The sequence below is a fragment of the Salarias fasciatus genome, unplaced genomic scaffold (genome assembly GCF_902148845.1).
Source record: "Salarias fasciatus unplaced genomic scaffold, fSalaFa1.1, whole genome shotgun sequence".
Taxonomy (NCBI): domain Eukaryota; kingdom Metazoa; phylum Chordata; class Actinopteri; order Blenniiformes; family Blenniidae; genus Salarias; species Salarias fasciatus.
The window spans coordinates 1-70138 of NW_021941252.1; the positions used below are offsets into that span (position 1 = coordinate 1).

A 70138-nucleotide genomic window follows, 5' to 3' on the forward strand; every position below is an offset into this window, starting at 1 on the left:
CCGCCATCCACCCATCATCCACCCATCATCCACCCGCCATCCACCCGCCATCCACCCATCATCCACCCGCCATCCACCCGCCATCCACCCATCATCCACCCGCCATCCACCCATCATCCACCCGCCATCCACCCATCATCCATCCATCATCCACCCATCATCCACCCATCATCCACCCGCCATCCACCCGCCATCCACCCATCATCCACCCGCCAGCCACCATCATCACCCGCCATCCACCCAGCATCCATCCATCATCCACCCATCATCCACCCATCATCCACCCATCATCCACCCGCCATCCACCCATCATCCACCCATCATCCACCCATCATCCACCCATCATCCACCCATCATCCACCCATCATCCACCCATCATCCACCCATCATCACCCATCATCACCCATCATCCACCCATCATCCACCATCATCCACCCATCATCCACCCATCATCACCCATCATCCACCCATCATCCACCCATCATCCACCCATCATCCACCCATCATCCACCCATCATCCACCCATCATCCACCCATCATCCACCCATCATCCACCCATCATCCACCCGCCATCCACCCATCATCCATCCATCATCCACCCGCCATCCACCCATCATCCATCCATCATCCACCCATCATCCACCCATCATCCACCCATCATCCACCCATCATCCATCCATCATCCACCCATCATCCACCCATCATCCATCCATCATCCACCCATCATCCACCCGCCATCCACCCGCCATCCACCCATCATCCACCCGCCATCCACCCGCCATCCACCCATCATCCACCCGCCATCCACCCATCATCCACCCGCCATCCACCCATCATCCATCCATCATCCACCCATCATCCACCCATCATCCACCCGCCATCCACCCGCCATCCACCCATCATCCACCCGCCATCCACCCATCATCCACCCGCCATCCACCCATCATCCATCCATCATCCACCCATCATCCACCCATCATCCACCCATCATCCACCCGCCATCCACCCATCATCCACCCATCATCCACCCATCATCCACCCATCATCCACCATCATCCACCCATCATCCACCCATCATCCACCCATCATCCACCCATCATCCACCCGCCATCCACCCATCATCCATCCATCATCCACCCATCATCCACCCATCATCCACCCATCATCCACCCATCATCCATCCATCATCCACCCATCATCCATCCATCATCCACCCGGCATCCACCCGTCATCCACCCATCATCCACCCATCATCCACCCATCATCCACCCATCATCCACCCGCCATCCACCCATCATCCATCCATCATCCACCCGCCATCCACCCATCATCCATCCATCATCCACCCATCATCCACCCATCATCCACCCATCATCCACCCATCATCCATCCATCATCCACCCATCATCCACCCATCATCCACCCGCCATCCACCCGCCATCCACCCATCATCCACCCATCATCCACCCATCATCCATCCATCATCCACCCATCATCCACCCATCATCCACCCGCCATCCACCCGCCATCCACCCATCATCCACCCATCATCCACCCATCATCCACCCGTCATCCACCCGTCATCCACCCATCATCCACCCATCATCCACCCATCATCCACCCGTCATCCACCCATCATCCACCCATCATCCATCCAGAGGAAGATGCTCTATATTCTGGATGATCACGTCTGCCTGAAAGGTTATTGGACAGCAGACACTACAGAAGTTCAGAATTGTGAGTGTGTGTGTGTGTGTGTGTGTGTGTGTGCATGTGTGTGTGTGTGTGTGTCTGCATGTGTGTGAGTGTGTGTGTGTGTGTGTGTGAGAGTGTGTGTGTGTGTGTGTGTGTGTGTGTGTGTCTGCATGTGTGTGAGTGTGTGTGTGTGTGTGTGTGTGTGTGAGAGTGTGTGTGTGTGTGTGTGTGTCTGCATGTGTGTGTGTCTGCATGTGTGTGTGTGTGTGTGTGGACTGTAAGAAGGATGCAGAATATCGGCCACTTGCTCTCTGGCGCCTCCCCCTGGTGCTATCTGCATTCCCTCTGCAGGGTTTTCCCTGGTTGCCCTGTGACCTCTGACCTTCGCTCTCTGACCTGAAGCGCCTGTTGACCAGCAGGCGTCTGACGGTCGCTGCTCCAGCTCTTCTTCCCGCTTCCTGAAGTAGCGTCTGTTAGCATCATGTCTTCATCTGTTTCTCCTCATGTGAAAATAAACATTTTTACTAAAATAAGATTTCAATGAATTCATGTTTCACCAGCAGATTCACACATCGGATGGACGGATGAAAAAAGTCCCGTCGAAACGGAAGAAAAGAGTAAAACCTTCATGTTTAGAAGTAATACGATGCAAGGATGATGGATGGATGGATGGATGAATGATGGATGGATGATTGATGGATGATGGATGGATGGATGATGGATGATGGATGGATGGATGATGATGGATGGATGATGGATGATGGATGGATGGATGGATGATGGATGGATGGATGGATGGATGGATGATGGATGGATGATTGATGGATGATGGATGGATGGATGATGGATGATGGATGATGGATGGATGGATGGATAGAGTGATGAATGGATGGATGGATGGATGGATGGATGGATGGATGGATGATGGATGATTGATGGATGATTGATGGATGGACGATGGATGATGGAAAGATGGATAATGGATGGATGATAAATGGATGGATGGATGGATGGATGATGGATGGATGATGGATGGATGAATGATGGATGGAAAGATGGATGATGGATGGATGATGGATGGATGGATGGATGGATGGATGGATGGATGATGGATGAATGATTGATGGATGGACGATGGATGATGGAAAGATGGATGATGGATGGATGATGGAAGGATGGATGGACGATGGATGGACGATGGATGGATGATGGATGGATGATGGATGGATGGATGGATGACGGATGGATGATTGATGGATGGATAATGGATGGACGATGGATGGATGGATGGATGATGGATGGACGATGGATGGAAGATGGATGGATGGATGGATGACGGATGGATGATTGATGGATGGATAATGGATGGACGATGGATGGATGATGGATGGACGATGGATGGATGATGGATGGATGGATGGATGACGGACGGATGATTGATGGATGGACGATGGATGATGGAAAGATGGATGATGGATGGATGATGGAAGGATGGATGATGGATGGACGATTGAACTGCATTTCCCAGCCTGCCCCGCTCCCAGCCAGGTTAAAGCGGTGCAGGAGGGGGATGAATGAATGCAGCAGCAGCAGAACTCCATTTCCCAGCATGCCCCGCTCCCAGGCAGGAAGCGCGTCCCCGCCGCTCACGCTGATCCAAGTTCGGAGCTGAGAGCCGCGGCCCGTCATGTAAGCGCGGCGGACGCTTCTTTGCAGTGCAGTTGCAGAAATCACCGTTTTCCCGACGCCTGCGGGGCCCGTGCACGCGCACCGGCGCTCTGTGCACGCACGCGCACGCCCCGTACGCAGGAAGGCTCCAGGTGCATGAAGACCGAGGCTGCTCTGTTGCACCTTTTGTTGCAGAAGCGAGCCGCGATGGAGGGAGGGAGCGACAAGGAAGGCAGAGTGTCGGGCGCCTCCCCTCCCCCCCCCCGCGGCCGGGGGGAGACGTCTCAGCCGAGAGGAGGTAAGAACGTGCACGACCCTCCTCGTGCAACCACGGCGTGCAGCGTGCACGGCCGCAGCCGCAGCTCGGCCGGTGCATGTTGAAGTTGGACGTTGCATTTCCTGTTTGCAGCTCTTCCCCGTGAGTTCCTGGAGACGATGCTGCGCGCGCGCCCGCTCGGTTCGACGCTGCCGGCGGCGCGCAGCAGGATGGCGCTTTAACGGTCACGAGATTCACTCCGACGCTGCAACTGTGGGAAGACGGAGTGTGCAGGAGGAGGTGGTGGTGGGGGTGGTGTTGCAGGAGGTGGTGCAGGAATTGGTGCATTAGCTGGTAGTGCAGCGGGTGGTGCAGTGGGTGGTGCATTAGGTGGTGCATTAGGTGGTGCAGCGGATGGTGCATTAGGTGGTGCAGCGGGTGGTGCATTAGGTGGTGCAGCGGATGGTGCATTAGGTGGTGCATTAGGTGGTGCAGCGGATGGTGCATTAGGTGGTGCAGTGGGTGGTGCATTAGGTGGTGCAGTGGGTGGTGCATTAGGTGGTGCAGCGGATGGTGCATTAGGTGGTGCAGCGGGTGGTGCATTAGGTGGTGCAGCGGATGGTGCATTAGGTGGTGCATTAGGTGGTGCAGCGGATGGTGCATTAGGTGGTGCAGCGGATGGTGCATTAGGTGGTGCATTAGGTGGTGCAGTGGGTGGTGCATTAGGTGGTGCAGCGGATGGTGCATTAGGTGGTGCAGTGGGTGGTGCATTAGGTGGTGCAGCGGATGGTGCATTAGGTGGTGCATTAGGTGGTGCATTAGGTGGTGCATTAGGTGGTGCAGCGGTCAGGAGCGAGCTGCTGCAGCGGAGCTCATATTAGCAGCTCAGCTTCAGTCAACATGTGTCAAACTGGCACCGACGTGCACTGACGTGCACGCTCCTGTCACACTGACTCCAAACTTTTCACAGCAGGGCTTCTCTAGCACGCACACACACACACACAGGTTTGTATTTCTATCTTTGTGAGGACACTCATTGACATAATGCATTTCCTAGACCCTGACCCAGACCCAGACCCAGACCCTGACCCTGACCCAGACCCTGACCCTGACCCAGACCCTGACCCAGACCACCACACAGCCGAACCCTAAAGAAATGTTTTGACCTTTGACTTTTTCAGTAACAACAACATGGTGAAGAAAACACTGTTTCCCTCATGAGGAAGAAGGTCCCACAAGGCACATCGAGCAGGTTTTCCTATCCTTGTGGGGACCAAATGTCCACACAAGGATAGGAAAATGTGCACACACACACACACACACACACACTGAAGGTTCTCTGGCTGCTTGTTTGCAGACGATCCTTCAGTTTTCATGAGGAGGCAGCGTCACGGCCGCTCAGTGAATCAGGAGGTCGAACCTCCAGAACCTCCAGAACCTCCAGAACCTCCAGAATGCACTCAGATGACCTTTGCTCCAGACTGCCTTCCACTGATCCACTGCGCCCCCCCACACTGGTTTTGAGCAGATGTAGAAAGTCGGATCTTTTATGGAGCTGTGGATCCTCTTTCCCCCAACGTACCGAGTCGGGGCCACACCGAAGGACCCGGGAAATCCGGGAGGGACCGGACCCCCCCCCCCAGCTCTGGACCCCCTATCCCCTCAGCTGAAGTCAAAAAGAGGACCGACCTCCAGACCAGAACTTCCGGAACCCCAGAGACACGCCTTCCTGTCCTGGTTCTGCTCTTTCTGGTCTCAGAAAAGTCCTGAACAAGGCTTCAGGCTAATCTGTGCATTGAGTGTGTGTGTGTGTGTGTGTGTGTGTGTGTGTGTGGGGGGGGGGGGGGGGGGTGCAACTGGGTGCAACCGAGGAGGAGGGGGGGGGTCCAGCCCCCTGAGCTGGACTGGAGTTATTCTGGTCCCGGGGTTGGAGCTGCTCCACCTCCTGCACCCAGTCTCTGGAATGTCATTGAGGACATTTTGGTATTATTGGGATTCCAGTGTGTGTGTGTGTGTGTGTGCGTGTGTGTGTGTGCGTGTGTGTGTGTGGCTCTGCGCCGCCTCGTCTCACTGTCGGTGTTGATCTGCTGGTGTCCATGGCGACAGGTGTGTCCTCGGCTGTCACAGCAGAGTCTTCCTGGTTGGCAGGAGAAGAGTGGCGGACGTGCACTGGCGTCCACGGGCGTCCACAGGCGTCCACAGGCGTCCACGGGCGTGCACGGGCGTGCATGGGCGTCCACGGGCGTCCATGGGCGTCCACGGGCGTGCACGGGCGTCCACGGGCGTGCACGGGCGTCCACGGGCGTCCACGGGCGTGCACGGGCGTCCACGGGCGTGCACGGGCGTCCACGGGCGTCCACGGGCGTCCACGGGCGTCCACGGGCGTCCACGGGCGTGCACGTCCTGCGGCCTTTGTCCGCTGGCTGCCGCTCTGTTCTCCACAGCCTGATCTGCTGACGGAGAACCAGACGCTCCTCGAGCTGCCTGCTCCACCCGCAGGACCTGATCCCGCAGGACCTGATCCCGCAGGACCTGATCCCACAGGACCTGATCCCACAGGACCTGATCCCACAGGACCTGATCCCGCAGGACCTGATCCCACAGGACCTGATCCCACAGGACCTGATCCCACAGGACCTGATCCCGCAGGACCTGATCCCACAGGACCTGATCCCACAGGACCTGATCCCACAGGACCTGATCCCGCAGGACCTGATCCCGCAGGACCTGATCCCACCCTACGACAGGACCCACGTCTCCGGACCTTGACCTGTGGTTGTCCAGACCCCGTCCCTCCATCGGGCCCGGGTGGAGGCTCTGCTGGGTCCCTGGTTCTTCAGGTCCCGTCGGTCACACAGCTTTGCAGGGTGAGACAGAGTCCTGTCCCTGGGGTCCAGGTCCCGTTCTGCCAGCGGTTCTCAGGCCAGCATGAGGGGGTCTACATCAACACCTGGAAGAACTGACAAAACCTGCAGAGCAGCAGAACCGATGGACCCGGTGGACCTGGACCTGGACCTGCAGCCTGAGTCCATGGTGGAGGACAGAATAGAGGTTCTAGCCTGAGACCTGCTGGACCGGCTTTAACGGGACTATGAGGGACTGGATTTCAGTGGAGACAGAGCCCTCTAGTGGTTGTAGAGCGCAACTGCCAGAAGACAAGATCAGTGATCTCTGACGTGGCGAAGAACCGGTTCCACCGACGGAACCGCAGATCCGCCACAGTGAGGACCATATGATGAGCTGGATCTGGTTCTGCCGGGACCAGTGGACCCGCCCAGGCTCTGTAGAATCCTTCAGAAGCCAAAACCTTCCAGAGAGAAGAGTTTCTGAACCGTCGGCCTCAGCAAGTCTGGAACTGGACGTCCGTGAGACTCAGAGTCCAGCTCCGTCCCGCTGAGACCTGGTCCAGACCTGGTCCAGACCTGGTCCAGACCCCACAGCCTCGTTTATGAGTCTGTCAGCAGCAGACGTGAAGTGGTTAGCAGTCTCACCTCACAGCAAGAAGGTCCTGGGTTCAAGTACCGGCAAGAGTGACCCCCCCAGAGTGACCCCCCCAGAGTGACCCCTCCAGAGTGACCCCTCCAGAGTGACCCCCCCAGAGTGACCCCCCCAGAGTGACCCCCCCAGAGTGACCCCTCCAGAGTGACCCCCCCAGAGTGACCCCTCCAGAGTGACCCCTCCAGAGTGACCCCCCCAGAGTGACCCCTCCAGAGTGACCCCCCCAGAGTGACCCCTCCAGAGTGACCCCTCCAGAGTGACCCCTCCAGAGTGACCCTGCCCCCCTCCAGCCCCCGCCACCCAGAAAATAACCGCGAACACAGAGATGAAGCTCCGCCCTGCTGAAGGTACCGCAGCGGTCCGTTTCACCGGTTGAGGAACCGGTTGAGGAACCGGTTGAGGAACCGGTTGAGGAACCGGTTACCTGCTGGTGAGAAGATCCAGATCCAGACCTGGAGAGGTTTGATCAGTTGGCTCACGTCCAGATTAGTCACCACGCCCAGGTTCCTGCAGGACGGACACTCCCTCCAGACCAGCACCAGGACCAGCACCAGGACCAGCACCAGGACCAGGACCAGCACCAGCACCAGGACCAGCAGGAGCCATGTGGTTCCTGGCAGAACGTGCAGAACAGGAAGTGGTGTGTCCGTTCAGAAAAGCTGTGAGCGATCCCCACATCGAGGAGACAGAAGACAGAGAACCGTCCCTGGGACCGGGGACAGCCTGGACTCTCTGGTCTGAGGGACAAACCGGAAGGTATCGGGATCGTACAGGATCGGGCCAGGGTGCGTGGATCCAAGGAGGGATCAGAACCTCCATCATTAGCCAGCCAGGACCAGGGGGGATCAGGAGGCTGGTGATCCATCTCCGGGAGCTTGGAGGTTCTTCTGGACCCACTGGACCGGTTTGAGGTCCTGCAGCAGAGACGGACCGCTCAGAACCCAAGACTCAGTCAGCTGATGGTTCATGGATCCAGACACCGAACGAAGAGTCGAAGGCTGAGTGAAAACCACACATGGAGGTCCAATCAGGACCGGTTCCCCCAGTGAGGCGGGTCCTGAAGGACTACCCTGCAGGTCTGCAGAGTCCAGCAGGAAAGAACCAGATCAGCCGTCTGAGACCAACCTGCACCTTCCTCTCCTCTAAGACCAGCGTCTGTTCTGGTTCTGGTGCTGGTCTTCAGGAACCGGACCCCCACCGGGCTGTTGGTCGGGTCTGGGTCTGGGTCAGGGTCAGGGTCAGGGTCTGGGTCAGGGTCTGATGTTCTAATGTTCTGTGTTCTGTGTTGCAGCGAAGAGGAAGCCGGTGCTGAAGCTGTCCAGAGAGGTGTTTGAGCAGCCGGGTCCGCCTCCAGTGTAAGAACCCGCCTCCGGTTCTACTGTGGATCTGGGTTCTGCTGAAAACGTCTTCAGAACCCACCCAGACTGTTCCTCAGAACCAACCCAGACTGTTCCTCAGAACCAACCCAGACTGTTCTTTAGACCCAACCAGACTGTTCCTCAGAACCAACCCAGACTGTTCTTCAGAACCAACCCAGACTGTTCTTCAGAACCAACCCAGACTGTTCTTTAGAACCAACCCAGACTGTTCTTTAGACCCAACCAGACTGTTCCTCAGAACCAACCCAGACTGTTCCTCAGAACCAACCCAGACTGTTCTTTAGACCCAACCAGACTGTTCCTCAGAACCAACCCAGACTGTTCTTTAGAACCAACCCAGACTGTTCTTTAGACCCACCCAGACTGTTCCTCAGAACCAACCCAGACTGTTCTTTAGACCCACCCAGACTGTTCTTCAGAACCAACCCAGACTGTTCTTCAGAACCAACCCAGACTGTTCCTCAGAACCAACCCAGACTGTTCTTTAGACCCAACCAGACTGTTCCTCAGAACCAACCCAGACTGTTCTTTAGAACCAACCCAGACTGTTCTTTAGACCCAACCAGACTGTTCCTCAGAACCAACCCAGACTGTTCTTCAGAACCAACCCAGACTGTTCTTTAGAACCAACCCAGACTGTTCCTCAGAACCAACCAGACTGTTCTTTAGAACCAACCCAGACTGTTCCTCAGAACCACCCAGACTGTTCTTTAGACCCAACCAGACTGTTCCTCAGAACCAACCAAGACTGTTCTTTAGAACCAACCCAGACTGTTCCTCAGACCCAACCAGACTGTTCTTTAGAACCAACCAGACTGTTCTTTAGACCCACCCAGACTGTTCTTCAGAACCAACCCAGACTGTTCTTTAGACCCAACCAGACTGTTCTTTAGAACCAACCCAGACTGTTCTTTAGACCCAACCAGACTGTTCTTTAGACCCAACCCAGACTGTTCTTCAGAACCAACCCAGACTGTTCTTTAGACCCAACCAGACTGTTCTTTAGAACCAACCCAGACTGTTCCTCAGAACCAACCCAGACTGTTCTTTAGACCCACCCAGACTGTTCTTTAGAACCAACCCAGACTGTTCTTTAGACCCAACCAGACTGTTCTTTAGAACCAACCCAGACTGTTCCTCAGAACCAACCCAGACTGTTCTTTAGACCCAACCCAGACTGTTCTTTAGACCCACCCAGACTGTTCTTTAGAACCAACCCAGACTGTTCTTTAGACCCAACCAGACTGTTCTTTAGAACCAACCCAGACTGTTCCTCAGAACCAACCCAGACTGTTCTTTAGACCCAACCCAGACTGTTCTTTAGACCCAACCAGACTGTTCTTTAGAACCAACCCAGACTGTTCTTTAGACCCAACCAGACTGTTCTTTAGACCCAATCAGACTGTTCTTTAGAACCAACCCAGACTGTTCTTTAGACCCAATCAGACTGTTCTTTAGAACCAACCCAGACTGTTCTTCAGAACCAACCCAGACTGTTCTTTAGACCCAATCAGACTGTTCTTTAGACCCAATCAGACTGTTCTTTAGAACCAACCCAGACTGTTCTTCAGAACCAACCCAGACTGTTCTTTAGACCCAACCAGACTGTTCTTTAGAACCAACCCAGACTGTTCTTTAGACCCAACCAGACTGTTCTTTAGACCCAATCAGACTGTTCTTTAGAACCAACCCAGACTGTTCTTTAGACCCAATCAGACTGTTCTTTAGAACCAACCCAGACTGTTCTTCAGAACCAACCCAGACTGTTCTTTAGACCCAACCCAGACTGTTCTTCAGAACCAACCCAGACTGTTCTTTAGACCCAACCAGACTGTTCTTTAGAACCAACCCAGACTGTTCCTCAGAACCAACCCAGACTGTTCTTTAGACCCACCCAGACTGTTCTTTAGAACCAACCCAGACTGTTCTTTAGACCCAACCAGACTGTTCTTTAGAACCAACCCAGACTGTTCCTCAGAACCAACCCAGACTGTTCTTTAGACCCAACCCAGACTGTTCTTTAGACCCACCCAGACTGTTCTTTAGAACCAACCCAGACTGTTCTTTAGACCCAACCAGACTGTTCTTTAGAACCAACCCAGACTGTTCCTCAGAACCAACCCAGACTGTTCTTTAGACCCAACCCAGACTGTTCTTTAGACCCAACCAGACTGTTCTTTAGAACCAACCCAGACTGTTCTTTAGACCCAACCAGACTGTTCTTTAGACCCAATCAGACTGTTCTTTAGAACCAACCCAGACTGTTCTTTAGACCCAATCAGACTGTTCTTTAGAACCAACCCAGACTGTTCTTCAGAACCAACCCAGACTGTTCTTTAGACCCAATCAGACTGTTCTTTAGACCCAATCAGACTGTTCTTTAGAACCAACCCAGACTGTTCTTCAGAACCAACCCAGACTGTTCTTTAGACCCAACCAGACTGTTCTTTAGAACCAACCCAGACTGTTCTTTAGACCCAACCAGACTGTTCTTTAGACCCAATCAGACTGTTCTTTAGAACCAACCCAGACTGTTCTTTAGACCCAATCAGACTGTTCTTTAGAACCAACCCAGACTGTTCTTCAGAACCAACCCAGACTGTTCTTTAGACCCAACCAGACTGTTCTTTAGACCCAATCAGACTGTTCTTTAGAACCAACCCAGACTGTTCTTCAGAACCAACCCAGACTGTTCTTTAGACCCAATCAGACTGTTCTTTAGAACCAACCCAGACTGTTCTTTAGACCCAACCCAGACTGTTCTTCAGAACCAACCCAGACTGTTCTTTAGACCCAATCAGACTGTTCTTTAGACCCAATCAGACTGTTCTTTAGAACCAACCCAGACTGTTCTTTAGACCCAACCAGACTGTTCTTTAGAACCAACCCAGACTGTTCTTTAGACCCAACCAGACTGTTCCTCAGAACCAACCCAGACTGTTCTTCAGAACCAACCCAGACTGATCTTTAGACCCACCCAGACTGTTCTTTAGACCCACCCAGACTGTTCTTTAGAACCAACCCAGACTGTTCTTTAGACCCAACCAGACTGTTCCTCAGAACCAACCCAGACTGTTCTTCAGAACCAACCCAGACTGTTCTTCAGAACCAACCCAGACTGTTCTTTAGACCCAACCAAGACTGTTCTTCAGAACCCACACAGACTGTTCTTCAGAACCCACACAGAATGTTCTTCAGACCCAACCCAGACTGTTCTTTAGACCCAACCACACTGTTCTTTAGAACCAACCCAGACTGTTCTTTAGACCCAACCCAGACTGTTCTTCAGAACCAACCCAGACTGAACTTTAGACCCAACCCAGACTGTTCCTCAGAACCAACCCAGACTGTTCTTCAGAACCAACCCAGACTGATCTTTAGACCCAACCCAGACTGTTCCTCAGAACCAACCCAGACTGTTCCTCAGAACCAACCCAGACTGTTCTTTAGACCCAACCAAGATTGTTCTTCAGAACCCACACAGACTGTTCTTAAGAACCCACACAGACTGTTCTTCAGAACCAACCAAGACTGTTCTTCAGAACCAACCAAGACTGTTCTTCAGAACCCACAGAGACTGTTCTTTAGACCCACCCAGACTTTTCTTCAGAATCAACCCAGACTGTTCTTTAGACCAAAACCAAGACTGTTCCTCAGAACCTTTTCCATCATCCGTCCATCACCCACTTCTTCACCCAGCCCTCCATCCGTCCTCTGTCCCTCTTGGCCCCTCTGAGGTCCCAGTGGAACCAGACGTCCTGTCCCCACCCTGCAGGGCCAGACCTCCCCAGACCCCCACCTGGTCCATGTCTCCACCGCTGAGAGGACGCTTACCGTGGAGGTTGAGGACAGCTGGTTCATGAGGCAATGAGACATCAGGGACCTGGACTCCTGGTCCCTCACCCGCATGAAGTCCTGGTCCTTCAGTCTCTGATAATCCTGGTCCATCAGTGTCTGGTAGTCCTGGTCTTGGGAAGTGGTCCAGACCATTTCAGGGTCTAGTCTGAGTGAAGACACACTGGTTCTTGTTAACTCTGGTCTTTAGGACTCAGTACATGCCCTCAGACACATTCTGAGGCCCAAGTCTCCTGAACGGTCCCCCAGACCAGCTGGTGTCCCCCAGACCAGCTGGTGTCCCCCAGACCAGCTGAGGTCCCCCAGACCAGCTGGTGTCCCCCAGACCAGCTGAGGTCCCCCAGACCAGCTGAGGTCCCCCAGACCTTCTGGTGTCCCCCAGACCCCCTGAGGTCCCCCAGACAGGGTCGTCTCAGACTGTCCTCATCCTCCTCGGTCGAGTTCCATTTACTATCACTGTCAGCACTGAGGCCAGTCACTGATATGTGTGTGTGTGTGTGTGTGTGTGTGTGTGTGTGTGTGTGTGTGTGTGTGTGTGTGTGTGTGTGTGTGTGTGTGTGTGTGTCTGTGTGTCTGTGTCTGTGTCTGTGTCTGTGTCTGTGTCTGTGTCTGTGTCTGTGTCTGTGTGTGTGTGTGTGTGTGTGTGTGTGTGTGTGTGTGTTTCAGACCCCCCAGGGATTTGGACTCCAAGGCCTGTGTCACTATTGGAGAAAAGGTAACTGGTCCTGAACTCGTCGCTCGCTGGAAAGAAAACATGATGGCTGCCTTCTGGACAGGAAGTGGCTGCCTTCTGGACAGGAAGTGGCTGCCTTCTGGACAGGAAGTGGCTGCCTTCTGGACAGGAAGTGGCTGCCTTTGTGACAGGAAGTGGCTGCCTTCTGGACAGGAAGTGGCTGCCTTCTGGACAGGAAGTGGCTGCCTTCTGGACAGGAAGTGGCTGCCTTCTGGACAGGAAGTGGCTGCCTTTGTGACAGGAAGTGGCTGCCTTCTGGACAGGAAGTGGCTGCCTTCTGGACAGGAAGTGGCTGCCTTCTGGACAGGAAGTGGCTGCCTTCTGGACAGGAAGTGGCTGCCTTTGTGACAGGAAGTGGCTGCCTTCTGGACAGGAAGTGGCTGCCTTCTGGACAGGAAGTGGCTGCCTTCTGGACAGGAAGTGGCTGCCTTCTGGACAGGAAGTGGCTGCCTTTGTGACAGGAAGTGGCTGCCTTTGTGACAGGAAGTGGCTGCCTTCTGGACAGGAAGTGGCTGCCTTTGTGACAGGAAGTGGCTGCCTTTGTGACAGGAAGTGGCTGCCTTCTGGACAGGAAGTGGCTGCCTTCTGGACAGGAAGTGGCTGCCTTCTGGACAGGAAGTGGCTGCCTTTGTGACAGGAAGTGGCTGCCTTTGTGACAGGAAGTGGCTGCCTTCTGGACAGGAAGTGGCTGCCTTCTGGACAGGAAGTGGCTGCCTTCTGGACAGGAAGTGGCTGCCTTCTGGACAGGAAGTGGCTGCCTTCTGGACAGGAAGTGGCTGCCTTTGTGACAGGAAGTGGCTGCCTTCTGGACAGGAAGTGGCTGCCTTCTGGACAGGAAGTGGCTGCCTTCTGGACAGGAAGTGGCTGCCTTCTGGACAGGAAGTGGCTGCCTTTGTGACAGGAAGTGGCTGCCTTCTGGACAGGAAGTGGCTGCCTTCTGGACAGGAAGTGGCTGCCTTCTGGACAGGAAGTGGCTGCCTTCTGGACAGGAAGTGGCTGCCTTTGTGACAGGAAGTGGCTGCCTTCTGGACAGGAAGTGGCTGCCTTCTGGACAGGAAGTGGCTGCCTTCTGGACAGGAAGTGGCTGCCTTCTGGACAGGAAGTGGCTGCCTTCTGGACAGGAAGTGGCTGCCTTTGTGACAGGAAGTGGCTGCCTTTGTGACAGGAAGTGGCTGCCTTCTGGACAGGAAGTGGCTGCCTTTGTGACAGGAAGTGGCTGCCTTTGTGACAGGAAGTGGCTGCCTTCTGGACAGGAAGTGGCTGCCTTCTGGACAGGAAGTGGCTGCCTTCTGGACAGGAAGTGGCTGCCTTTGTGACAGGAAGTGGCTGCCTTTGTGACAGGAAGTGGCTGCCTTCTGGACAGGAAGTGGCTGCCTTCTGGACAGGAAGTGGCTGCCTTCTGGACAGGAAGTGGCTGCCTTCTGGACAGGAAGTGGCTGCCTTTGTGACAGGAAGTGGCTGCCTTTGTGACAGGAAGTGGCTGCCTTCTGGACAGGAAGTGGCTGCCTTCTGGACAGGAAGTGGCTGCCTTCTGGACAGGAAGTGACTGCCTTTGTGACAGGAAGTGGCTGCCTTCTGGACAGGAAGTGGCTGCTTTCTAGACAGGAAGTGGCTGCTTTCTGGACAGCAAGTCGCTGCTTTCTGCTTTCAACCTGGAAAAAAGGAATTATGAAATGTCTGCAGTTAGTAAACTTATTGTACAAGGTCAGATTTGTGAGAATGAGAATGAAATTTCAAAGTTTGTTGCTGACTTTTTTACAAAATTATATTCAAAAGACTTGATTAACAACAATGACATGAACTCATTCTTTCACAAAATTAAACCAAATATCCAAACAATTGATGATTTCAAGATCTTATGTGACAATAAAACCACTGTGGCTGAAATAGAAAAATGTATAGATCATCTTAAAGACAATAAATCTCCTGACGACAGTCAGCACATTCCAGAGGACAGCCTTGTGTTATTCGTTGATTTCTACAAAGCATTCGACACAGTCAGTCATCAGTTTATGTTTAAAACCCTGGAAATGTTGGGATTTGGTGAACGCTTCATAAATGTGGTCAAAACCTGAAACAAAGGAACTAACAGCTCAGTTAAATTACTAAATGGAACTTCACCCAGATTTAACATCAGCAGAGGAATAGGACAGGGCTGTCCCCGGAGTCCTTTTCTGTTCTTATTAGTAACACAAATCATGAATGTTCATGTTAAAAAGCATCATTTTGAGGGTATTCCAGCTTTTGGGAATTCTCTCAGGATCTCTCAGTTCGCTGATGACACTGCTGTATTTGTGCAGAATGGAGGGAAGTAAGGAAGGTGGTGCAGTGTATTGAAGAATTCTCAAACGTATCGGGACGACGGATGAATCGGAGCAGATCTGTGATACTACCACTGAAAACGTGTGAAGACCAACAGATCCATGATATTCCTGTTAAAACTAGAGTTACTTACTTGGGGGTGATCATTGATTCACATCAGGTTGAGCGCTGTGCTCTAAACTTTGACCCAATAATGAACCAGATAACTAATACATTTCGAATGTGGCTCATGAGAGATTTGAGCCTGTATGGCAGAACCTTGCTCGCTAAAGCAGAAGGAATATCAAGATCTGTTTATCTGTCGTTAGCGATGGAGATGAGCCCAGATGTTCTGAAACAACTGGACAAGATCCTTTTTGATTTCATCTGGAAGAACAAGGTTCACTATATAAAGAGGGAAGTCATGTGCAGTAAGAAAGCAGACGGGGGGATGGAAGGATTAAGTTTTCAAACACTCAATAACGCTTTCAAAATTAATTATTTATGCCGGTTAATAAAAGAGGAGCTCAACATGTGGAATGCTATCCCAAAATATGTATTCAATATGGTGGGTGGAACTCAGTTCTTGCTTAAATGTAATTATAAAATAGAGAAAATCCCCCTTGTCAGGCGCTGCTCTCCTGGAGGCTGATTCATAAGAGGGGCTTCTCACCAACCAGCTGCTCTCTGGAACCATGAAAACATCACACACAAGAACAAAACTTTATTTTTCCAAACCTGGTTTGACAATGGAATTATCTGGCAAATCAAATAATAAACGAGCGAGGTGAAATAATCAGTTATAATGAATTAATCATGAAGTACCAAATCTCACCTCCACAAATAGAACATCACATTATTGTTTCAGGGATTCCAAAAGGCCTGATTCAACTATTAAAAGGATCCAAATTCAATCTACAAACTCAGAAAATTGAAAATCAGATATTAATAAATGGACTGGATATAAATAAATGCTCAAACAAATTAATTAGAAATAATATTCAACCCGCAGGTCGACCGGCAGGTCATCCTATTGGAACTCCATATACGGTGAAATAGACTGGAACCAGGCCGGGCTGGTGGGAGAGGAGTTCTGCATCAGTAACAAAATCAAAGAAATATCCTTTAAAAACCTTCAGAATATTTATCCAGCCAAAAAAACATTGCAAAGATTTAAGTGAGACATTGACTACAGCTGCTGTTTTTGTGCAAAGGAGATGAAACAATACAACACCTCTTCTATCAGTGTAAATTCAGTCAAACTTTCTGGGCTAAAGCTGGAGTTTTTTTGTCAAATAGAACCAAAGGAACCGTCCGCCTCCAGGAGATCCACATTCTGTTCAACACCAACTTCCACCAAAATATAGAAACAACCCTGTTAACGCAGTTAATAATACTGCTGGGGAGTGACCGACAGGAAGTGGCTGCTTTCTAGACAGGAAGTGGCTGCCTTCTGGACAGGAAGTGGCTGCTTTCTGGACAGGAAGTAGATGATTTCTGGACAGGAAGTTGAAACATTTCTGTAAAACTGACTGAAAGAGTGTCAGAGCTGCTGCTTGAGTCTGCAGCTGATGGACTGATTGAACTGGAGTTGTGTGTGTGTGTGTGTGTGTGTGTGTGTGTGTGTGTGTGTGTGTGTGTGTGTGTGTGTGTAGAACTTCGAGGTTCAGGCGGACGACCTGGAGCAGATCAGCGAGCTGGGCCGTGGAGCGTACGGAGTGGTGGAGAAGATGAAGCATGTTCCCAGTGGAGTCATCATGGCCGTCAAGGTACTGCAGGGACTCCGTCCACCAACGTCCACGTGTGTTAGAATCTGGACGTTCTCCTGGTTCCTCGTATTAAGAACAAAACAAAAAGTGGATTTTCTCAACTGAAGAACCGAAGCTGTCTGTTTGTGTCTCTGAGCAGCTGTGTAGCCCGGGGAGTCAGACTCTGGTCCTGGAGGGCCTCAGCCCTGCGTGTTCTCTGTGTTCTCCGTGCCGACCTGCTTCCCCATACCTGAGGTTGAAGTGATTGTGGTTCTGTTGGTTCTGTTGGTTCTCTGGCAGCGGATCCGAGCCACCGTCAACACTCAGGAGCAGAAGCGGCTGCTGATGGACCTGGACATCTCCATGAGGACGGTGGACTGCTTCTACACCGTCACCTTTTACGGGGCGCTGTTCAGAGAGGTGAGGCAGATTCAAACCCACAACCCTCTCGCTGTGCGCCCACACACTGCAGCCCAGCTGGTTTCACTCAGAGAGCTCCGACCCAGAACAGCAGAACCCGTTCCCCATCGAAGAGGTGCCCAGAGACTGGAAGCTCAGCAGGGCCGGGCCCGGCTGGCTCCGGGATGGGAGACCTGCGTGGAGGCTGACGGAGCAGCCTTTCTCCATCAGTCAACCACACCCTGGAGGGCGGAGACCGTCTCTGCTGGTCCAGCGTCTGGCGCCTGGTGCCAGAACCAGTGCCAGTGGCGTCTGTGGGCGGTCTGTCTCTGACCCGGCTGCTGTCTCCAGGGCGACGTGTGGATCTGCATGGAGCTGATGGACACGTCCCTCGACAAGTTCTACAAGCAGGTGATTGAGAAAGGTCTGAAGATCCCAGAAGACATCCTGGGGAAGATCGCCGTGTCGGTGGGTGCTCCCAAAACCCCGTCCCCTGTGGTCTACGGTCAGTCTGCAGCCAGTCTACAGTCATTCTGCAGCCATCTACAGTCACTCTACAGTCACTCTACAGTCACTCTACAGTCACTCTACAGTCAGCCTACAGTCAGTCTACAGTCAGTCTACAGTCAGCCTACAGTCAGTCTACAGTCAGCCTACAGTCACTCTAGTCAGTCTACAGTCTGCAGCCAGTCTACAGTCATTCTGCAGCCATCTACAGTCACTCTACAGTCACTCTACAGTCAGTCTACAGCCAGGCTACAGTCATTCTGCAGCCAATCTACAGTCACTCTACAGTCACTCTACAGTCAGCCTACAGTCAGCCTACAGTCAGCCTACAGTCAGCCTACAGTCAGCCTACAGTCAGTCTACAGTCATTCTGCAGCCAATCTACAGCCATCTACAGTCACTCTACAGTCACTCTACAGTCAGTCTACAGTCAGCCTACAGTCAGTCTACAGTCAGCCTACAGTCACTCTAGTCAGTCTACAGTCTGCAGCCAGTCTACAGTCATTCTGCAGCCATCTACAGTCACTCTACAGTCACTCTACAGTCAGTCTACAGCCAGGCTACAGTCATTCTGCAGCCAATCTACAGTCACTCTACAGTCACTCTACAGTCAGCCTACAGTCAGCCTACAGTCAGTCTACAGTCAGCCTACAGTCAGCCTACAGTCGGTCTACAGTCAGCCTACAGTCAGCCTACAGTCAGTCTACAGTCATTCTGCAGCCAATCTACAGCCATCTACAGTCACTCTACAGTCACTCTACAGTCAGTCTACAGTCAGTCTACAGTCAGTCTACAGTCAGTCTACAGCCAGGCTACAGTCACTCTAGTCAGTCTACAGTCTGCAGCCAGGCTAGATGTGGTCTACAGTCTCTCTACAGTCAGTCTACAGTCTGCAGCCAGTCTAGACGTGGTCTACAGTCTCTCTACAGTCAGTCTACAGTCTGCAGCCAGGCTAGACGTGGTCTACAGTCTCTCTACAGTCAGTCTACAGTCTCTCTACAGTCAGTCTACAGTCTGCAGCCAGGCTAGGGCTGCACAATTAATCGAATTTTGATCATGATCACGATTTTGGCTGCTGCGATTAAATTTAGATGATCGTCGCGATTTTTAAATTGAAAAAACGGGCTCTGTTGCGTCAAATCAAGCGCTTTTTTAATCCAGCAATCAGCCAACCACCAGGGGGCGACCGAGGTTAGGGCCTCATCATTACGCCGCCTAAACAGCAAGCGAGCGAACCCCGCAGAGAGAGACAGAGCTGAGGCATCTGGAGGTCAGGAGCTGCGAGCGCCTCCTAAAGGAGCATCATCTACTGCAGCGGTCGGCAGCTGGCGGCCCGATGCCACTTTTGGGCCGCGAACAACAACATCTGGCCGCCAGATGGTTTAGAGAATGTGAGGCTCCTGCTTCACGGAGGCAGTAACACCGTCCATTCACCGGTCAGTACGCAGCTCCTCCTGACCCGCCGTCATTACCTGTGGAACACCTGAAACCCTCAGCGTCAGTGAACAACCTGAGCCGTGCAGCTCCTGCTGCCTTCAGGGACACTCCGTAAAAGTAGCTGCTGATGGACGCCACTGGTGTCTCAGTCAGCTGTTAGCTTAGCTGTTAGCCACCGATGAACTAGCTGGCTTTGAACGATTCCTTCATGCTCAAACATCAGTCGATGGAACGCATCTCAACTTCTGTACCGGTGGAAAGAAGATGTAAACGCTGAGCGTCTGGGACGGAACGGGAAAAGCTGTTATTGACGGACAGTTCAGGATGTGAGCGGCGTCGCGGCGGCTTGGAGAGAACGAGGGAATCATTGTTCTGGTAGGTTTCATTTCTGGGTTTAGCGTGGCTGTTTACTGTTCTCTTGTTGTTTTATCTTCATCTTGTTGTTCAGTGATCATCGTGTTGCTCTCAGGGGTTAGAATGCAGCAGGTGACGGTCGCTCAGCTGTGAGGCGTTCAGGTTCCAAAGTCAGAATCCGGCTCTTTTCAGAACAGAGGTCTGGTCAAACGTTTGTAAAAACTCACAGTCGGCACATCTGTATGTTCGTTCACAACATTGACATGGTTCTAAATAGTTGTTTAGATTCTAATTAAAACATCTTCAGTTATGTGCGCATGCACACCAGACTTCACTGAAGTGCTGAAGACGCACATCTTCAATTTGACACTTGTTTGTTTAAAAAAAAAAGTGCAATAAAAAGGTATGTTTTACATAACATAATGAATAATCGTGATTACAATATTGACAAAAATAATCGTGATTATCATTTTGGCCATAATCGTGCAGCCCTAAGCCAGGCTACAGTCAGTATACAGTCAGTCTGCAGCCAGGCTAGACGTGGTCTACAGTCGCTCTACAGTCGGTCTACAGTCGGTCTGCAGCCAGGCTAGACGTGGTCTACAGTCGGTCTACAGTCGGTCTACAGTCGCTCTACAGTCGGTCTAGAGCAGTCTTGTTCCTTCTCCTTCCAGATCGTCAAAGCTCTGGAGCATCTTCACAGCAACCTGCAGGTCATCCACAGAGGTGAGAGACAGAAGGACAGAGACACGGTCCAGACCAGACCAGGACCAGAACCTGAAGACCTCATGAGCCCCAGTTCTGGTCTGGTTCAGTCCGGTTCCTGTCTGGTTGAAGTTTTCTGTGAAAAAAGAACCAAACTTTCTGATTGTCGTTCTGTGACGAAGAGAGTCTGACTTCATTAACCTGCAAAACCCGCGACTCCACCCGACTCCACCCGACTCCACCCGACTCCACCCGACTCCACCCGACTCCACCCGACTCCAGCTGACTCCACCCGACTCCACCCGACTCCACCCGACTCCAGCTGACTCCAGCTGACTCCACCCGACTCCACCCGACTCCACCCGACTCCAGCTGACCCCACCCGACTCCACCCGACTCCACCCGACTCCAGCTGACCCCACCCGACTCCACCCGACTCCACCCGACTCCACCCGACTCCACCCGACTCCAGCTGACTCCACCCGACTCCAGCTGACTCCACCCGACTCCACCCGACTCCACCCGACTCCAGCTGACCCCACCCGACTCCACCCGACTCCACCCGACTCCACCCGACTCCAGCTGACCCCACCCGACTCCACCCGACTCCACCCGACTCCACCCGACTCCAGCTGACTCCACCCGACTCCACCCGACTCCACCCGACTCCAGCTGACTCCACCCGACTCCACCCGACTCCACCCGACTCCACCCGACTCCAGCTGACTCCACCCGACTCCACCCGACTCCACCCGACTCCAGCTGACTCCACCCGACTCCACCCGACTCCACCCGACTCCACCCGACTCCACCCGACCCCACCCGACTCCACCCGACTCCAGCTGTTGTAGTTGTTGAGGCGTGGTTCTCCGGTTCTCCTCCAGATGTCAAACCCTCCAACGTTCTGATCAACGTTCTGGGTCAGGTCAAGATGTGCGACTTCGGCATCAGCGGCTACCTGGTGGACTCGGTGGCCAAAACCATGGACGCCGGCTGCAAGCCCTACATGGCGGTAAGGCGGAGCCGGGTCACTCCAGGTCACTCCAGGTCACTCCAGGTCACTCCAGGTCGCTCTACGTTACTCCAGGTCGCTGTAGGTCACTCCAGGTCACTCCAGGTCACTCCAGGTCACTCCAGGTCGCTCTACGTTACTCCAGGTCGCTGTAGGTCACTCCAGGTCGCTCGAGTTTGCTCTAGGTTGAGCAACCTGGAGCGACCTGGAGCGGAGTGGGGGCGGGGCGGTGGAGGTCGGAGGTCGGGTGGTGCTGAACTCCAGAGCAGGGGAGAGCAGATGTGGAGGAGGTGGAGGAGACGGAGTGAGGGACCACCTGGAGGAGCACCGGCCCCATCAGGCCTAATGGTGTGTGTGTGTGTGTGTGTGTGTGTGTGTGTGTGTGTGTGTGTGTGTGTGTGTGTGTGTGTGTGTGTGTGTGTGTGTGTGTGTGTGTGTGTGTGTGTGTTCCCTACAGCCAGAGAGAATCAACCCAGAAACGAACCAGAAAGGCTACAGCGTGAAGTCTGACATCTGGAGTTTAGGAATCACCATGGTGAGTGACGGACGGAGGCCCCGCCTCCTCCTGACGGAGGCCCCTGCTCCCTCTGACGGAGGCCCCGCCTCCTCATGACGGAGGCCCCGCCTCCTCCTGACGGAGGCCCCTGCTCCCTCTGACGGAGGCCCCGCCTCCTCCTGACGGAGGCCCCGCCTCCTCCTGGCGGAGGCCCCTGCTCCTCCTGGCGGAGGCCCCGCCTCCTCCTGACGGAGACCCCGCCTCCTCCTGACGGAGGCCCCTGCTCCTCCTGACGGAGGCCACGCCTCCCCCTGGCGGAGGCCCCGCCTCCTCCTGACGGAGGCCATGCCTCCCCCTGACGGAGGCCCCGCCTCCTCCTTGCGGAGGCCCCGCCTCCTCCTGACGGAGACCCCGCCTCCTCCTGACGGAGGCCCCTGCTCCTCCTGACGGAGGCCACGCCTCCTCCTGGCGGAGGCCACGCCTCCTCCTGACGGAGGCCCCTGCTCCTCCTGACGGAGGCCCCGCCTCCTCCTGGCGGAGGCCACGCCTCCTCCTGACGGAGGCCCCTGCTCCTCCTGACGGAGGCCCCTGCTCCTCCTGACGGAGGCCCCGCCTCCTCCTGGCGGAGGCCCCGCCTCCTCCTGACGGAGGCCCCGCCTCTGCGGTCCTCAGGTGGAGCTGGCCATCCTGCGGTTCCCCTACGACTCGTGGGGAACGCCGTTCCAGCAGCTGAAGCAGGTGGTGGAGGAGCCGTCGCCCCAGCTGCCTGCAGACCAGTTCTCCACCCACTTCCTGGACTTCACCTCTCAGTGGTGCGTGCCCCGCCCCCTCCGCCCCGCCCCCTCCAGGAAGTGGGCGGAGCTCCTCACCTCGCTGTGTTGTGTTGCAGCTTGAAGAAAGTGTCGTCGGAGCGTCCGACCTACACCGAGCTCATGGTGAGGAGCGTGACCTCTGACCTCTGAACTTCACTATCTCTCTCTCTCTCTCTCTCTCACTCTCTCTCTCCCTCTCTAGTGTTTTATTTAAAATGCTTGTTTTCCAGGATCTGATCTCTGATTCTTCCAGTTGAAACATTTCTACATTCAAACATTTGAGACGTTGAGTGAAGAAAAAATATTTTCATTTCCAGAATTAAACAGAAAATATTTCAGATGATTTCTGCTTCGATTTGAGCCAAACTTTGATCAATAGTAGAAAAAAAAGTCTCTTATTTTTTTTTATGTAAAATGATATAAAATACTTTTGGAGTTGAAGCAGCAGGGTGACGCAGATCTGAAAGATCCAGAGCTTTGACACATCCTGTGATGCTGCTAATGCAACAGCAGGGGGCGACGGAGGACCTGAACCAGGAGCAGAAGGGAGTCAGTGGTACCAGCACCAGGGGGACAGGCTGGTGTCCGGTTAAGTCCAGGGGACTAGTTAAGTGAGGAGGACGTCAGGGGGGACTAGTTAATTGGAGGGGACTAGTCAGGTCGGGGGAACTAGTTAAGTCCGGGTTACTAGTTAAGTCTATGGGGAGTAGTTAAGTCAGGGCACTCGTTAAGTCAGGGGGACTAGTGAAGTGAGGGGGACTAGTTAAGTGAGGAGGATGTCAGGGGACTAGTTAATTGAAGGGGAAAAGTTACTCATGAGGGCTAGTTAAGTCGGGGGACTAGTTAAGTCGGGGGGACTAGTCAAGTCGGGTCACCAGTCAGTCAGCGGCTGTTTTTTTTTTCTTTGTCTTCAGCAACATCCCTTCTTCACGTCCCACGAGGCCAGAGAGACGGACGTGGCTCGCTTCGTCTCGCTCATCCTGGGAGACTGAGACACAAGCCCCGCCCACCTGCTGCTCTCCCCCTGGAGGCGGGGCCAGGGGGAGGAGTCTGCCTCTGGAAGGAGGAGCCTGTAGATAACCCAAACCTTTGTGTTGCATCAGATTGTGACGGACTGCATGTACAGAATATATCGCCCATACGAGGGGGGACGCAAAGGAAACCGGAATTAGGTCATAAAACAATAATAATAATGAGTTTGGGCTTCTGGCCGTCAGATGTGCTGCAGGTAAGCCTCGTGCACATCTGTGAGAAACCTGAGCTCCCAGAGTGACACTGACGCCTGTCAGGAGCTATTTATAGCAACAGAGTGCAGCGGCGGTCTGCGATTTTTCCAAAATGGCGACATTGACTGTGAAGCCAGAGCAGCGCAAACATTAAATTCTGCTTCTTGCTGGAAAAACAGCAGCAGAAACACTCAGCTTGTTGCAGCAAGCCTACAAGGATGCTGCTCTGGGGAAGACTCAGGTCCATGAGTGGTCCGGGGGTCTGAGAAGGGCCAGATGTCGGCGCGTCAGGTCCGCTCAGCGTGAAAACAACGCTGAGCTGCTTCTCGGCTGTCCAGGGTCTCGTCCACAGCGAGTCTGTCCCTCCAGGTCAGACTGTAAACCAGGACTACTACAGGAAGTCCTCAGACGCTCCGTGAGGATGTGAGGAGGAAGCAGAGCGTCGTGGCGGAGTGGAGCCGGTTGATCCACCACCACAGAGCGCCAGCGGACACGGCGCTGCGCCTCACGCCGTTTCTGGAGGAGAATGAGATGAATCTCCTCTCCCATCCGCCTGATTCTCCAGATGAAGCCTCCAGGGACTTTTTCTTGTTCCCCAGGTTGAAGAAGCAGCTGAAGGGACAGCGGTTTGCAGATGTGGAGGAGGGGACAGACAAATCGCAGCCGGCCCTGAACGGCACAATTACGCACGGGTCTGACGACGCATTGGTGAAGTGGGAGACACGGCTGGAGCGCTGCGTTAATGCAGATGGAGATTATTTTGAAGGCGACGGTGGTGTTTTATTTTGAAATGTCAGAAATAAAAAGTTAGTTAAATTCCGGATTCTTTTGGGTCCGCCCTCGTATAAGGAAGAAAAGGGGCGGGGCTGACATGACGAGTCAGACACCTTCAGACACCCCTAGTGGCCACACAGAGGTACTGCACTGCTACACCTCTCTGAGTTACAGCAGGGGTGACGCGATAGGGCTTGTGTGTGTGTGTGTGTGTGTGTGTGTGTGTGTGTGTGTGTGTGTGTGTGGGGTCACAGCCTCTGAAAGTCACCTTGAACATAACTGGATTTTGTCACTTTGATTAATAATTAATATAATTTGATTTTTCTTTTGTTTTTCTTTGTTTTTTTTCTTGCAGTTTGTCTATTTATTACAGCCGCTGCTTCCCTCTGGACAGTGTGTGTGTGTGTGTGTGTGTGTGTGTGTGTGGCGCTGTGCCTCTGAGATAAGCCCCTCCCCCTATGCCACCTGTGTCCTGGCCCCACCCCCTTTGGTTTTGCCACCCTCTCATTGGCAGATGTAGCTCCAGTGTGGTTGCCTCCCTCTCTCTCTCTCTCTCTCCCTCCATCTCTCTCACCCTCTCTCTCTCTCTCTCTCCCTCCCTCTCTCTCCCTCTCTCCCTCCATCTCTCTCTCTCTCTCCCTCCCTCCCTTTCTCTCTCCCTCTCTCCCTCCCTCTCTCTCTCCCTCTCTCTCCCTCCCTCCCTCTCCCTCCCTCTTTCCCTCTCTCTCTCCCTCTCTCTCCCTCTCTCTCTCCCCTCTCCCTCCCTCTCTCTCTCTCTCCCTCCCTCTCTCTCTCTCCCTCTCCCTCCCTCCCTCTCTCCCTCTCTCTCTCTGTCAGCTGATCTACCTTCACTTCCTGCCTTTACGTCTGATTTGATGTTTGTGAGTTTTTGAACTGTGAGCTGAAGACTTGACCTTTGACCCCGCCATGGGTCAAGTGGTCTGATGGACTTGTTCATCAAAGATTGAAAAGTTCAGACAAACAGCGTTTCATGGAGTCCCTTTCAGAATAAAAGCCTCAGGACTTCTGTCTCCGTCACGGTAACCGGCAGCTCCGTCTCGGTAACCCGCAGCTCCGTCACGGTAACCGGCAGCTCCGTCACGGTAACCGGCAGCTCCGTCTCGGTAACCGGCAGCTCCGTCACGGTAACCGGCAGCTCCGTCTCGGTAACCGGCAGCTCCGTCACGGTAACCGTAACCGGCAGCTCCGTCACGGTAACCGGCAGCTCCGTCTCGGTAACCGGCAGCTCCGTCACGGTAACCGGCAGCTCCGTCACGGTAACCGGCAGCTCCGTCACGGTAACCGTAACCGGCAGCTACGTCACGGTAACCGTAACCGGCAGCTCCGTCACGGTAACCGGCAGCTCCGTCTCGGTAACCGGCAGCTCCGTCTCGGTAACCGGCAGCTCCGTCACGGTAACCGTAACCGGCAGCTCCGTCACGGTAACCGGCAGCTCTGTCTCGGTAACCGGCAGCTCTGTCTCGGTAACCGGCAGCTCCGTCACGGTAACCGGCAGCTCCGTCACGGTAACCGTAACCGGCAGCTCCGTCACGGTAACCGGCAGCTCCGTCACGGTAACCGGCAGCTCCGTCACGGTAACCGTAACCGGCAGCTCCGTCACGGTAACCGGCAGCTCCGTCTCGGTAACCGGCAGCTCCGTCTCGGTAACCGGCAGCTCCGTCACGGTAACCGGCAGCTCCGTCACGGTAACCGTAACCGGCAGCTCCGTCACGGTAACCGGCAGCTCCGTCTCGGTAACCGGCAGCTCCGTCACGGTAACCGGCAGCTCCGTCATGGTAACCGGCAGCTCCGTCACGGTAACCGTAACCGGCAGCTACGTCACGGTAACCGTAACCGGCAGCTCCGTCACGGTAACCGGCAGCTCCGTCTCGGTAACCGGCAGCTCCGTCTCGGTAACCGGCAGCTCCGTCACGGTAACCGTAACCGGCAGCTCCGTCACGGTAACCGGCAGCTCCGTCTCGGTAACCGGCAGCTCCGTCTCGGTAACCGGCAGCTCCGTCACGGTAACCGTAACCGGCAGCTCCGTCACGGTAACCGGCAGCTCCGTCACGGTAACCGTAACCGGCAGCTCCGTCACGGTAACCGGCAGCTCCGTCTCGGTAACCGGCAGCTCCGTCACGGTAACCGGCAGCTCCGTCACGGTAACCGTAACCGGCAGCTCCGTCACGGTAACCGGCAGCTCCGTCTCGGTAACCGGCAGCTCCGTCACGGTAACCGGCAGCTCCGTCACGGTAACCGGCAGCTCCGTCACGGTAACCGTAACCGGCAGCTACGTCACGGTAACCGTAACCGGCAGCTCCGTCACGGTAACCGGCAGCTCCGTCTCGGTAACCGGCAGCTCCGTCTCGGTAACCGGCAGCTCCGTCACGGTAACCGTAACCGGCAGCTCCGTCACGGTAACCGGCAGCTCTGTCTCGGTAACCGGCAGCTCTGTCTCGGTAACCGGCAGCTCCGTCACGGTAACCGGCAGCTCCGTCACGGTAACCGTAACCGGCAGCTCCGTCACGGTAACCGGCAGCTCCGTCACGGTAACCGGCAGCTCCGTCACGGTAACCGTAACCGGCAGCTCCGTCACGGTAACCGGCAGCTCCGTCTCGGTAACCGGCAGCTCCGTCTCGGTAACCGGCAGCTCCGTCACGGTAACCGGCAGCTCCGTCACGGTAACCGTAACCGGCAGCTCCGTCACGGTAACCGGCAGCTCCGTCTCGGTAACCGGCAGCTCCGTCACGGTAACCGGCAGCTCCGTCATGGTAACCGGCAGCTCCGTCACGGTAACCGTAACCGGCAGCTACGTCACGGTAACCGTAACCGGCAGCTCCGTCACGGTAACCGGCAGCTCCGTCTCGGTAACCGGCAGCTCCGTCTCGGTAACCGGCAGCTCCGTCACGGTAACCGTAACCGGCAGCTCCGTCACGGTAACCGGCAGCTCCGTCACGGTAACCGGCAGCTCCGTCTCGGTAACCGGCAGCTCCGTCTCGGTAACCGGCAGCTCCGTCACGGTAACCGTAACCGGCAGCTCCGTCACGGTAACCGGCAGCTCCGTCTCGGTAACCGGCAGCTCCGTCACGGTAACCGGCAGCTCCGTCACGGTAACGCCGTCCCGCCAGCTGTTGAGGATGTTTCCAGATGTTGCTTCTCGACACTGAGCTGATTTGTCTGAACTGAAACCATCCAGAACCACTTTAAAGGTCTTGTGTGTGTGTGTGTGTGTGTGTGTGTGTGTGTGTGTGTGTGTGTGTGTGTGTGTGTGTGTTCTCTGAACCTCTGCTCCAGACTGATGACTGTTCTCTTGGTTCTCTGTTCTCCTGATGTTTTGAACTGTAAGGATGGAGGTTGAATAAAGAGCAGTATTTTTACACTCCGGCCTCCGGGTCTTCTGGTTCTGTCGGGTCTTCTGGTTCTGTCGGGTCTTCCGGTTCTGTCGGGTCTTCTAGTTCTGTCGGGTCTTTTGGTTCTGTCGGTTCTTCTGGTTCTGTCGGGTCTTCCGGTTCTGTCGGGTCTTCCGGTTCTGTCGGGTCTTCCAGTTCTGTCGGGTCTTCTAGTTCTGTCGGGTCTTCCAGTTCTGTCGGGTCTTTTGGTTCTGTCGGGTCTTTTGGTTCTGTCGGTTCTTCTGGTTCTGTCGGGTCTTCCGGTTCTGTCGGGTCTTCCGGTTCTGTCGGGTCTTCCGGTTCTTTCCTCCCTGCCGTCCAACAGGAACACAGCCAGTGGAACCGGTTCCTCCTTTTCTCCAGTCACTTCCTGTTCTCTGCTGCTTCTCACAGGAACTTCCTGGATCTTCATGACCTTCATGAACCTTTGAATGACCTCTAAACTCTGATCCTCAGTGTGAGAAACAGCTCAGCTTTTATTCTGAAACTCCAGAGAGAGCACTCGACGAGTCAACCTGCAGGACCAGAGCCAGACCCCCTGCAGAACCAGAGCCAGACCCCCTGCAGGACCAGAGCCAGACCCCCTGCAGAACCAGAGCCAGACCCCCTGCAGGACCAGAGCCAGACCCCCTGCAGGACCAGAGCCAGACCCCCTGCAGAACCAGAGCCAGACCCCCTGCAGGACCGGACTCGGGGGGTCTGGGTCTGGTTGGTCACAGCTGGAGAGAACAGAACAGACAGGATGAGTGTCGGGATTCAAACCGGGGCTCCAGTCAGGGTGATTGTAACGTTTGACGTTCAGGTCTGGAACGGGAAGAAAACAGGATCTCAGCCCGCAACAACACCCCCCACCCCCCTCCAGCCCTCCACCCCCCTCCAGCCCCTCACCCCCCTCCAGCCCTCCACCCCCACCCCCCACCCCCCTCCAGCCCTCCACCCCCACCCCCCACCCCCACCCCCCACCCCCCTCCAGCCCTCCACCCCCTCCAGCCCTCCACCCCCACCCTCCACCCCCTCCAGCCCTCCACCCCCACCCCCCCCCCCCCTCCAGCCCTCCACCCCCTCCAGCCCTCCACCCCCACCCCCCACCCCCTCCAGCCCTCCACCCCCTCCAGCCCTCCACCCCCACCCCCCACCCCCCTCCAGCCCTCCACCCCCTCCAGCCCTCCACCCCCACCCCCCACCCCCCTCCAGCCCCCCACCCCCCTCCAGCCCTCCACCCCCTCCACCCTGGTCCTCAGTGCGGTGTCAGCGGATTGGTGGAAACGTGACGAAGCGAACTTCTCTTCCCTCCGGCTCGTCTGAACGTGTGAATGAAGCGAAGCTTCCGGGTGACGCAGAAAAGGCGGGAAACGGCAGGAAGTGGCGGGAAACAGCTGGACTGACGGACAACATGAGATCAGGAATCTAAAAATAGCAGCTGGAGTCTGTTCCGCTCGGAGGACTTCCAGTAAAACCCTCCCTGACGAGGACCGGCCTCAGTCTGGACCGGTTCCAGGTTCCAGGAGCAGCGTGAACTCCCACGATGCACTGCTGTCCTTCAGTAAGTCTCTGTTCCCTCGATCCGCTCAAGGACCGGTTCCACTGCTCAATGCCGCTCTCCACGCTGGGGGGGGGCGTAAGGGTTGGGGTCAGGGGTCAGGGTCGGGGTCGGGGTCGGGGTCAGGGTCAGGGTCAGGGGTCAGGCTCGGGCTCGGGGTCAGGGTCAGGGTCAGGGTCGGGGTCGGGGTCAGGCGGGTCAGGGTCGGGGTCAGGGGTTAGGGTCAGGGTCGGGGTCATGGTCAGGCTCGGGGTCGGGGTCAGGCTCGGGGTCGGGGTCAGGTTCAGGGGTCAGGGTCAGGGTCGGGGTCAGGGTCAGGCTCGGGGTCGGGGTCAGGGTCGGGGTCAGGCTCGGGGTCGGGGGTCAGGGTCGGGGTCAGGGTCGGGGTCGGGGGTCGGGGTCGGGGTCAGGGTCGGGGTCAGGCTCGGGGTCGGGGTCAGGTTCAGGGGTCAGGGTCGGGGTCAGGGTCAGGCTCGGGGTCGGGGTCAGGGTCGGGGTCAGGCTCGGGGTCGGGGGTCAGGGTCGGGGTCAGGGTCGGGGTCGGGGGTCGGGGTCGGGGTCAGGGTCGGGGTCAGGCTCGGGGTCGGGGTCGGGGTCAGGGTCGGGGTCAGGGTCGGGGTCGGGGGTCGGGGTCGGGGTCAGGGTCAGGGTCAGGGGTCAGGGTCGGGGTTGGGGTCAGGCGGGTCAGGGTCGGGGGTCAGGGTCGGGGTCAGGGTCGGGGTCGGGGTCGGGGTCAGGGTCAGGGTCGGGGTCGGGGTCAGGGTCGGGGTCGGGGTCAGGGTCGGGGTCGGGGTCGGGGTCAGGCCAGCTGTCAGATTGGTAGCTTGTTTCATGCAGAGGAGACTTTCTCTGTTTCTCTTCCTGACGGACTGAGGCGAGGTGACGGTGCAGCAGTGGTTTGCCGTGCGGAGCCCCGACGTGTCGCTGCTGTTTCCTCCAGCCGGTCGAACAAAGGCAGGAACCAGCTGCAGGAGGCAGCGCCTGTTTACCAGGCGGGCCGGACATCCGCCTCCGCTGGTCAGCCTCCGTCAGCCTCCAGCAGCCTCCGTCAGCCTCCAGCAGCCTGCAGCAGCCTCCGTCAGCCTCCGTCAGCCTCCGTCAGCCTCCATCAGCCTGCAGCAGCCTCCGTCAGCCTCCATCAACCTCCAGCAGCCTCCGTCAGCCTGCAGCAGCCTCCGTCAGCCTCCAGCAGCCTGCAGCAGCCTCCAGCAGCCTCCATCAGCCTGCAGCAGCCTCCGTCAGCCTCCAGCAGCCTCCGTCAGCCTCCAGCAGCCTCCGTCAGCCTCCATCAGCCTGCAGCAGCCTCCGTCAGCCTCCAGCAGCCTCCAGCAGCCTCCGTCAGCCTGCAGCAGCCTCCGTCAGCCTCCAGCAGCCTCCATCAGCCTCCATCAGCCTCCAGCAGCCTGCAGCAGCCTCCAGCAGCCTCCATCAGCCTGCAGCAGCCTCCGTCAGCCTCCAGCAGCCTCCGTCAGCCTCCGTCAGCCTCCGTCAGCCTCCAGCAGCCTCCAGCAGCCTCCGTCAGCCTCCGTCAGCCTCCGTCAGCCTCCAGCAGCCTGCAGCAGCCTCCGTCATCCTCCAGCAGCCTCCGTCAGCCTCCAGCAGCCTAAAGCAGCCTCCGTCAGCCTCCGTCAGCCTGCAGCAGCCTCCGTCAGCCTCCGTCAGCCTCCGTCAGCCTCCATCAGCCTGCAGCAGCCTCCGTCAGCCTCCATCAGCCTCCAGCAGCCTCCGTCAGCCTGCAGCAGCCTCCGTCAGCCTCCAGCAGCCTGCAGCAGCCTCCAGCAGCCTCCATCAGCCTGCAGCAGCCTCCGTCAGCCTCCAGCAGCCTCCGTCAGCCTCCAGCAGCCTCCGTCAGCCTCCAGCAGCCTCCAGCAGCCTCCATCAGCCTCCTCAGCCTCCAGCAGCCTCCGTCAGCCTCCCAGCCTCCGTCATCCTCACCTGCAGCAGCCTCCGTCAGCCTCCAGCAGCCTCCAGCGCTCCGTCAGCCTGCAGCAGCCTCCGTCAGCCTCCAGCACCTCCATCAGCCTCCATCAGCCTCCAGCAGCCTGCAGCAGCCTCCAGCAGCCTCCATCAGCCTAGCAGCCTCCGTCAGCCTCCACAGCCTCCGTCAGCCTCCGTCAGCCTCCGTCGCCCCCAGCCTCCAGCAGCCTCCGTCAGCCTCCGTAGCCTCCGTCAGCCTCCAGCAGCCTGCAGCACCTCCGTCATCCTCCAGCAGCCTCCGTCACCTCCGTCAGCCTCCAGCAGCCTAAAGCAGGCCCCGTCAGCCTCCGTCATACCTCCGTCAGCCTCCAGCAGCCTCCGTCATCCTCCACAGCCTCCAGCAGCCTGCAGCAGCCTCCGTCAGCTTCCGTCAGCCTCCAGCAGCCTGCAGCGCCTCCAGCCAGCCTCCAGCAGCCTGCAGACAGCCTCCGTCAGCCTCCGGCAGCCTCCGTCAGCCTCCAGCAGCCTGCAGCAGCCTCCGTCAGCCTCCGTCAGCCTCCACCCTGCAGCAGCCTCCGTCGCTGCAGCAGCCTGCAGCAGCCTCCAGCAGCCTGCAGCAGCCTCCGCAGCCTCCGTCAGCCTCCGTCAGCCTCCAGCAGCCTGCAGCAGCCTCCGTCAGCCTCCAGCAGCCTCCAGCAGCCTCCAGCAGCCTCCGTCAGCCTCCGTCAGCCTCCAGCAGCCTCCGTCAGCCTCCGTCAGCCTCCAGCAGCCTCCAGCAGCCTCCAGCAGCCTCCGTCAGCCTCCGTCAGCCTCCAGCCTGCAGCAGCCTCCGTCAGCCTCCAGCAGCCTGCAGCAGCCTCCAGCAGCCTCCGTCAGCCTCCGTCAGCCTCCAGCAGCCTGCAGCCGCCTCCGTCAGCCTCCAGCACCTCCAGCAGCCTCCGTCAGCCTCCGTCAGCCTCCGTCAGCCTCCAGCAGCCTCCGTCCCTCCGTCAGCCTCCAGCAGCCTGCAGCAGCCTCCGTCAGCCTGCAGCAGCCTCCGTCAGCCTCCAGCAGCCTCCAGCACCTCCGTCAGCCTCCGTCAGCCTCCGTCAGCCTCCAGCAGCCTCCGTCACCTCCGTCAGCCTCCAGCAGCCTGCAGCAGCCTCCGTCGCCTGCAGCAGCCTCCGTCAGCCTCCATCAGCCTGCAGCAGGCCTCCGTCAGCCTCCAGCAGCCTCCGTCAGCCTCCAGCAGCCTCCGTCAGCCTCCAGCAGCCTGCAGCACCTCCGTCAGCCTCCAGCAGCCTCCACAGCCTCCCGTCAGCCTGCAGCAGCCTCCGTCAGCCTCCGCAGCCTCCATCAGCCTCCATCAGCCTCCAGCAGCCTGCAGCAGCCTCCAGCAGCCTCCATCAGCCTGCAGCAGCCTCCGTCAGCCTCCAGCAGCCTCCGTCAGCCTCCGTCAGCCTCCGTCAGCCTCCAGCAGCCTCCAGCAGCCTCCGTCAGCCTCCGTCAGCCTCCGTCAGCCTCCAGCAGCCTGCAGCAGCCTCCGTCATCCTCCAGCAGCCTCCGTCAGCCTCCGTCAGCCTCCAGCAGCCTAAAGCAGCCTCCGTCAGCCTCCAGCAGCCTCCGTCAGCCTCCGTCAGCCTCCAGCAGCCTCCGTCAGCCTCCAGCAGCCTCCAGCAGCCTGCAGCAGCCTCCGTCAGCTTCCGTCAGCCTCCAGCAGCCTGCAGCAGCCTCCAGCAGCCTCCAGCAGCCTCCAGCAGCCTCCGTCAGCCTCCGGCAGCCTCCGTCAGCCTCCAGCAGCCTCCAGCAGCCTCCGTCAGCCTCCGTCAGCCTCCACCCTGCAGCAGCCTCCGTCAGCCTGCAGCAGCCTGCAGCAGCCTCCAGCAGCCTGCAGCAGCCTCCGGCAGCCTCCGTCAGCCTCCAGCAGCCTGCAGCAGCCTCCGTCAGCCTCCAGCAGCCTCCAGCAGCCTCCGTCAGCCTCCGTCAGCCTCCAGCAGCCTCCGTCAGCCTCCGGCAGCCTCCAGCAGCCTCCAGCAGCCTCCGTCAGCCTCCGTCAGCCTCCACCCTGCAGTCAGTCCTCCGTCAGCCTCCACAGCCTGCAGCAGTCCTCCAGCAGCCTCCAGCAGCTCCGTCAGCCTGCAGCAGCCTCCGTCAGCCTCCAGCAGCCTCCATCAGCCTCCATCAGCCTCCAGCAGCCTGCAGCAGCCTCCAGCAGAAGCCTCCATCAGCCTGCAGCAGCCTCCGTCAGCCTCCAGCAGCCTCCGTCAGCCTCCGTCAGCCCCGTCAGCCTCCAGCAGGCAGCCCTCCAGCAGCCTCCGTCACCTCCGTCAGCCTCCGTCAGCTCGTCCAGCAGCCTGCAGCAGCCTCCGTCATCCTCCAGCAGCCTCCGTCAGCCTCCGTCAGCCTCCAGCAGCCTCCAGCAGCCTCCGTCAGCCTCCAGCAGCCTCCGTCAGCCTCCGTCAGCCTCCAGCAGCCTCCGTCAGCCTCCAGCAGCCTCCAGCAGCCTGCAGCAGCCTCCAGCAGCCTCCAGCAGCCTCCAGCAGCCTGCAGCAGCCTCCAGCAGCCTCCAGCAGCCTGCAGCAGCCTCCGTCAGCCTCCGGCAGCCTCCGTCAGCCTCCAGCAGCCTGCAGCAGCCTCCGTCAGCCTCCGTCAGCCTCCACCCTGCAGCAGCCTCCGTCAGCCTGCAGCAGCCTCCGTCAGCCTCCAGCAGCCTGCAGCAGCCTCCAGCAGCCTCCATCAGCCTGCAGCAGCCTCCGTCAGCCTCCAGCAGCCTCCGTCAGCCTCCAGCAGCCTCCGTCAGCCTCCAGCAGCCTCCAGCAGCCTCCATCAGCCTCCGTCAGCCTCCAGCAGCCTCCGTCAGCCTCCAGCAGCCTGCAGCAGCCTCCAGCAGCCTCCATCAGCCTGCAGCAGCCTCCGTCAGCCTCCAGCAGCCTCCGTCAGCCTCCAGCAGCCTCCGTCAGCCTCCAGCAGCCTCCAGCAGCCTCCATCAGCCTCCGTCAGCCTCCAGCAGCCTCCGTCAGCCTCCAGCAGCCTCCGTCAGCCTCCATCAGCCTGCAGCAGCCTCCGTCAGCCTCCAGCAGCCTCCAGCAGCCTCCGTCAGCCTGCAGCAGCCTCCGTCAGCCTCCAGCAGCCTCCATCAGCCTCCATCAGCCTCCAGCAGCCTGCAGCAGCCTCCAGCAGCCTCCATCAGCCTGCAGCAGCCTCCGTCAGCCTCCAGCAGCCTCCGTCAGCCTCCGTCAGCCTCCGTCAGCCTCCAGCAGCCTCCAGCAGCCTCCGTCAGCCTCCGTCAGCCTCCGTCAGCCTCCAGCAGCCTGCAGCAGCCTCCGTCATCCTCCAGCAGCCTCCGTCAGCCTCCGTCAGCCTCCAGCAGCCTAAAGCAGCCTCCGTCAGCCTCCGTCAGCCTCCGTCAGCCTCCAGCAGCCTCCGTCAGCCTCCAGCAGCCTCCAGCAGCCTGCAGCAGCCTCCGTCAGCTTCCGTCAGCCTCCAGCAGCCTGCAGCAGCCTCCAGCAGCCTCCAGCAGCCTGCAGCAGCCTCCGTCAGCCTCCGGCAGCCTCCGTCAGCCTCCAGCAGCCTGCAGCAGCCTCCGTCAGCCTCCGTCAGCCTCCACCCTGCAGCAGCCTCCGTCAGCCTGCAGCAGCCTGCAGCAGCCTCCAGCAGCCTGCAGCAGCCTCCAGCAGCCTCCGTCAGCCTCCGTCAGCCTCCAGCAGCCTGCAGCAGCCTCCGTCAGCCTCCAGCAGCCTCCAGCAGCCTCCGTCAGCCTCCGTCAGCCTCCGTCAGCCTCCAGCAGCCTCCGTCAGCCTCCGTCAGCCTCCAGCAGCCTCCAGCAGCCTCCAGCAGCCTCCGTCAGCCTCCGTCAGCCTCCACCCTGCAGCAGCCTCCGTCAGCCTCCAGCAGCCTGCAGCAGCCTCCAGCAGCCTCCGGCAGCCTCCGTCAGCCTCCAGCAGCCTCCAGCAGCCTCCGTCAGCCTCCAGCAGCCTCCAGCAGCCTCCGTCAGCCTCCGTCAGCCTCCGTCAGCCTCCAGCAGCCTCCGTCAGCCTCCGTCAGCCTCCAGCAGCCTGCAGCAGCCTCCGTCAGCCTGCAGCAGCCTCCGTCAGCCTCCAGCAGCCTCCAGCAGCCTCCGTCAGCCTCCGTCAGCCTCCGTCAGCCTCCAGCAGCCTCCGTCAGCCTCCGTCAGCCTCCAGCAGCCTGCAGCAGCCTCCGTCAGCCTGCAGCAGCCTCCGTCAGCCTCCATCAGCCTGCAGCAGCCTCCGTCAGCCTCCAGCAGCCTCCGTCAGCCTCCAGCAGCCTCCGTCAGCCTCCAGCAGCCTGCAGCAGCCTCCGTCAGCCTCCAGCAGCCTCCAGCAGCCTCCGTCAGCCTGCAGCAGCCTCCGTCAGCCTCCAGCAGCCTCCATCAGCCTCCATCAGCCTCCAGCAGCCTGCAGCAGCCTCCAGCAGCCTCCATCAGCCTGCAGCAGCCTCCGTCAGCCTCCAGCAGCCTCCGTCAGCCTCCGTCAGCCTCCGTCAGCCTCCAGCAGCCTCCAGCAGCCTCCGTCAGCCTCCGTCAGCCTCCAGCAGCCTGCAGCAGCCTCCGTCATCCTCCAGCAGCCTCCGTCAGCCTCCGTCAGCCTCCAGCAGCCTAAAGCAGCCTCCGTCAGCCTCCAGCAGCCTCCGTCAGCCTCCGTCAGCCTCCAGCAGCCTCCGTCAGCCTCCAGCAGCCTCCAGCAGCCTGCAGCAGCCTCCGTCAGCTTCCGTCAGCCTCCAGCAGCCTGCAGCAGCCTCCAGCAGCCTCCAGCAGCCTGCAGCAGCCTCCGTCAGCCTCCAGCAGCCTCCGTCAGCCTCCAGCAGCCTGCAGCAGCCTCCGTCAGCCTCCGTCAGCCTCCACCCTGCAGCAGCCTCCGTCAGCCTGCAGCAGCCTGCAGCAGCCCTCCAGCAGCCTGCAGCAGCCTCCAGCAGCCTCCGTCAGCCTCCGTCAGCCTCCAGCAGCCTGCAGCAGCCTCCGTCAGCCTCCAGCAGCTTCCAGCAGCCTCCGTCAGCCTCCGTCAGCCTCCAGCAGCCTCCGTCAGCCTCCGTCAGCCTCCAGCAGCCTCCAGCAGCCTCCAGCAGCCTCCGTCAGCCTCCGTCAGCCTCCACCCTGCAGCAGCCTCCGTCAGCCTCCAGCAGCCTGCAGCAGCCTCCAGCAGCCTCCAGCAGCCTCCGTCAGCCTGCAGCAGCCTCCGTCAGCCTCCAGCAGCCTCCATCAGCCTCCATCAGCCTCCAGCAGCCTGCAGCAGCCTCCAGCAGCCTCCAGCAGCCTGCAGCAGCCTCCGTCAGCCTCCAGCAGCCTCCGTCAGCCTCCGTCAGCCTCCGTCAGCCTCCAGCAGCCTCCGCAGCAGCCTTCCGTCAGCCTCCGTCCAGCCTCCGTCAGCCCTTAGCAGCCTGCAGCAGCCTCCGTCATCCTCCAGCAGCCTCCGGCAGCCTCCGTCAGCCTCCAGCAGCCTCCAGCAGCCTCCGTCAGCCTCCAGCAGCCTCCGTCAGCCTCCGTCAGCCTCCAGCAGCCTCCGTCAGCCTCCAGCAGCCTCCAGCAGCCTGCAGCAGCCTCCGTCAGCCTCCGTCAGCCTCCAGCAGCCTCCAGCAGCCTCCAGCAGCCTCCAGCAGCCTGCAGCAGCCTCCGTCAGCCTCCGGCAGCCTCCGTCAGCCTCCAGCAGCCTGCAGCAGCCTCCGTCAGCCTCCGTCAGCCTCCAGCAGCCTCCGTCAGCCTCCAGCAGCCTGCAGCAGCCTCCAGCAGCCTCCAGCAGCCTCCAGCAGCCTCCGTCAGCCTCCGTCAGCCTCCAGCAGCCTGCAGCAGCCTCCGTCAGCCTCCAGCAGCCTCCAGCAGCCTCCGTCAGCCTCCGTCAGCCTCCGTCAGCCTCCAGCAGCCTGCAGCAGCCTCCGTCAGCCTCCAGCAGCCTCCGTCAGCCTCCGTCAGCCTCCAGCAGCCTCCAGCAGCCTCCAGCAGCCTCCGTCAGCCTCCGTCAGCCTCCACCCTGCAGCAGCCTCCGTCAGCCTCCAGCAGCCTGCAGCAGCCTCCAGCAGCCTCCGTCAGCCTCCGTCAGCCTCCAGCAGCCTGCAGCAGCCTCCGTCAGCCTCCAGCAGCCTCCAGCAGCCTCCGTCAGCCTCCGTCAGCCTCCGTCAGCCTCCAGCAGCCTCCGTCAGCCTCCGTCAGCCTCCAGCAGCCTGCAGCAGCCTCCGTCAGCCTGCAGCAGCCTCCGTCAGCCTCCAGCAGTCTCCAGCAGCCTCCGTCAGCCTCCGTCAGCCTCCACCCTGCAGCAGCTCTTCACAGGCTGTTCGACCCTCTGAGGCCCCGGCTGGTTTGCAGGGTGTTCAACCTAAAGTCCAGGAGCCCTTTGAGGGCCGCCTGAGGCGTCTGAGGACCCGGAGCCGCTGACTCCTCCCACAGGAGCCTGATTGGCTGGAATCCTCCAGATTCAGCAGTTTCCACTGAGGTGACAGGATGGAGGTTCTGGTCCGGACCAGAACCTGTACCGAAGGTTCCGTCACTCCCGAAGCGTTGTGTTGTGTTGTGTTGCGTTGCGTTGCGTTGCGTTGCGTTGCATCTCAACATGTGGTTCTCAGAGGTCGAACAGAGAGCAGACATTCAGGACTCCTTCCTGATCACAACGATCACAAAGTGAACTGAACCAGAACCAGAACCAGAACCAGTCTCAGTGGAGCTGCAGAACGTCAGATCAGGGTTCTGTCCTGTCGGTGTGGAGATACCATGTTCTCCCTGAGCGCCGCCCCTGATCCACACAGCCTGGGTCATTCTGGTCCTCTGCTTCTCTCTGGTTCCCTCTGGTCCTGGACCCTGTTGAGGGGGGTGGGGTCTGGACCCTATTGGAGGCGGGGGTCTGGACCCTCTTGGGGGGGGTTGGACCCTCTTGGGGGGGGGTTGGACCCTCTTGGGGGGGGTTGGACCCTCTTGGGGGGTGCTGCTGAGTTTCAGACTGATTGAGAGGTGTCTGGTGGCGGTTGTTAGGGATATACTTTAATTGGCACTATTACTATGGAATAATTGTATTAACTGTATATTAGGCCTTTCCTGAGAGAAGTACACCAAGGTTATAAGATGCTCTGCTAAGGTGTAAACATACCCACACGTTCCGGAGAAACCAACACACACTCACTAGTGTTCCAAAACATACCGGATAAGGATGTCAGCTCTTGGTTGGCAGCTGACATCAATACCAAATTGTCCAATTGCGAACAAAGTCCAACCTATCTGTTGGGGCAGGCCCAGCCCAGAAGAACATGGAATAAAAACTCTGATTCATCAACAATCAGGATCCTTTCGGGGCGAAATACTTTGTATCTTTCCCTGTAAGGTCCAGCGCTGAACATTACATTTGGCTATACTTAAATAAATGGTAATAATCTGAAGTCAGTTGTTTTGGCATTCTTTATACCAAGCATAGAATAAAAGAACCGGGTGGAGTCAGCGGGACGGAAGTCCTGGCTCCAACAATTGGTGCCGTGACCCGGATTCTTCTTGGTATTAGGTCATTCGGAACCACGATCTTTCCTGACGGGCCTGTCTTCACCACCCAACGACAAAGGAGCTCCAACAAAAGAGGTAAGCAGAAAGCCTTTTCTAAAGTTTCTGCCGGACTTCGGTCTGTTTGTCGTTTGGGCGGAGATCAGAGGTCCGGAAGAAAAATCCTAATATTCGTAAGCAACGACTTTTTAGTCCTTTCTCTCTATATAGCCACATGTAATGTATAAATCACATAAAACACACATAGGGAAAGTTAATAAGTGTCCGATCTAAATTCTAATTGGAAAACATAAGGACTCAAATGATTCTGGGAATCGGCCCTCTGTAAAAACGACGGGTGTCCGAAAATTCTTGGAAAATCCTAGTCTGGGACTAGGTAGACCTGGGACTTTACACGCCTAAAAATTTTAGGAAAGCCCTAGTCAGGGACTAGGTCGGTCTGAGACCGCCGGTGCGTATCACCGAAGACGTCTGGCCTGGGACGTGGGGTCGGGGACCCAAGGGAGTCAGGGACTCGCCTATAGAGAAGAAGAATAAAGAAGAATAAAGAGGAAGAATAAAGAAGAAGTTAAGAGAATAAGTGAAGAGGAAATAAGGACACAGGGACATATTTTCATCTTTATTGTTTTTCACATCAGCTGTGGGGGGTTCCTGTGCTCTGAAGTGAATTAAACCCTCGGGGCTCAGGCCCATTGCACGGGGGTCTCCAGGCACAGTTCTGTGGGGACATTGTGGTTGGTGATAGTGCAAAACAATAAATACGGGCATAATTTGAATTGGCTACCATAGGACACTGACTCTGAGTCTGTTGTAAAAGGGAGACCAGAGGGGTTGAGAGAAGGTTAGCAAGATTTCCCAGTTCTACGGGACTAAAAGTGGAAATACTCTCAAACCGGCGACTCGGGCCTGGGTCACACCCAGGTAGAAACAGAGCCCTCTGCCTCCCCGGCGCGGTGGACAGCGGGACCCCATGTCCCCCACTGTAGACCACATCAGACAATACGAGCAGTGTGTGTGGAACCCTTTATCGGCGTGGTGTGTGTTTTCACTGAATCTGTGGCAGTAGGCCCAGGGGACACTGGTAGAGCAGATCCTCCTATTTTGACACTCACTCGGTTGCTGTATGGCGCTTGACCTCTTGGCTTGAGTCTATCGCCTCCCCAGACGTGGGGACATCGGTAGAGCAGAACCTCACTCCTTGACACTCATTTGATCGCAGTGCCGTTTGCCCTCTTAGTAGCGAGTCTATCACCTCCCTAGACGAAGAGGATACTGGGAGAACCGATCCTCATACCTTGACATTCACTCGGCCGCAGAAAGGCGTGTGACCTCTTGGCTTTTGAGTCTCTCACCTCCTCTGAATCAAAAACCACTGCTGGAAGCAGTTCAGTGTGTGTGTGGCAATCTTTGCCTAAATATATTTTTGTGTAAAACTTAGGTTTAAAGGTTATTGACGGAGTGCAAACTAACTGAAAAACCTGTAGATATATGCGGCTCTAGAGCACAGGGTGCTCAGATAAAAGAGAAGTTAACGATAAAGTGTAAAATTCTGGTTAAAATAATCATAATTAAACAATTAAAATAGTTTTTTAGCCAAGTGACTGTTAAAATTAGGTCAAAAGAACTCGTAAATTGTGTAACTTGGTAATTTACTTCACCTCGACAGGTGTAGAAGAGCGACAGAATGAAAGACAAAATTCTTAAGTGTTGGCAGGAACTGCCATCAGACAGCCTGGGAGGTCTGATGTTCAAAATTAATCTTAAACGAAACATCAGACTGACCAAGAAAGATCGGGGACCAGCGTTAGAACGATTGACTGAAATAGGCAGAACAGCCTCAGACAGAGGGAGAGCTGGGAACATGAGAATGGCTGCGTCCAGAACCGCTAAGTATACAAAACCTGATGAAAATCAAAAAGGAAAAAAGAGAGAAGGGACTTTTCTTTTTGAGAGAGAGAGAGAGAGAGAGCAGACAGGCGGCTGGCAGTAAACATGCTCGAGCCGGCCTTGAGAGAGCGAACACACACACACACACAGGTGGTGACCATCCAAGTGGCAACATTTAAACACTCACACTGACCCATACAGGAAGCTTGGACTGGATCTCACCTCGAGAAGATCAAGTAATTTTAATTTTCACGTTGGCAGTGAAATTCTATAACTTTAAAGTTTTCAGATTTGAGAGCATTGATCCAATATTTAAAATGACTCGCTTAAACCTCTCAATAGGTTAACTGTTTAGTAAAGAGACTCTAAAACCAGACATCAGGCCTTGAGTGACAATAATTAAGAATGAATGAATAAGAACACAAAACTGTCCTGAGAGCAGACCGGGTAATGATTGTTTAAAAGCCAAAGATTAAATATTTGTATAATTAACAACAGGTAACATAAAAACAAAATTTCTAACCAGACCTTACAGAGTTGGTGGCCACATAGAAGTCGTTTTAGAGAATTTGAAAATAGAAATAATCTAACTAAGTATAATGGAAAAAAAAAAAAAAATAAAAAATAAAATAAATAAATAAAGGGAAATGAAATACTGCAAAAGTTATCACAATATGCAAATCTAGAAACAGACACCAGGTCAATAATTAAGGTCTTTCTCTTTCCAAAACCGTAGAAAAAGTTTTTATTCACCGATCAGATAAATCTGTTGCCAAACTCAAACTGCAGTGAAAATCAAAATAGACTCAGACCACACAGATCCACTGCATCAATGGAGAGAAAAGATCATACCAAACTTTACTTATGGACAACTTTTCCTATAATACAGGCCGTGACAAAACTGACCCCTGACCCCCCAACCGACACAAGGGGGGTATCAATCTCAGGAACCTTCACAACAACCAGCCCATACCAGCCCCCAAACCATCCCATGATGCCCTGGGGTGCCGAGGTCCTACAAGGGGGGAGAAGTAGCTGACTGTGTCCAACCCAAAATAATTCCCTGCTGTAGAATTGAACATAAACTGGAAAAATACTGGACTCCTCACTAACCTTACCCTCACTCTGGAACACCATACAGCACAATACACCAGCCACACACACCCTCAACACACACACCAGCTGTAATATTTTCCAGAAAAAAACAGAGCTATGGCCACTTTATAAAGAAATTAAAACACAAATGGGAGGTTAAGAACTGGAGCAGACGTTTCTACTCTGATCCAACTGTCCTGTAAATCTGCTGATGAAGGTCGTGACAGCGACCATGAACGCACAAATAATCTGTTGAAGAAAAACACACTGACATTATTTTCCCTGATGGTAGAAACAGGCGGCGTCTCTGAGACAAAACATCCCATCAGCTGATACGAACAGCAGCTCAGCTCACACAGGCAGAGGTCAGAGATATGGTGGGACAGGCTGAGACATCCTGGTGAGACGCCTCTCCACGAGGCTTAGAAGAAATGGGAGCCGTGGAGGGAGAACAGGCCTTCATCAAAATCAAACAAAAACTTCTTCTAGCCACTGAACTTGCAAACCCGGATCACAGCAAACCTTTCCACCTAGGACCTGAAGCAGGACAACCGAGCTGCGTAAGGGGGGTGATGCCATCGCAAACTCCATTCAGAAAACAACTCATATAACGACGGGACATGAAACTTACGCACACACGAACCATGCAGTAACAAGTTTTATTACAAGCCAAAGAGCTTCACTTTTACCAGACAAGGAAGCTGAAGAGCGTTCTCCTTCTCCATCAGACTGACACTCGCTCTTGAGGCAGCTGATAACACCGGCCTCGGGGATAAAACAGAATGAACCACATGACCGCCAGCGAGTCACAGCAAGAATATCAAACACACACGACTCTGACCACAGAAGAAGTGATCAGACCTGATCTGACGTTATTGATGATGGACACAGTCACTGTTCTCCGCTGAACACCAAACAGTCATAGAAAAACTTGGATCCATTAGACGACTTTACACTCCGCTCCCCACAGAGCAGACTGCAGGATATTTATTTTATTCTGTCAGCATGACGGACACAAGATTATAAGATGGAATTTAGAAAGCAGAAACTTCTCTGATCATTCACCAGCTTGCCTAAGAAAACTGTTTTGGATTCTGAATCCGAGCTTACATTAAAACAGCAATACTACAAATAAAACCTGAAATACAGACCTTTCTCCAGATTAATGTCTGAAGAGAAGTTAACCAAATATACTCTGGATACATTAAAAGAAGTTATCAGAGGTAAACGGCTCTCTCTTGGGACAGTATTTAAATAAAGAAAAAAAAAAAACAACTTAAAGAACTTAAAAATTACCCAAAAGGCCTGGGGAAAAATAACAGTGAGAAATAAGATCCTCAAGTAATGATTAGAATGAAAGAAGCTACAAATCAAAATGTGGACATGTATATTTTTTTTGAATCTTAGAACATTTCAATTCATTTGGGTTTTGTCGTAAAGATTTAGATAAACTTAAGGAGATGGCTTATTTGCTCACTGAACTGATAAATGAAAAATGATAGAGTGAGTATACTACACTAATTTGGGAGAAAAATAAATAAATGTAAAAAAACAAAAAAACAAAAAAAAAACAAATAGATTTTTTTTTTAAAAAATGCAGCGAATAAAAATTGATGAATTGTTCTAAAGTAGTAACATGAATTAAAATATTTAGATTAAACTGCTAAATAAATGACAAGTAGCTAAATTACTAACAGCTGAAACACCAGTAGACCTTGATCACTAACAACATGAAATAAAACAATGAAAAACCTTCAAAGAGCTGCAGCACAACCAGGGACAGACAGTCGGATCAGGAAAAGAGCAGCACTCAGACACACAGCACACTCAGATCATGTTGTGATTTCATAACTAGTATCAGCTTCACCGTCTCGACATTCAGCCTAAACTGGAACAAGAACACAAAATTTACTGATACTTAATATGGTCTTTCAACTTAACTCATTTTTGGAGAAATATAGAAAAACAGAGGAACGTCTACAGGGGACGATATCAGACGTAAAAATTTGATTCTAAATCATTACTGGCTATCCAGCCGCTGGTGTGAGCAGCAGCTCATGCTACCAAGACAGACTGCAGAAACAGGGAGTATTAAGACTGCCTTACTGATAAAACCATCCTGCATGATTTTTAATGAAAACTCCACAAAATCAGAGCAACAATTTCAGTTAAGTGAAAAGAACAGATCTTGTTGGTGATGGAGAACATTCTGACAACGATGTGATCAAATAAACCGGAGCTCAGTTTAAAATCAAACTCTAACCTGAACCATGGAAGGTCTATCTTCACAGGATCAGGAGGTCCAGCTCCAAAACCAGCCCCACCAGGGACAGTGGGTGACGGGTCCCAAGGAAACAACAGAGGCTGCAACAAACCATGTGACCCAGGAGACCGACCAGTCTGACTAGACGATAACAGAGTCACTGATGGCACAGGACTCGACGTGTCTTCACTGACCTACTGACTGACACCAGACGACACCTGAAAGACCTGGACAGAGACCCTGAGGACGAGGACGGACAAGCCTCACAGGAGGTCTGATAAGCCGTTGTGTAGATCGGGTTGTGATATTCAGTCAGGCCTGATCACCCTGCTGGTTATCACAATCCTGGCCGTCACACTCACTTTGTGGTGGGAGGCCCAGAAGCATGAGAGAAGAATACCAAACAAATAAAATATGACATTATGACATTTGGAGCCTGAATAATCTAAGGGGAGACTAGTTTGAACATTGGACTCTGTATTGGCTGAAAAAGGTGGAGGAGCAGCATGTTTGGAACAGTCTGCTGCTCATGTTTTCCAAACAACTCCTGATAAGTTTCTCACAAAGGCCTTCGAAGGTCTGAGCTCAGTGTCAGAGCGACTGGCTGAACACTCTGGCGTTAATAATTCTCAAAGGGGGGAGAAAACCTTTAGGAAGAAGAAATCATATATTCTCCCTCTGTTGGAGCCGCTCACTGTAGTTACAGTGGTGGAGACTCTCAGCAGGTGCTGCTGTGTCCCTCATACCAAAGCACTCTGCATTAGATGCATCGATTCGGCCTTGACTAAAAGTTACACTCGAAATCCACCACCACCTTTTCAAATGACTAAAAATTGCCCCACTGATGTCTCCCTCTGAGCCCGGAGGTCCTGACATTGAAGAAGACGACTACCTGGACCAGGACCAGGACCTGGACCAGGACCAAGTGGACCACTGGAGGATCCATGGCGATATCGGGATGAAGAGGATGAAGAGGACGACACCGTCTGATGAAGATCACCTCCCCGCCCCTCCCCAATTGAGTATAACATTTGTTGCGTTGCTACTGCTAAAACATATCTACATATATTCTCGCTGCACACACGTAGAAACTTCGGAACTTTGATTTTTTGAGCTTGATTATTTAGGATGATTTTTAGGGTAAAATTGTATTTTTCTTTTAGGATGATTTTTAAATTAATTTTTAGAATGATTAATTTTTTGGGATGATTTTTATGATGATTTATAGGTTGATTAATAAATGGGTTGATTCAGTTACACACTTTCTCTTTTTCTTTTTTCTGTCTTCTTTCCTTCAAACTCGATTAAGTTTGATTCAGTGATTCATATATTGATTTACAAAAGGGATATAAACAGTAGAAAGGAAAATCAGAAAAATGTACAATTAAAATAAAGCTAGAGTTACGGTTTAAAACGTAAATTAATTACAATATTAGATATATTATGTTTTCTTGGAAAAACAACACAAAAAATAATTAAAAATAATCATAAAAAGGAAAAAAAATAATAATCATAAAATGGGAAAAATCAATCACCGGATCGGTAGAATCAGTAAATAATAGCAATACAAATCACATAGTTATTAGAGAACAGATCTTACTTGGAATGATTGGGAAACTACATATGATAATGTTAAGACTAAGATAATTTTTGGACACTTGTAATGATTAAAAATGATTAGCATTAAAGTCTTTAATATAAGTTTTAATTTCATATATTAACATTAGAAAATAGCTTGCATGCTTATTGTTTCATATAAACAAAATTGTGCAAATTGCTGGAGCTGTGATCTGTGGTAATTCAGGGTTCAGAGCTCCTGAGGAAAGGTTTTCCGTCAGTACGGAGGTAGACAGGCCCAGATCAGTGAAGGGACGCTTGCTGTTTTTTCTCTTTTGTTTTTACCTTCTTATTTTTATCCTTTTAAATTTTTCTCTTTTCATCTTCTTTCCCTACACATGCATATTTACATACGCGTCCGGCAATGAAGAACGCTTGCTGCTCTTAACTGCCTTTTCAACACGCTTACACATAGTCGCATATGTCTTGGGATGGTAAAGGATCCTGTCTGAGATCGGAATGTACCGAGAGGGGGCGGGGCTACGTCATAGAGGATTGATGACAGGCTATTTTACCTACCTCGGCATACACATTGCCACTCACACACACATACGCACTCACACACAATCACACACGTTCATTTTTTGGTGATATGATGAAATCATATCAAAGGGGGGAACTGTTAGGGATATACTTTAATTGGCACTACTACTATGGAATAATTGTATTAACTGTATATTAGGCCTTTCCTGAGAGAAGTACACCAAGGTTATAAGATGCTCTGCTAAGGTGTAAACATACCCACACGTTCCGGAGAAACCAACACACACTCACTAGTGTTCCAAAACATACCGGATAAGGATGTCAGCTCTTGGTTGGCAGCTGACATCAATACCAAATTGTCCAATTGCGAACAAAGTCCAACCTATCTGTCGGGGCAGGCCCAGCCCAGAAGAACATGGAATAAAAACTCTGATTCATCAACAATCAGGATCCTTTCGGGGCGAAATACTTTGTATCTTTCCCTGTAAGGTCCAGCGCTGAACATTACATTTGGCTATACTTAAATAAATGGTAATAATCTGAAGTCAGTTGTTTTGGCATTCTTTATACCAAGCATAGAATAAAAGAACCGGGTGGAGTCAGCGGGACGGAAGTCCTGGCTCCAACACGGGGCCAAAAGCCGCGTTCACACCGAACGCGTCAAACGCGTCGCATCTGGTGGGAAGGCGGGGCTTCGGGCCGTGTTTCCTGTGTTAGCTTAGCCTCATGGCTAACCCTGTTGAGCGGGTGGCTTGGCTTTATTTGCTTAATAAAGCCAGACAACGACGCCGTCGGCGGACAGGACGCCGTGCCTGGGTGCATGATATGATCCACAGACGGTCAGAGTTTGGCGAGTTTCACTATTTGCTCCAGGAGCTGCACCAGGACGAGTGTCGCGTTCTCCGGTCCCCGCTCCCTGACCTACGTCACCATGGAGACGCTCTCTGATTGGTTTGCCGCAAAATCGCGACGCGTCAAAGTTCAGATTTCCCAACTTCAGCGTCGGACGCAAAATCGCGACGCGTCGCAAAATCGCGCCGCGTCGCGTTCGGTGTGAACGCAGCTTGAGATGTTTCCGCTGAGTTTGACAGATGACTTTTCAAGTCTCATTTTCCAGTCAGAATCAACACACATTTTTGAAGAATGCAGCTTCCAAAACTGACTGCAGTAGGCCAGTTAGCTCAGCTGGTCAGAGCGTGGTGCTAATAACGCCAAGGTCATGGGTTCAACCCCCATACTGGCCATCAGCTGGAATTCTGACTCCAAGTGTGGAACCCGACTTCTCCCACACGTTTTAAGGGACATCTTTTTCAGGAAATTGAGTCTTTTGAGAGTCCACATTTACTTCACACGGGGTCAAGAACCAGTGATAGGACCGTGGACTTAGTTTGCACCAGGACCAGAACCACTGAGAGACTTAGTTTGGACCTGAACGGACCTGAGCCTGAGCTGGAACATTGTGACTTTGGTTCTCATGACGGATCTGAAGATGCAGTTGATGGTCTCAGGACAACTGGCAGCTGGAGATCTTCCTGTAGCTCCGTAGGCCTCGACCCTCCACCGTGTCTTCCCAGGGCTGCTGCCCCCCGGGGGAATAGGAAGAATGATGGCGAGTTGTGCCGGGTGCTCTGATCTGGACATGTCAGCCATCGATGGCTCCCAAACACAGTGGAAAGTTCCAAATCATCCACTAATGCTGGTTGGATGCAGCAACAGCTGATCGGGGTCCTCCGAATAGCTGACGCTGTCAGAGCCGCTAGCGTTATAGAGCACTGGCTGGATCCAAAACAGCTGCTGAGAAAGTCTTTGGGGATTTTGTGTTGAGGTTTGGTTTTCCCACACCACTCCACCATGACCAAGGTAGGGAGTTTGAGAACAAGCTGTTTGCCACGTTTCAAGAGTGCAGTGGAGTAAAAGGGTCCAGGACCACACCGTACCATCCCCAGGGGAACGGTCAGGTGGAACGATTTAACAGAACACTGCTGGGGATGCTCCGAAACCTCCCAGAGACGGCAAAAGCAGACTGGAAAGCGTCCCTCTCAAAAGTGGTCCACGCCTACAATTGTACACGTAGTGAGGCCACCGGGTATGCACCCTACTTTCTGTTGTTTGGGAGAAACCCCAGACTTCCCATTGACTTGATGTTTGACCTCACAGTGAAAGAGCAAAGCATGGCACACAGAGATTATGCTGAAAGGTGGAAGGCTCGCATGAATGATGCTTACAAACTTGCCTCAGAGACAGCATACAAAGAGAGTAGGCGAGGAAAAATGCTTTATGACAGAAAAGTACATGGTGCAAAACTGGACACAGGATGCAGAGTACTGGTCAGAAATTTCAATGAGACAGGAGGACCAGGAAAACTAAGGTCATTCTGGGAGGACCAAGTATTTGTGGTGACACAAAAAAATACAAGGACAGCCCGGTCTATGAAATTAAGCCGGAAAATGGAAAAGGACGAGTCCTGGTGGTCCACCGGAATCTTCTGCCCAATCAATCAATCAATCAATCTTTTTTATTACAAAATTACAAATTTACAAATTGCAAAATGACAATGTCACATAGACACATACAGCAATTTGAGAAACAATCATTTTTTAACTCGGGACACCCTTGGAAGCAGACTAGTGCTTATTGGCGGGGCCCTATAACATTAAGATCGGAGAATTTTGCATTAAACACAGAAAATCACATACAACCTACAGTTACCTAAGCTATTACCTACCCTACACTAATCCTACCTGCACATGGCAACAATACAACACACATCAATATATTATTGCATACAGAAAACTCATGGGTTTCAGAGGACATAAATAAGCCGTCAGCTCATCGGGGTTCCATTATATTTTTGAAGGAGATTAAGTTTAAGTTTCTTTTTGAAAATGGGCAAAGACCTAGACATTTTAAGGTCTTCACTCAGCTCATTCCAAATCTGTGGACCCTTACATGTTACACTAAAACTACTGCATTTCAACTTCCTGTTTTTACCCTTTAACAGTGATTTACCCCTTGTGTTATAGTCATGAGAGGGGGTAGAAACAGGAATTAACTGACAGAGTCTAACATTGAGTCTATACATGACATTATACATGGTACAGTCATTGTGAAATAAGTTGCACTCAGTGAGTTTCAGAAGCCGATGTTTATAGAAGAGAGGGTCCGATGGACAATTATACTTAGCCCAAGAAATGGCTCTTATAGCCTTCTTTTGTAGAACTTGCAATTTTAGGAGGTGACTTGGGTAAGTATTACACCATGTGATGTTACAGTAATTTAGATGGGGCTCAAATATGGACCTATATAAAGTCAGAAGGGCCTCAAGGGGAAGGAAATGTCTCACCTTGAAAAGAAGACCAACATGCTCAGATAGTTTCATTGTTAGGTAATCAAGGTGTTTGCTGAAGTTTAAATGTTCATCAATTTGGATGCCAACAAAATTAATAAATGCAAAATGTTTAGAGGCTGCCGTGTAACTTCTTACCAGCGAAACAGAAAACACACATACAGAAGCAAGGAAGAACAAACAAATAAACAAAAGAAGACATGAACAACTTGAGCAAGAACAAAGAAGAGGAGGATGACTGGGAGAGTAATGGAGTGGTCAGCAGATCACCAGGAACAAGGTGTCCAGCATCAGTGGCCAAGGGAACCTGATCCTGACCCAGAAAATGTTACGGCAGGAGGTGATCAAGAGCGTGAAGGGGATCAACATGACACAGATGCTGAGACCCAAGGAAATTACAGCTCTCAACCAGCCATTCTGTATCACTCTTCTGAAAATGAGAACAGTGATCAAGAAGATGCTGAATCATCGCCTGTTGAAGAAAGAAAGTATCCTCTCAGAGTAAGAAAACCAAAGTTGAGGTTTACTTATCATCAGTTAGGATAGCCTACTGTAGCATCTGACTAAAACATTTCATAGAGGTGTAACTCCAAGATGAAAGTAACATTGTAAAGAGTTCAGAATTTTCATTATTGTTAGTTGATATACTAGTTGATAAGCTCATTGAATGTTGTGATATGCTGATTTGGTTTGGAAATGCAGAATAAGATCTTGGAATCCAGCTTGGACTACACTACCATATGCTAAAGAGAGGTCAGAACTGTGTTAAGATGCCTTACTCAGAGAGGATGCAGATACCCATGCTAAAGTTGGAAGTGGCAGTGGATTGTCATCGTGCACAATGACACCACCTGCAAGCATTTGACACCAATGTGAGAGACCTGTCATATGAACTTGTGGCAACAGCCATGCATTCTGATGGACATTGTTGAACTCTGACTCCTACTCAGTTGTAACCTGCGTGAATGCAATTGATAATTTGCTGCATAAGGTCAGATAGTGTCATGTCGGGACGCCATGTAATTTTTGAGGGGAGAGTGTAAGGGGAACATACGATACCCTCCATATGATTATTATTTTACTTTTAGTTGTTTCCATTGTAATTTGTTTCATTCCCTAAAACTGTATTCCCATCCCCATCAAATAACAGACACATAGGCTTGTACCCCTACTTCACCACCAGAGGGAGTATCCCCAAAAGTGAGCAGGGCTCTGGGCCAATATTGTGGAACGCACCCAGACAGAGGTGACAGCCATGTGTCATGTGTTTTTCAGAGACTGTTCACTAAAGCTCATCTTTAAAAAACCCACACGAGTCGGGTTATTCCTTCATGTGTGCAACATGTAGAAGTTGTATTATTGTTACCGTTATGGTTGAATGAAATGCCTCCCAATTTAATAATTCCTCAAATTCATTAACCTGATGGAGTTTCACATACGTAGGTCATCTTCTTCTCCCTCAAGGATAATGCTGAAGGGTTGTTTACCTAATTACCCAGTGACCAACTGTGCCCCACCCTCTGGACAGGAGTTCAAAGCTCAGGTTTTCTTTTTACTTTTAGCCCTGCAACTGCTAAACAGCTTCAAACCTTTGCCAAGTCACATTTTTTGTATCACTGAAAAAAGACAATTATGCTGGAAAATGTGGTTCTAATCAGCCCATCAGTCTCAACATCCATCTGCATACAGCTCTGTTTAACACACTTCCGAGAAAGATTCCGAGTTGTGCCGGGTGCTCTGATGTGGACATGTCAGCCATCGATGGCTCCCAAACTCAGTGGAAACTTCCACATCATCCAGAAATGCCATGCTATGTCTGCTATCTGTGCTGGCAGCCAGCTGGTTGGAGGCAGCAACAGCTGATCAGGGTCCTCCGAACAGCTGACAGAGCTGCTGGTGTTATAGAGAACCGGCCGGATCCATCGGTCCTGGGTCCTTCTCCAGTCCAGGAACATCTAGAAGGAGCTGATGACAGTGATCAGGTCCATGAACATATCTGAAGTGAACACTAAGCCTGACTGGGACTCCAACAGTGCTAGGTTTCCGTTCTCTGGTAATTACCGGACTTTGATTGGTAAAATCTGCCGAAGTCCGACATATTTGAACACCACCGGTCAAAATGTCCGGTTAAAAATATTCCCTCCATGCTCAATGGAGCAAAACATTTTTTTTTTCAGGCAGAACTAAACTTGTTTTATTACTCTGACAAAGCGCGCAGTGCAACAACAATACAGCAGGAGACACATGTGGAAACAGCCGAAGCTTAAAGACTTTTTTACTAAACAGAATAGCTCAGAGGAGAAAGGGTTTGAGCCCTACAGAGGCTGTCCAGGTGGATCCTGACCGTCATTATGGGGGAGCTGTCCGGGACTCCGCTGTTGGACTCCTCATTACTCATTGACGCTCAGTGCAGGTTTTATAATCAGTAGTTGTAAACAGTCCACTCAGCTTGTTAGATAACTTTACTTTGTAGAAAGAACAAATGTTTCTAGGACCAAATTATTTAGGTTTTTAAATCACTTTGCCACGAAGAGCGACAAAGATTACATCCACTGAAGATACTCCCCCACTTACTGACAGGAATAGATTTTTTATGTCCTGATCTTTGGGCATATCCTTGAATAAATCCCCCTACCACTCTATTGAAATGTTGTCCGCACGAAATTTGACAGGCGAGGGCGGGGCCCTTTGAAAAGTGTACCCCCCACCAAGCCTCATGGAAGCTGCAGGGGTATACTTTGCAGCATTTAAGCTCAATTAATTCAGATAATATTTGACGGGGAAACCAAACACTTGTCTGGTAAATTGAAAACCTGCCGGTCACGTTGTCTACTGCATTTTTTTATCGATGAAACCCTGCTTCAGTGTCTCCAACCATCAGGATGGAGTGGAGGACGCCACAGGAATGCAGGGATTTCCTCCAGGACCGAAGAGAAGCTCAATGACAGATCATATTGGAGCTGCTTTCCAAACCCAAGCAGGTTCTAACATTCACAGGTGAGCAGAGACAACACCTTGTGAAAGAACAGATGAATCAGTAAACACACAGCAACAAGATGGTGGCTGAGACAATCCCAGATACTCCTAACCACGAAGGGACTCGAACCCTCAATCTTCTGATCCTAAGTCAGACGCCCTGTCCATTTGGCCACGTGGTCTTGTGTGAAGTGCTTGTGGTCAGTGGTTCTGGTCCAGGATTAAGATAACTGAAGGTTCCTCTCAGTGGTCCTGGTCCTGGTCTAAAGTAAATATCTATCAGGCTCGTTCCTTCTTCTCAAATAGTTTTGGGGTCATATTAGTCTGACAGCTTCTGGTAGTTCTGACTCAGTGAGAGGAGATTTCATGGTTTGTGTGAAAATGTCTGAGCAGGTTCAACACTGTGACTGAGACATGAGGCTCACCTGCATTCTCCTGCAGCCACACCAAGTTCCAGAAGCCAGCAATCAGTCCTCTTGGAGTTCAGTGATGTGTTGAAGCTGATGAAGTCCAAGTCAGAGTCATGCTCCAGAAAGCTGTTTCACACCAAACCTTGGAAAAGTCACATGATTTGAACTCCACAGTTTCAACAAAGGTCAACTAAAACAACTAACCTTGAAGAAAGAAGAGAAGCAGAAATGTCTGTCCTTAAACTGGCACAGGAAGACGCTTTCCCACAGGACGTCCAGAGACTGGAAGCTCAGAAAGTGAAGACTCTGGACAAGAACAAGGTTCATCAGTGTTTCAGGTTGTTGAGTGATTTGCTCGGAGTGTCAGTGTTACTGCAGTTATATTGATGTGAATTTTGAAGCATAACCAACTTGACAGTTGTTTCACATTGGGACATGAAAGAGAAAGCTCCAACAGTTATGAAGGTAGTTCATATTAGTTCATATTACTCTGTCAGCTGGTCGGAGGACCCCGATCAGCTGTTGCTGCCTCCAACCAGCTGGTGTGTTCGGACCGGGAGACACGGCGTGGACCATCAGAACCTCCACACACTGACGCGTGGCGTCCCATCAGACACTTCTGATCTTCAGCTGAATTTGCTGAACATGAGATCAGTCACCAAAAAAAATAATTTTAATTGCAGCTGTTAGAGGTAAAAGCTCCTCCAGCTGTTCTGTGTGCGGTGCTCCATCAACCAACCATCACTTGAAAACAGTGGAACTCACAGAACACAACGTACCGGTAAGAAATATCACCTCCAGCAAAGATGCTAGAAGTAGCTAAATAAATAATGGATTGAGCACATGAGGAACCAAAATGTTGACCCAGTGAGAGCAAAGATGAGCACAGCTTCTCTGTTTGTTACATTTAGCTGAAGAGGAGGACAACGGAAAACGCTGGCGATACAGTGTTAAAACAAGATTAGTGCCAGAGATGGAGGAGGGTTCAAGAAATGAAAGGCAACGATGAAGGGAAGCATCACTGCAGCTATCAGATGACGGTCCCAGGTTCAATGAACTGGTTCGTCGCATTGCCCCTCATATCCACCTCCAGAAAACACACAGGTGGGCGGAGCTGAGAGGCCCGCTGTGACTTTGTGGTTTTTAGCGTCGGGATCTTCTCACAAAGATCAGCTGCAGGCTGCAGGTTGGGTCGTAGCACCGTGTCAACCATCGTCTCCGAGGTGGGTGGAGCTTCATGGAGGGAGGTAAAGCTGCAGTTTGAGGCCTTCCTGTCTCCAGAGCAGATGGCAGACATAGCATGGCATTTGTGGATGATGTGGAACTTTCCACTGTGTTTGGGAGCCATCGATGGCTGACATGTCCAGATCAGAGCACCCGGCACAACTCGCCATCATTCTTCCAACACCTGTGGGGCAGGAGCCCTGGGAAGACACGGTGGAGGGTCGAGGCCTACGGAGCTACAGGAAGATCTCCAGCTGCCAGCTGGCCTGAGACCATCAACTGCATCTTCAGATCCGTCATGAGAACCAAAGTCACAACGTTCCAGCTCAGGCTCAGGTCCATTCAGGTCCAAACTAAGTCTCTCAGTGGTTCTGGTCCTGGTGCAAACTAAGTCCACAGTCCTATCACTGGTTCTTGACCCCGTGTAAAGTAAATATGGACTTTCAAAAGACTCAATTTCCTGACAAAGATGTCCCTCAGAATGTGTGAGGAAAGTTGGGTTCCACACTTGGAGTCAGAATTCCAGCTGATGGCCAGTATGGGGGTTGAACCCATGACCTTGGCGCTATTAGCACCACACTCTGACCAGCTGAGCTAACTGGCCTGCTGCAGTCAGTTCTGGAAGCTACGTTCTTCTAAAATGTGTGTTGATTCTGACTGGAAAACGAGACTTGAAAAGTCATCTGTCAAACTCAGCGGAAACACCTCAGTGATTCCATCCAAATCGTCTGCATGGTGGATTAACCCCGCCCCCCAAAACCACTTCCTCTTTGATTTGAGCACACAAGTGTTCCGCTTTGGATCCTGCTGTTCTCCACACAAGGCAAAGACGAATAAGTTTCTTCTCTGACTGGGAATTGAACCCAGGCCGTGGCAGTGAGAGCACCAAATCCTAACCACTAGACCACCAGGGACTTGTTGTCTCCATGTAGAGAATCATGGTTGTGAGATTGTGAGCTGGTGGTTTGACGTCACGCCGCCATCCATCATTTTCCACAACATCAGAATCATATCCAGGATTTTTAACGGAGCGGCCAAGATCTTTTTAATGAAGAGACCAAAAGCTTCAAATGTGGCATTATGAGCACCGTGCTCTGACCAGCTGAGCATCAGGGAATTGAGGAAACTGACTTTGAGTCGGAGTTGATCAAAGACCTTTACCAGAGTCCCTCCCTTACCATTCTTGGGGGAACCCAGTTGAGAGATTCAGAAAACGACTCAGCAAAGCAGCACAGCTTCAAAGACCTGCTGACGCAGTGGTCACCTTATTAGAGGCTGAATGACTTCCACACAAAGGTTTACTGAGGGGAAGACATGTTTGATGGTCTTTTCATGGTTCATCAGTGTTTCAGGTTGTTGAGTGATTTGCTGGGAGTGTCAGTGCTGCTGCAGTTATGAGCTTTGAAGCATTCCACTGTGTATGGGAGCCATCGATAGCTGACATGTCCAGATCAGAGCACCCGGCACAACTCGGAATCTTTCTTGGAAGTGTGTTAAACAGAGTCTGTATGGGGGTTGAACCCATGACCTTCGTGTTATTCGCACCACGCACTGACTAGCTGAGCTAACTGGCCCACTTAAGGCGATGTTGAGACAAGGGCAGTTAAAGATAATTGACCGGATATTCAGATCAACCAGTGAGAGATTTGGCTGCATTGGCAGCAGCCTCTTTGATCGATATGAATTATCCATCAGTTCCGAGGTGAATCGTTTGCAGAGCCCTGGATCGGGTATCTTGAGACTTTGCAGGTGTCACAAAAGTGTCAGCATCTGTAAAAAAAAAAAAAAAAAACACAAGATGAGCTTCTGGTCTTCTCTGTCATCCAGAGAGATTCTGACTGCATAAACTTGTGACTTCGGGCAGTCCGCGAATATGTGCCTTAGAAATTTGGGTGTTTTCTTCGATAAAGACATGTCTCTCATGCAGCACTACAAGCAGCTGACAAGAAACTGTTTCTTTCAACTAAGAAATGTCTCTAAACTTAGGAAAACGGTATCATGCAACAATCTAGAGCTCATCATCCATGCCTTTGTTTCTTCACGTTGAGACTATTGTGACAGCCTGTTTTCATGTCTGAACAAGGAGGAGCTTTCGAAGCTGCAACTTGTACAAAACCCTGCAGCGAGAATATTGACCTGCACAAACAGGTGGACTCGCATATCCCCCATTTTAAAGGAGCTTCACTGGCTGCCAGTCTCTTACAGGGTCCATTTTAAGATTTTGGTATTAACCTTGCATGGCCAAGCTCCTTCTTACATCTGTGACCTGCTCCAGCTTTACTCCCCTGCCAGGGTTTTAAGGTCTGTGGATCAGAATTTGTTGAAGGTGCCTCATACTCGGTTTATGACCAGAGGAGTCCGATCATACCAGGCCGTTGCTCCCAGGCCCTGGAATGATAGCGCGCTCTCTCTCCGCTCGGTTGTGTCTGTTGACACTTTGAAAACACAACTTAAAACCTTTCTGTTTGCCCAAGCATTTGCTTAGTTTTTCGGGCCTATTATGATCTCCTTTTTAATGTTGACTATTTAGATGGATTTAATTGTTGACTACTGGAGAGACAGTTGGCAGCCTGGAAAGACAGCAACCGGGGTGAGGAGGGTCGGCAGCCCGAACCGCTTCCTCTGTAAGGAGGTAACCCACCACAAAGCTGCAGATCGACTCATGGAAGAATACCCCCAGGGGTGCCCGAGAGGGGGGGAGGATGAGCACCCCAATCTGACGGATCCAAGAATACCGAACAATGGCAACGACCAAACGATTACGACTGCTGTATGCAGGTGCGGGAAAATCTGCAAAAATAGCCATGGCCTCAAGATTCATCAGGCCAGGATGAAGTGTTTGGTGGAGGAGAATATGTCACAGCGCACAGATACTACATCTGATGAGACGCAGGAGGAGCCGCCAGGAATCACCCCACAGAGCCCAGGGCCTCTATGTGGCAGTACCTGTTCCGGGATACAGTCAGGTCGGTACCAATCCAAGTCGGCCCTGGACAACTCGGCACCGCCTCCGGGATACAGTCAAGTCGGCATCAAAGCCAAGTCGGCCTCGCGGGGGGGGCTCTCAAGTGGCCGAGTTGGTCGGTGCCGACTTGACTGTAAGCTGCTTACCAACTCGGCCAAAAGCCTCTTTTTTTTTTTAATCACGATGCGGCTGCGGTGCATCGATTTGCACAGTTTTTTGACGATGCACTCGGATGTAGGTTTTTTTCTTGTTTGTTTTTTGCCCAGGCCAGAGCGCAGATTTGCATTTGCACCAACCTAGTTGATGTAAACAACAGTGAAATATAATAAAATATTTGATAAAAATTTAATAAAAATTTAAAAAAATTCAAGGAGTCTGTGCCTTCAGAGCGGGCAGAGTGGTCGTATAATGAAACTTTTCCTAATCACAGCTGAACGTGTTTTTATTCTGGTGTAAACTATCTATCCAATCTGTGGACAAAAATAATGATTTAAGATATTTAGTGATTTAAAGAAGCAGGTTGTGTTTGTCACACTATCCGCTCAAAAGAAAAAAACAAACAAACACAAAACAGAAAAAAAACATACATGAATAAGCTGTCTGATTATCAAATGCGGAGGTCAAATTCTAAGACATTTAACTATGTTTCCCTCCTCCGTACTGCAGAACATAATTTTTCTGACAGGCTCATCACAGTCCTCACAGTCTGCTGCGTGCACGGAGTTCACGCTGACGGAGATGCCGAAATGAACGAATGACCTGAGGGAATGAGCTCTCCACTTATTCCTAATAGTGGAGATGAACGTCAATATCAGAATGGAGGGAAATAATGATTGACACTAGAACTAAAATGATTAATACTACAACTGCCAGCATTCTTACCCCCCCTCCGAAGGCCGCAGTGCTCAGCCAGACCGTCATACATTTTGCTGTGTTTTTGCGCAGGAGCACAACAGGTTGTTTTTCTGTAATCTAATGTATTGGAAATTAAGATAAACAAAATATTAAGCCAAGAGTATCAGAAAACCTTTTAATGCCTCATGTCTGCTTTATTAATGCCTCAAATCAGGTTTTAAAATTTATTTAATTTTTACGGTGCGCATTTCAGCAGCGTCACCTCTTACTCACACTCCGCGCACTCATTTCTCTGATAAACACACACACACACGCCAACACACACAAAATAGTTGTATTATTAACTGTCAATAATAATCAAGAACATATTAAAGTGAGTAAAATAAGTCTCCCCGGCTGCGCACCAGGACGGACACCTTCCCACACGGTCCCGTCCTCACCCTGCTCATTTGATTCTGGGACTGCAGGCTCCACAGGACAAAGGTATTTATTCAGAAAATATATTTGTTCAAAAATTAATTTTTGGAAACGAAAAATACATGGTTTGCTGTACTTTGATGGAGAATATAATATTTTACCTGAATCTGTAATTGGCACCTCTGGAGAAGCTGCAGTGCTCCTGCTGTCAATACGGTGTTCACTGTTATGTTGAGATTTATTACATTAGTTTATTTATTTTTCACACCATTTATGTTATTATAATTTAGTTGTAAACTGACAGTAGCCTACAGTAATTCTCTATACCTGGAGGTGACGCGTGAGCCCCTTCATGCGCCACTGCAGGTTCTGTACGTGCTACGTGAGGAGAAGTGGCGCAGCCGGCACGAAAAAAAAACTATGCAAATCGTGGCGCCGCAGCCGCATCGTGATTTAAAAAATAAAGAGGCTTTTGGCCGAGTTGGTAAACAGCTTACAGTCAAGTCGGCACCGACCAACTCGGCCACTTGAGAGCCCCCCCCACGAGGCCGACTTGGCTTTGATGCCGACTTGACTGTATCCCGGGGGCGGTGCCGAGTTGGCCAGGGCCGACTTGGATTGGTGCCGACCTGACTGTAATCCACCTGTTCCCCCAACTCTGCCCCTGGCGAAGGTTCAAATTAAGTGGCCACCGGCCTGCAAGACGACACTTTGGGAGCAGTTTGACGAGGATGTCGATAAAGTGCTTGAAGCATCTGCAAAGGGAGATGTGGATCGAAGGCTGCAGACAATGACAACCATCATCATTAGTCTGGCCCAGGAGAGGTTTGGTGCAGAGGAGAAGAGGCCAGCTCGGACACCCTACACCATGAACCGAAGGGCTGCCGATATCCATAAAATATGACAGGAACTGAGGTCCCTCAAGAAGCAGCACAAGGAAGCCAATGAGAATCAGCTACCCCCCTTGGCAGGGCTGCGGGCCATCTTGAGGAAAAGGCTGATGACCCTGCGCAGAGCTGAGCGTCACCGAAGGCGTCGGAAAGAGAGAGCCAGGAAACGTGCTGGATTTATAGCCAACCCCTTTGGCTTCATGAAACAGCTGTTGGGGCAGAAGCGGGATGGGAACCTGGGCTGCTCCAAGGAGGAAATAGACCGGCATCTCCATGGCATCTACAGTGATCCGTGCAGACAGGAAGACCTGGGCCAGTGCGATATCCTGGTAGAATCGCCACCTCCCACCAAGGATTTCGACACCAAGGAGCCACTTCTGAAGGAGGTCCAGGAGGTTGTGAAGAAGGCATGAGCTAGCTCTGCCCCTGGACCAAGTGGTGTCCTGTACAAGGTCTACAAGAACTGTCCATTGCTGCTCAAGTGACTATGGAGGATGCTGAGGGTCGTATGGAGGAGAGGGAAGGTGGCTCAGCAGTGGAGATTTGCTGAAGGTGTCTGGATCCCCAAAGAGAAGGATTCCAAGAAGATCGACCAGTTCAGGGTAATCTCACTGCTGAGTGTGGAAGGAAAGATCTTCTTCAGTATAGTAGCAAGGCGGCTGGTGGACTTTCTCTCCAGTAACAACTACGTAGACACATCGGTGCAGAAGGGAGGGATCTCAGGAGTACCGGGGTGTCTAGAACACACTGGACTGGTGACTCAGCTCATCCGAGAAGCCAGGGAGAACAAGGGATACCTCACTGTGCTGTGGTTAGACCTAGCCAACGCATACGGCTCCATCCCGCACAAGTTGGTCCAGATCACCATGACCAAACACCATGTGCCACACCAGGTTGTCGATCTGATCCTGGATTATTATGACCAGTTCAGGATGAGAGTCACTGCGGGAGAAGTGACATCAGAGTGGGACAGGTTGGAGGTGGGGATAATCACAGGCTGTACAATCTCTGTGACCCTGTTCGCGCTGGCAATGAATATGATGAAGTCTGCGGAGCCAGAGTGTCGGGGCCCACGGACCCAATCAGGGACGCGCCAGCCCCCAATAAGGGCATTCATGGATGACCTGACAGTCACCACAGAGTCTGTGCCAGGATGCAGGTGGATCCTCCAAGGGCTGAGAGACTCGTCCGCTGGGCCCGGATGGGATTCAAACCAGCCAAGTCCAGATCTCTCGTCGTGAAGAAGGGCAAGGTCACGGACAGGTTCCGTTTCAACATCGAAGGGTCAGTGATACCATCAGTCTCAGAGAAGCCAGTGAAGAGCCTGGGCAAAGTCTTTGACAGCAGCCTCAAAGACTCCTCCTCTGTCCAGGCAACCTGCCAGGAACTGGGCAGCTGGCTTCGAGCAGTGGATAGATCTGGCCTCCCAGGCAAGTTCAAAGCATGGATATACCAGCATGGTATATTGCCAAGGATACTCTGGCTGCTACTTGTGTACAAGGTCCCCATCTCCACTGTGTAAAACCTGGAGAGGAAAGTCAGCACCTGTCTCAGGAAATGGTTGGGGCTGCCCAGAAGCCTCAGCAGCATCGCCCTTTATGGAAACACCACGAAGCTCCGGTTGCCCCTGAAGTCTTTGGAGGGGAGTTCAGGGTGACACAGACACGAGAGGTGCTGATGTACAGAAACTCAAAGGACCCGAAGGTGGCCCAGGCAGGGGTGGTGGTAAAGACTGGAAGGAAGTGGAGTGCCCAGGCAGCTGTGTTGGACGCTGAATCACGACTGCACCACTGGACTGGCCCAGGGCAGAGCAGGCCTGGGGATGTTCCCAACACCATCCCATCGCAAGGAGTGTAAAGGGAAGGAGGAGCGTAGGCGAATACAGGAGGAGGTCAGGGTTGCCGTGGAGGAAGGAAAGACAAGCAGAGTGGCTGGTCTGAGGCAGCAGGGGGCCTGGACCAGATGGGACCATGCTATGGACCGTAAAGTCACCTGGACGGATCTCTGGCAGAGTGAACCACACCGCATCAGCTTCCTGGTCCGGGCAGTTTATGACGTCCTACCCAGCCCAGCGAACCTCCTCACCTGGGGTAAAGTGGAGACCTCGAACTGCCAACCGTGTTCGGGAAGAGGGACTCTGGAACACATTCTGAGCTACTGCCCAAAAGCGCTCGGCCAGGGCCGTTACACCTGGCGTCACAATCAAGTGCTGAAGCCGACTGAAGAAGCCATCAGCAAACGGATCAGCAGCTATGGCCGAGGACACAATTACACCTGTGCAATCACCTTTGTCAGAGCAGGAGAGCAGCCAAAGGCAGGCTGTCACAAACCACCAGCCGGGATCCTGGCAACAGCCCAGGACTGGCAGCTCTCTGCAGACCTGGAGAAGCAGTTACAGTTTCCCCAGCATATTGCCCGCTCCGCCCTGAGGCCAGATAGAATGGTAAGTTCTGGAAGTGTGTGTCCAGGGCCGTTTCTTCCTATAGGCCAACTAGGCGGATGCCTAGGGCCCCCAAGCCACCAGGGGGCCCCAAAGCTGCATGTTCAACTTCTTCTGAGGATAATTAAAATGTCCTGTTTTTATCTGTAGCTAGCTCTTGTGTTTATTACACCTCTTACATACTTAAAAATAAATGTTGGCTATAAATAAAATAAACTGCAATGATAAGCTGTGGCTGGTGCTTTGTGGCATTATTAGTCTGTTGGACCGCTGTCACACAGCAAGTGACGTCACGTAGCGGCCGCCGACAGGCATGATGGGAATGATTGACAGCTCCCCGTCATTAACAAAACAAACCATAATGGCATCAAAAAGAAATTATCCCAGCGGCAGAGAAAAACGGAAGAAAAAGAAGACTGAGGAAGAAAAACGTTCAAAGGATCAAGGTAAGTCATTTGTTGGTGATGTGGGCTGGAGAGGTGGAGGTGAAACCAAGTTTTTCTTTTTTTTGCAAGTTTGTTTATTTGTCCCACTTGCCAGCTAGCTAGCGTAGGATAAATGTTAGCCTGCTGTCGGTTGTTATCTGTTCGTCACAAACTCAGCTTTAAGGTTCGTCTCATGAACGTTGGCCTGTCTTGCCTGGAATGATTGGCTGACTCCAGACCAGTAGACCCGTTTATTCAGATTATAAGGAGGGAGGCATGTTGTTGTAGTGGTCTGCTCTGTCAGTGTTCAGTGGAAGTTGTCTCACATATTTTACACTTTATTTTATAATTAGTCAGAATTAATTTACTAAGTTTAGTGTGTGCTGTATAGGGCTCTAATTAAAACTGTGCTACTGTTTTGTTTTTAATTTAAAGAACTTTTTCAAAGGTTTGTTTTTTAATCGATCAGTCAATCAACATTTATTTAATAGACCCCTTTACAACACATACAGTGACCAAAGTGCGCTCCAAGAAAATTAAAGTATATGAATAAAAGTAACTACTTAATGTAAAACCAATAAGACAAATAATAAAACAATATTAAACCAAAAAAAAAAACAAAAAAACAAATACAAGTAATGTGTTGGATGAATGTGTCTTAAGTGATTTATAAATATTAGGCATGGTGTTTTATTCTTATTTTAGACTGTTGTGGCAGTGGTTCATTTGTCTTAGTTTTATTACTTTAGTACAATTTGCAAACTAATGCAGAAAACTCTTAAAAGTGCCAGCTTTGTAACTGGATGCAAACTTTAAAGGGACACTGTACATCACAATGTTTAATTTAAAAACAGATTAATTTTAATTTTCTGCATTGCTGCAACAACGCTGTAATAATAAAATAGAATCTGTACTCAGGATGTATTTTTGCTTGATAACCTAATGAGCTTTGTCTTTGCAGGAGCAATTCTAAAATATTTTGGAGCTCCAGACATCGAGCCTGAGGGATGGTCTGAACATCCTGACCAGGAAGCCCCGGGGCCATCAGGGATCTGAGGACCTCCTTCTGTCCAGGAAGCTCCAGAACAATCACTGACCTCAGAACCTCTTTCTGCCCAGGAAGCATCAGCTGCTCATTTAGATGGCCAGCTGCCTGTTTTTGCTCAACCCGTAGATCCAGCTGACTGGCCATCAGTTTTCTCTGATTCATTCAGAAGTGATATAGGCAGAGGCCCATTTCAGATCAGTTCTGTTTTTACGTTCCCCAGAAAAGAAGATGGCAGAAAGCTCGGAAGCAGACATTTTTAACGCAATACACCGTGACTGTTACTGTGAATAGTGTGTTATTAGCTGTTGTGCTGAGTGTGAGACTGTGGTGTTACGAATTATTTTAAGCGGTGGTTTGTTTTGATTGTTGCACTTTAAAATACATGTTGATTTGTTATGTTTTCTGATTTAAAGTAAACTCTTTTTTTTTTTTATAAATTGTCAATCTGTTTTATTTATTGACATATAGAGGATAGGTTTTCCTCGTATTATAGTTTTATCGGCTTAACTTGCCTGAGTGGCTCAACTCTTAAGACGTTTGATTTTAACTGTAGCCTAGGTTAAGTAGACCATCTAAAGGGTTAGGAATCTCTTCATTAGTCTGACAAAATATGGGCCCCAAGACAACATCTTGCCTCGGGCCCCCATGAAGCTAGAAACAGCCCTGTGTGTGTCCCTCTGCCTTCTTCTTCTCAGCCTGTTTTCTGACTCAGTGCTAATAGGAAAGCTCTTCTCTCAGGTTCGGTGGAGTTTCAATCATCATTCCTCTCATTCTTCTTTATGAGACGCACTCCGCCGCCGCCGCTTCCTCACCACTTCAGAAGAAATCCTGAGTCTGAATCCTCAGAGACTCACTCAAGCTCCACTCTGATATCACATCCTGATCCCAAACAATCCAGATCAAGTGATAATCACGAGTGTAATGTCGTCAGTAGCTAGCATGCTAACAAACAGGCGTGACTGGAAAACGCTCCAAAGTACAGCTTCACACAAAGCCTGGAAATGTGTTTTATTTTATTTAAGTTATGATGAGATGTTTGGAGAAATGTTGGATTTCTGCTTTCTACACCTAAAGAAACTCTTCTAGATTCTCTGAATTATGAGGACACTGAGTCCCAGTATTGTCCCTCAGAGTGTGGTGTGTACTCTTGCTAAATGTCCTCACAATCCATCAAAACCAACACACACACTTTTCACTGAACTCCGTCCTCCAGAACCAGAGACAGGGTCTTCCTCACTGAGCTCCGTCCTCAAGAACCAGAGACAGGGTCTTTCTCACTGATCTCTGTCCTCCAGAACCAGAGACAGGGTCTTCCTCACTGATCTCTGTCCTCCAGAACCAGAGACAGGGTCTTCCTCAGCTCCACGGAGCAGTTTGATCTGAGGGCCTTCACTCAGTGCTCCTGCTGCTCTCCGGGCTCAGAGTGCTGGTCCTCCTCCAGTCCTGGTCCCTTGCTGCTGGTCCTCCTCCAGTCCTGGTCCCTTGCTGCTGGTCCTCATCCAGTCCTGGGCCCTTGCTGCTGGTTGGGTTCTGGTAGTTTGATTCCCCTGTCCTGGTCTCTTCCTGCAGCTGCAGCTCGGCGGCGCTCCCTGAGTCTTCCTGCGCTCTGCTGTGATCCGGTGAGACAGCTTCACGGATGGACGGTCCGACGCTCCAGACGCCGCCTCAAATGATTCTCTGACAGCGTCAGAACTTCTAGGATGGTGGACTAGACCAGCTCCAGCTCCTCAACCAATCAGAACACAGCGGAACGTGATCGTTGATCAACAGGAGAACCAGAGAGCCAAAGCGACGGGAGAGAAAATGTTTGTTAGGAAAAGAGGAAAGCCTTGAGGAGCCTCACTCTCACAGAGCTTCATCTTTCAGCCTCAGAACCAGCTGTGATCCAGCTCCAGCAGAGCAGGACAGCAGGCCTCATCAGGACGTCAGCATGTCTGCAGCCACAGCAAATCCCCCTCACCTCATGAGAGAAGGAACCTGCTCCAGACACTCTGGGAAACAGCTGCTGCTCAAGCTCAACGCTTTGATATTCACGGCTTAGTTTCTTCACCTTCAGCTTTTCAACCTTGTTTTTATATTATAAGACTCTTATCTACGTGACTTTGACCCAGAATGCCAGACAAAACTCATTTTACTGTCTAAGAAACAATATCTGCAAGAGGAACTGGTTATCACATATTATTTCTAGGAGGCCAGTTAGCTCAGCTGGTCAGAACGTGGTGCTAATAATGCCAAAGTCATGGGTTCAACCCCCATACTGGCCATTAGCTTCAGTTTTCACTCAAAAAGTATGGAACCCTGCTGTCCCCACTCATCAACACGAGGTACATCTCTGTCAGAAAACTGTGTCTTTTGAGAGTCCACATTTACTTCACACGGGATCAAGAACCAATGATAGGACCGTGAACTTAGTTTGCACCAGGACCAGAACCACTGAGAGACTGAGTTTGGACCTGAACGGACCTGAGCCTGAGCTGGAACGTTGGGAGTCTGGTTCTCATGACGGATCAGAAGATGCAGTTGATGGTCTTAGGCCAACTGGCAGCTGGAGATCTTCCTGTAGCTCCGTAGGCCTCGACCCTCCACTGTGTCTTCCCAGGGCTCCTGCCCCACAGGTGTTGGAAGAATGATGGCGAGTTGTGCCGGGTGCTCTGATATGGACATGTCAGCCATCGATGGCTCCCAAACTCAGTGGAAAGTTCCACATCATCCAGAAATGCTGGTTGGAGGCAGCAACAGCTGATCAGGGTCCTCCGAACAGCTGACAGAGCTACTAGTGTTATAGAGCACCGGCCGGATCCATCGGTACCTAGTTCTTCTCCAGTCCAGGAACATCCAGAAGGAGCTGATTACAGTGATCAGGTCCATGAACATATCTCGAGTGAGCCCTAAGCCTCACTCGGACTCCTTCAGTGCTAGGTTTCCGTTATCCGGTAATTACCGGACTTTGACCGGTAAAATCTGCCGAAGTCCGACATATTTGAACACCACCGGTCAAAATGTCCGGTGAAAAATATTCCCTCCAAGCTCAATTTGAATTAGAAAAGGCAACTCCCACGTCATTTTATTAAAAACAACAACAACAACAAAACCCTGAATCTTATCTTTCATAAACAGGCCTGGTCGATGTGGAACAAAACTTTTTTTCTTCAGGCGAAACTAAACTTGTAGCACATGTTTTATTACTCCGACAAAGCGTGCAGTGCAACAACAATACAGCAGGAGACACGTGGAAACAGCCGAAGCTTAAAGACATTTTTACTGAACAGAATAGCTCAGAGGAGAAAGGGTTCGAGCCCTACAGAGGCTGTCCAGGTGGATCCTGACCGTCATTATGGGGGAGCTGTCTGGGACTCCGCTGTTGGACTCCTCATTACTCATTGATGCTCAGTGCAGGTTTTATAATCAGTAGTTGTAAACAGTCCACTCAGCTTGTTAGATAACTTTACTTTGTAGAAAGAACAAATGTTTCTAGGACCAAATTATTTAGGTTTTTAAATCACTTTGCCACGAAGAGCGACAAAGATTACATCCACTGAAGATACTCCCCCACTTAAAGGGCAACTCCGGTTTTTTGACACCTGGACCTTATTTCTAGGTGTGTCATGCTCATATACTCACTCAGACAAACATCGTGCAGCTCGGAGTCCTTCAGAAGTTATTTAGATCCAACCAATTTAGCGAGGGCCACGGCAAGGGAGCTTCAGCGCGGGACAAAATCTCTGCAAAGTTGCTCATTTCGGCTATATTTCTTCATCCATCACCAGTGTTATCATAAAGTCAGCTCGTCTACTGTCTTCAGGTGGGTCAACTGACAGTTTTCGCTAACTTAACCACAATTAGCTCGGATGGGAACGTCGCGGAGCTCCTCTCCGCCTCCGTGGTTATGCGGCGGGTCCCCGCGCGCTCCGCGGCCGGCACGGAGCGCGTCTCCGCCCGGGAGCAGGGATCCGGAGCTCTCCCGTCAGCCTCGGTGGAGCAGCTCCGGGCCGTTTACCTAATCGGCGCCAACTCGGCTCCTGGAAGTCAGACGCCGGGGCACCATGACAGCCGAGGCTGACTCAAAGTGCCTCTCTGCTGGGGAGAGGAGCTGCAACGTTCCCATCCAAGCTAATTGTGGCTAAGTTAGCGAAAACTGTCTGCTGACCCACCTGAAGACGGTAGACGAGCTGACTTTATGATAACACTGGTGATGGATGAAGAAATACAGCCGAAATGAGCGATTTTGCAGAGATTATGTCCCGCTCTGAAGCTCCATTGCCGTGGCCCCTGCTAAGTGCGGCTAAATCGGTTAGATCTAAATAACTTCTGAGGGACTCCGAGCTGCACCATGTTTGTCTGAGTGAGTATATGAGCATGACACACCTAGAAATAAGGTCCAGGTGTCAAAAAACCAGAGTTGCCCTTTAATAACAGGAATAGATTTTTTTATGTCCTGATCTTTGGGCATATCCTTGAATAAATCCCCCTACCACTCTATTGAAATGTTGTCCGCACGAAATTCGACAGGCGAGGGCGGGGCCCTTTGAAAAGTGTACCCCCCACCAAGCCTCATGGAAGCTGCAGGGGTATACTTTGCAGCATTTAAGCTCAATTAATTCAGATAATATTTGACGGGGAAACCAAACACTTGTCTGGTAAATTGAAAACCTGCCGGTCACGTTGTCTACTGCATTTTTTTGTAGATGAAACCCTGCTTCAGTGTCTCCGGCCATGAGGATGGAGTGGAGGACGCCACAGGAATGCAGGGATTTCTTCCAGGACCGAAGAGAAGCTCAATGACAGATCATATTGGAGCTGCTTTCCAAAGGAGTGAGGAGAGACAACACCTTGTGAAAGAACAGATGAATCAGTAAACACACAGCAACAAGATGGTGGCTGAGACAATCCCAGATACTCCTAACCACGAAGGGACTCGAACCCTCAGTCTTCTGATCCGAAGTCAGACGCCTTGTCCATTTGGCCACGCGGTCTTGTGTGAAGTGGTTGTGGTCAGTGGTTCTGGTCCAGGATTAAGATAACTCCAGGTTCCTCTCAGTGGTCCTGGTCTAAAGTAAATATCTATCAGGCTCCTTCCTTCTTCTCAAATAGTTTTGTGGTCATATTAGTCTGACAGCTTCTGGTAGTTCTGACTCAGTGAGAGGAGATTTCATGGTTTGTGTGAAAATGTCTGAGCAGGTTCAACACTGTGACTGAGACATGAGGCTCACCTGCATTCTCCTGCAGCCACACCAAGTTCCAGAAGCCAGCACTCAGTCCTCTTGGAGTTCAGTGGTGTTTTGAAGCTAGGGGTGTAACGATGCACAATAATCTCGGTTCAATACGTACCTTGGTTCTGAGGTCGCGGTTTGGTTCGATTTCGATACGGTACAGGAACAAAATGCAAAACTTAAATTTCCTTGTTGTTGTCCGTGCTTGCCATGTCTGCGTGTCTGAGTCCGCTTTGCGGCACATCACCGATGCTCACGCTCTTTCTCCCATGCTGCATTTGGGCTCAGCGGTGCGTGTTCCATGCAGGCACACTGATCCACGCATCCTCGAGAAGCTTTTCCGGCTCTCTAGACTGTTCCTCTGCTCCTTTATTCCAGATTATTTATAGTAAATGAAGCTCATACATTGTCAGTACGTTATCATTTAGTATCAGAGTAGATTTAGCCTTTTTTTCTGTTTCTGAATCTTGGGGGCGGCGCCCGAGCAATTAGATACTGTAACTTCTGTGGGCAGACCTTCTTCTCCCTCCTGACAGAGTCTGCTGCCTCCGTCCTCCAGTGTCTCTCTCTCTGGGAGTCTCCAGACGGAGCTACAGCCTGATGGCTTCACACGGTCACTTTCACAGTTAGCGTCCACCATGGTTTGTTTGCTGTGGTGCTTTGGCGCGACCTGCGCATACGAGCAACACGGTCACAACATCTGTCCTGCACACGGACGTCTGCGGACAGGAATTCATGACGATCATTACGTCCCAGGGACCAATTCACACCCACGTGGACATGTGAAGCATGGACGAGGCTGCTAGCGGGAGCCATCACGCACGGGCTGCAGGTGTAGCTGCACATGTTAGCAGCAGAGCGTAAACACACACAACATCCAGCCTGTGATTTAAAAAAAAAAAAAAAAAAAACTTCTCATCCATGAACTCACCTGTGCACAACCCTGTATACCGCACCAAGCATCCCAACATGAAACGGTTCAACACAAACACATGTATTGTTACACTCCTAGTTGAAGCTGATGAATTCCAATTTAGAGACATCGTCAACAAAAGTCTCCTGACAAGGAGAAGAGTCCTCCAAGTGTCCATCTGTCTACGACCCAACAGGGTTTGCAGCTCATCTCACTCTCTGTGGGAAACAGATTCTCCAGGAGAGATGCAGAGATACAGTTATCAGGGATGAAGACCTTCCCGAGCACATTCTGCCATTTGAACTCCACAGTTTCAACAAAGGTCAAACAAAACAACTAACCTTGAAGAAAGAAGAGAAGCAGAAACATGTGCCCTTAAACTGGCACAGGAAGACGCTTTCCCACAGGACATCCAGAGACTGAAAGCTCAGAACGTGAAGACTCTGGACAAGAACAAGAGGTTCCACCAGTTGAATGCCTTCCTGGACAGTTCTGTAAAGAAGAC

General features: G+C 52.2%; 1 protein-coding gene and 6 non-coding genes across 8 annotated transcripts; 3 read left to right on the forward strand and 4 right to left on the reverse strand.

The window, feature by feature from the left end:
* The first annotated feature begins 3311 nt into the window (after positions 1 to 3311).
* On the forward strand, positions 3312 to 24132 carry LOC115384539 (dual specificity mitogen-activated protein kinase kinase 6-like). Of its 2 annotated transcripts, XM_030086811.1 has the most exons (13): positions 3312 to 3661; positions 3773 to 3781; positions 8409 to 8472; positions 13018 to 13066; positions 17041 to 17154; positions 17434 to 17553; positions 17884 to 18000; positions 20505 to 20556; positions 21420 to 21547; positions 22005 to 22082; positions 22716 to 22855; positions 22933 to 22978; positions 23770 to 24132. In XM_030086811.1, exons 1-13 carry the CDS (start codon positions 3520 to 3522, stop codon positions 23845 to 23847), a joined length of 1137 nt encoding a protein of 378 aa, XP_029942671.1. In that variant the 5' UTR covers positions 3312 to 3519; the 3' UTR covers positions 23848 to 24132. The 2 variants fall into 2 exon arrangements, with proteins under 2 accessions (XP_029942671.1, XP_029942672.1); XM_030086812.1 differs by lacking the exon at positions 3773 to 3781.
* A 23552-nt stretch (positions 24133 to 47684) lies between these two features.
* Positions 47685 to 47758, forward strand: trnai-aau (transfer RNA isoleucine (anticodon AAU)). The gene has a single exon. It is a non-coding gene; the product is annotated as a tRNA-Ile (tRNA).
* Positions 47759 to 52945: 5187 nt separating this feature from the next.
* trnal-uag (transfer RNA leucine (anticodon UAG)) lies at positions 52946 to 53018 on the reverse strand. The gene has a single exon. It is a non-coding gene; the product is annotated as a tRNA-Leu (tRNA).
* Positions 53019 to 55000: 1982 nt separating this feature from the next.
* Positions 55001 to 55074, reverse strand: trnai-aau (transfer RNA isoleucine (anticodon AAU)). Its single transcript has one exon. It is a non-coding gene; the product is annotated as a tRNA-Ile (tRNA).
* Positions 55075 to 55312: 238 nt separating this feature from the next.
* trnae-cuc (transfer RNA glutamic acid (anticodon CUC)) lies at positions 55313 to 55384 on the reverse strand. Its single transcript has one exon. It is a non-coding gene; the product is annotated as a tRNA-Glu (tRNA).
* A 10316-nt stretch (positions 55385 to 65700) lies between these two features.
* Positions 65701 to 65774, forward strand: trnai-aau (transfer RNA isoleucine (anticodon AAU)). The gene has a single exon. It is a non-coding gene; the product is annotated as a tRNA-Ile (tRNA).
* Positions 65775 to 68410: 2636 nt separating this feature from the next.
* Positions 68411 to 68483, reverse strand: trnar-ucg (transfer RNA arginine (anticodon UCG)). Its single transcript has one exon. It is a non-coding gene; the product is annotated as a tRNA-Arg (tRNA).
* Positions 68484 to 70138: the final 1655 nt, after the last annotated feature.

Coding starts and splice junctions, on each gene's coding strand:
- LOC115384539 (XM_030086811.1), top strand. CDS start 3,520: ATGAAGACCGAGGCTGCTCTGTTGCACCTTTTGTTGCAGAAGCGAGCC. Junction 18,001..20,504: donor TGGGGAAGATCGCCGTGTCG/GTGGGTGCTCCC, acceptor TTCTCCTTCCAG/ATCGTCAAAGCTCTGGAGCA. Junction 20,557..21,419: donor CCTGCAGGTCATCCACAGAG/GTGAGAGACAGA, acceptor GTTCTCCTCCAG/ATGTCAAACCCTCCAACGTT.